We start from the raw sequence: 56,166 nt of genomic DNA, 5'->3' as shown, positions 1-56,166 counted from the left end.
ATGTAGAAAGGAGAGACCCCAGCATGATGACTAAGCAAAGTCTAGCCAACTGCCCCAACCAGTCCTCCCCCATGCATCTGCTTCTGTAAATTTATTTCCACATGGACTACCTTGCCTGATGTCACTCCAGTCCAACTAGCCAAGCTTGGACCTGGAAGACGTAGCCCATAAAAGCCTTGTGAAACCCTTCTTCCGGGCTCAGACTCTGGAGAGCGATCTCCGATCTCCTCTGAGCCCGCCAGTGTCATAAACCTGAGTTCTCCAACTCTCCGAGTGCTCGCTTGGTTTCTCGCCGGGTAAAAGAGCTGATCCACTACAGCCACAAAGCTGCCGGAGCTGGTACACTACAGCCATGGGGCAGTCGCCAGAGCTGATACGCTGCAGTACAGGGCTGCTGGGTATCTGCTTTAACACTATCTGAAAACCTGTTTTTCTCCTTCTTACTGTAAAACTCCTTACAATTCTTTTCGGGGGGGGGGGGCGCCACAGTCTTTGGGGCATTAGCCTGCTGTGACCTCCACCTTTGTCTGGCAAAGCAGTAAAGCTATTTTTTTCTTCTCCAGCCAAAACTCTATGAGTCTTTCTTTCTCTCTCTCTCTCTCTCTCTCTCTCTTTCTCTCTTTCTTTCTTTCTTTTTTTTGTCTCTGAGTTTCTCTTGGGCAATGGCGAACAAGGCCAAGTTTTGGCAATAAATTTCAGGGGCTTGTCTGGGATCTGCCTGTGGGCAGGTGGCCCCCGCAGGGCTCTCGGCTTGATTGGATGCCCTGAGGCTTCCTTCCATGCCCATCTCCCTTGAGTGAGTGGAGGGTTGGAGGACTCTTTCAGAGGCCAGTTGTTGAGAGGTTCCTGCCGCAAGGCCAGGCCCTGAGCAGACCCCACTGGAGATCTCGGAAGTTGGAACTCCAGGGTGGAAAAGTGGTCCGAAAGCAAGGACCACCCCAGCAGCTGCCAAGGCTCTGCTGGCTTTGGGGGAACTCCTTCCTTTCCCTCTGCTCCTGCTGACCCAAATTTCCCACTTCAAGAAAATTTTTTGGGGACTTCCTGTTGTGGCGCAGCAGAAACGAATCTGACTAGGAACCATGAGGTTGAGGGTTCGATCCCTGGCCTCGCTCAGTGGGTTAAGGATCCAGTCTGTGGTGTAGGCTGGCAGCTATAGCTCCGATTAGACCCCTAGCCTGGGAACCTCCATATGCCGCGTGTGCGGCCCTAAAAAGACAAAAGACAGGAAAAAAAAAAAAAAAAAAAAAAAAAAAAAAAAGAAACCTTTTTGGGAAGGAGAAAAGTAGCTCCTGGAACGTCCCTCTGCCAGCACCCGGGTAAGTCTGCTGACGTGCACTCCGAGGCCCCTTGGACCCTGTCTGTCTGGGGAAACTTTGGGAGAATCTGTTTGTCTGTGGCTGCCTTTTGGCTGGTGAGGATTCTGGTTTTGCTTTCAGTTTTGTGTTCGAGTATTTAATTCTATCTGATAGTACCCTAGGAAAGATCTTGACAGGGGTTCTAGCCTAGGACTCAGTTCTGTGAGCTAAGGAGAAACAAAGCCAATCTGCGAAATATCTCTGAAATTCCATCAGGCAGTCCCCTGGGGAAGATCTCAGGCAACTAGTTGACTTCTTTTTGTTTTTTTTAGGGCCGCACCCACAGCCTATGGAGGTTCCCAGGCTTGGGGTAGAAATGGAACTGTAGCCGCCAGGCTACACCACAGCCACAGCAATGCAGGATCCGAGCCGCGTCTACCACCTACACCACAGCTCACGGCAACACCTCATAGCAACACCAGATCCTTAACCCACACCGAGGGAGGCCAGGGATAGAACCCGCATCCTCATGGATGCTTGCCAGGTTCGCTAATCGCTGAACCATGATAGGAACTCCAAGTAGTCGACTTCTATCTATGAGCCAATGACTAAGATACTGTGGCTGGCTTAGTTGGAAGGGACTGAGGGGTCTGGGCTGAGTATTTAGGTAGGAGGCTGATCTGATGCTTTCCCTCAATTTGGCTGCCTTAATGGAATTTGTTGGGGTAAAGGTGAAGGTATTACACGAAAGCATTTGCTCCAAAGAAAAATGACAAGACTCCTCCCTGGCTGGTTACGTTTTTTGCAGGTGACTGAGAAATTTAATGGGGGTGATGGAGGCCGAGTCCCTACTCCGTGCAGTGGTTCCATAAGGAAACCCACTCATTAATTAAAACCTGCTCAACTGGGGATGCGAATGAGAACAGGCCGTTAGGCAATCTGTGCACCAGTGGTGTCCTAGACGCCACTGGGAGACCCAAGACACCTAAGAGAGAACTGAAGCAACTCTGGGCTAAAACCTAGAGGAATGACGTTTTCGAGCAACACACTGGGCCACCACACAATGTCATTTAGTGGACTTTATGCTGCACAAATTCAACTTTAAAATGGGAACTGGAGTCTCAACCAGAAAAACAAGGAGCAGCAGAAAGCCAGCCTCCAGCTAACACCTCAGCCAGATTTATGTCCGTACTAAGCTTATACTTGCAAGTATCTATTTAGTATTAAAGGGAAAAAATTTTGCCCTACAAATAGTCAAAATGGGCTCTTTTATTGCATATGCAGTTATAAGAAAAAGCTAGCTTGGAAAAAAAAATCTTTTCAGAATTCACCACGCTGGTGGGACATCCCGGCTACTCGGGGTGCTCGAAAACCAGCTCACCCACCAAAGAAGCAGACCCAGCGGCCACAACCAGGACCCTTTGGTTTCTGGTCTCCTCCTGATTCTGACGAGTCCCCCTCCCTCTCTCTTTTCTCTTTTCAGACTCAAGCTGGCCTCTTTTCCTCCCTTTGAAGACCCAAGATATTTCCATTTACTTTGTTTATTAGTACTTAGATCTGAAGGTTCTGTGTCTCTGTAGGTTTTCGGAGAGTCTACAGTCTTTTTTCTTTTCTTTCTTTTTTTTTTTTTTTAGGGCCATACCTGCGGCATATGGAAGTTCCCAGGCTATGGGTCGAATCTGAGTTAAGCTGCCGGCTTATGCCAGAGCCACAGCAATGCAGGATCCGAGCCACGTCTTTGACCTACACCACAGCTCATGGCAACGCTGGATCCCTGACCCACTGATCAAGGTCAGGGATCGAACCCACAACCTCATGGTTCCTAGTCGGATTCATGTCTGCTGCACCACAAAGGGAACTCCCGAGAGACTACAATGGTGAATTTAAGCAAATGTGTGATGAGGACGGCCATGCCTGTGTGAACTGTACTTTATGTTCTGTGCCATCATTTGTGATGGCCATTCTGCCTTGTGAAACAGTAAATTCTGGTTCTGTTCCACTGTATAGCCCTCTTGGGTGAATTCTGTCTGACTGGAAAGAGGCTAAGACTAAGAACAAATATATATTTTTTTATTAGGGCCTCATTCCAGGCACATGGAAGTTCCCAGGCTAGGGGTCTAACTGGAGCTATAGCCACCAGCCTACACCACAGCCACAGCAACTCGGGATCCAAGCTGTGTCTGTGACCTACACCACAGCTCTCGGCAATGGTGGATCCTTAACCCACGGAGGGAGGCCAGGGACTGAACCCACATCCTCATGGATACTAGTCAGGTTCATTAACCACTGAGCCATGATGGGAACTCCAAGAAAAAACATTTTAACACTGTATGGCCACAATATTCTTTAGACTCTGGATAAAATTGGTTTAGGGGAGCTCTTTTGAAAATTCCCAAACTGGTCCTTTTTGCATATACAATTAAAAACAAACAAACAAACAAACAAAACAAGCCTGAGAAAATTCTTTTCAGAATTCTGACCCTGAGGGAATAAGACCTTCTAGGAAAGCTCGCTTTTCTCACCCCATGCCTTGAAACCTGGGCTCTCAGGAATGCTTATATTACCCAGACTCTCTCTAATTCCTGAGACTGAAGAAGAAAATGGGGGACACAGAAAGGCTTTTGTGCTGAGGAGCCCCACAGGGCCCTGCTCATTTACAGGGGACCTTGGACCTGTCATTCTTCCCCCTTTCGGGCCCTGAAGTGCTCCCACACCCAAAAGTTAATCTCCCACTTGGTCCAGACTCATGACACTTCTTAGCACCAGGCTGGGAGGGGCCGTGAGCACGTGGAGAGGCAGAGAGCCAGAGTCCGGACCAGGCCTGCTCCCTGCTTCGTGTCTCGTCTGCTGGAAAATGGAAGTCCTGGGTTAGGAAGCTTGGGACGGGGCCCACTGGCCTTCTCTGCGGAGGGGTGGGAAATTCCCACGCTCTGCTTCCCCACCAGGTAACTGCATCAGGCACCAGGCCCAAGGAGGAGAGGCGAGTTGAGACTGTAAGAGGAAGCTAGTTCCAGCCTCTACCGGAAGGTACTGTTTCTTAGGGGAAGAGGCTTTGAAACTTCCATTCCCACCCTCCATGTTGAGCTGGTAGCTCCTCTTTTTTTTTTTTTTTTTTTTTTTTTTTTCTGGCCATGTCCATGGCAAGTGTAAGTTCCTGGGCCAGGGATCGAACCTCTGCCACAGCAGTGACCCATGCCATGGCAGTGACAATGCCAGATCTTTAACCCACTGAGCCACCAGGGAACTCTGCTAGTAGCTCCTTGAGACAAACACAGAAGAATGGAGGCTTGTGTTTTATTTGTGGCCTGGCTTCCTGGGGGAGGGAAGGAGGGATGGGGGCGGGGGGGCAGTGTGGCTAGGAGGGGGCCGACTGCAGCTGCCCTTTGTAGACATATTCCAGCGCGGTGGCAATGGTGCGCATGTCCAGCTCGATGCTCCGAGCCCAGTTCTCCACATCACCGATTTCCTGGAAGGGAGGGGACGGGAGCCCAGGAGTCAAGGTGGGTGGAGTGTGGCTCTAGAGGCACTTTCTTTCTTTTTTTTTTGGTCTTTTTGCCACTTCTTGGGCCGCTCCCCCGGCATATGGAGGTTCCCAGGCTAGGGGTCGAATCAGAGCTGTAGCCACCGGCCTACACCAAAGCCACAGCAATGCAGGATCCGAGCCATGTCTGCAATCTACACCACAGCTCACAGCAATGCCGGATCCCTTACCCACTGAGCAAGGCCAGGGACTGAACCCTCAACCTCATGGTTCTTAGTTGGATTCGTTAACTACTGAGCCACGATGGGAACTCCTAGAGGCACTTTCCATCCATCCCCGCCAGCTGCTTTTACCTCTTTCTCTAGCTTCTAGGACACTGGGGTCATTGATCCCGGGATTTCTGGGACCATCCCTACTTCCTCCTTAACCCCAGGCCTGCGGTGACCCACCAGAGGCAGCCAATGGGGGCCCAGGATGAGGGAGCATGGCCCACCTTGAGTGCCTGGTTGAAGTTCTCCACCATCCCGATCCACTGGCCTGTCTGCTTGGCAAACTGGGCAGCCTGGACCTGCAGGGTCTTCACCTCGTGGTCCAGCTTCCTCTGGTTCATGTAGGCCTGGGCCACGCTACAGGTTGGAGGAGGGAGGGGGTCAACTCAGCCAGCTGGTGGGAAGCCGTCTCCAGAACTAATATCCCCCTGCAAGCGTCGGGGCATGGGGGGGGCGTCCAGGAATCGGGCTGGAGAAACTGTTGTGATTGTGGCTGTTGGATGGGAGGCGAAGGTCGACCCGTACATGCAAACGAACTCGGTCCTTTCCTTCCACTCCCAGGACTCCCACGAGAGCCTAGTCTGGAGCGGACTAGACACACACTGTCTCCTGCCCCTGAAGCTGGGTGAGAGGAGGGAGGGTTAACCTGGGGAGAGGGGAGGGGAGGTCTCCCTGAGAAAGAATCTGGGAGGAAAAAGGGGGGTGTGGGGGAGGCTGGGAAAATCCAGCCGCAGGGACACATCTGGCAGTGATTGGATCTGTGCAAGTCGTTGGGAAGGGAAATCGGGCCCCTCCCTGAATCTGGGATGGGATGGGATGGGAGAGCAACCCCTCTCCAGGAACTCAGGGTCAAGAGAAGATATCCCAGGGGCTGCTTCTTGGCTCTCAGTCTCTCTCCCAACCCTTCTGCTCTCGCCCACACACATTCTCTCTCTCTCTCTCTTTTTCTCCCCCCACCTGATCCCTTCCTTCTGTTCCAGGCAATAGTTTTTCTTTTCTCCTCAATCACGGGTAGCTGCGGTTACATTACTGCCATGAGGCTGGTACCCCCAGCTCTCTGCCCGCTCACCACCCTCCCCCACCCCCGCAGTAATTGTTCTCCCTTATGGACGGAGGGATATTTCATTCCCCAACCCCAAAGCTCTAGGTCAGCGGGGAGACTCCACATCCGGTTCCCCCACCCACTGGAATCTGTGGGGGCTGGAGGGGGCAAGGGGTGGGGGTGGGGTCCAGAGAGTGGGAAGGACACCTGACAGGGGCTGAGACAGACTGAGCCTTTGTTTTCCTTTCCGGGGAATGAGAGGAGCCGTGGGCAGCCACACAAAACCCTTTCTAATCTGGCTTTGGCTTAGCTGCCCTCTAAGCTGAAAGTGGGGTGGCTCCTAGCAAAGGAGAAGCGGGAGAAGCCTGGGTCAACCTCACAGCAGAGCCTGGGAGGCGCCAATGTGGGAGGGAGGGAAGGCCCAGACCCCGTCCTTTCTCTCCTTTCTCTTCAGAGGCAGCTGGGCCACGGTAGGGGGTGGTGTAGGGGCTGAAGCAGTAAGAGCAGGGGGCTCCCAATGCTTCAAGATTTCTCTGGGAGTTCCTGAAACCCCCCTATCTCCCTGTTGACCTGCTTTCTTTCATTCACACTAAGTGAAGGGAGAGGCCTGGAGGGGAGGGAGATCAGAGGCCCCAACCACAGCTTTCTCTTCCCCAGAGATGAGCAATGAAGGTGACAGTTCCTGCATGGCTCACTTGGGTGACTCAGTCTGGACTCACAACCAGGCTATTCCACCTGCTCTGGGGTGGAAGGCATCATATGGCCTCCTTCCTTCCAGCATATGGCCTGGACTTTCAAGTCATCATCTCCGCACTCCTCTGGGTCACTCAGGGTCAAGACTTGCTCCTTTCTAAGTCTTTGGTTGGTACTAGCATCCTCCTTTAGGACTGGAGCAAGGGGTAGTCTCTGGAGACCCAGAAGGAAGGGAATGACAGTTTGGTTCTGCCGTGGCTCCTGGCATAGGTTCTGCTCTGACCCTCACCAGCTGTGCCATCTCTTTCCTGCCAGCTGCTCTCCAGGACTGCCAGAAGGTGGGAGGTGGAAAAGAAGAGGGTGGGAAGCTGTGGTGAAAGTCAGTGCTCTCCCTCCGGCTGGAAGTGACAGCTGGACTTGGAGGGGTGAAGGGACATGGCCAGATGGCATCAAGTTGTGAGCACCAGGGAAGTGACTGTTGGGAAGGGGGAATCTGGCTGCTCCTCCAACCGCTGCAGCTGCTCCTCCCTGCCCAATGCCTGGAGTCAGAGCTGACTCAGGCCTCTCTCCACAAAGTTAAGCTGGGTAGGGGGAGGGTAGGGGAAACAGTGGGGCTCATCCCCTCAAGGGCAGTCTGAGGGCTCGACCTCACCAGGGCCTAAACTTGGGGAGTGGTTGGTGTTGATGGGAAGAGGTTCATACCCCACATTGAGGTGATCCACCAAAGCTTCTGTCAGGCAGGTCGCTGCAGTGATAGCCTCTCGCCTCCTCTTCTCTGGGTGGAGGGGGAAAAGGGGTGAGAATGGAGGCTTGGTTTTTTGAGGGGCGGGGCTTAAGGTTCCCGCCCATTCATTACTATTCTGCTAGTTATGGGGACATCTCGACCAATCTCAGAGTGTCAGAGCTGAAAGGGGCCGGCCTTTTTACTTCAGAGGTGAGGAAACCGGTACCCTGAGAGGGGAAGAGATTCACCCAGGGACGCTAACGAGTCAGTGGCAGTGCCCAGGACTCCAGACTCTCAAGGACTCTTTGCCCACTCTCCTGGCCTAAGGATCGGTAACTTCGGGATTCCTAGCCCGGATTCAGGAAACAAGCCCCCTCCCCCCCGCCCCATCTCTGTGGTTTAAGGCCTCCAAGAAGCCCAGTTCCATTGGGTCCCCAACATCTTCCTCCTTTCAGGAGCGTTTCCTCCCACCTCCAGGACGAGCGACTCCCTAGACCAATCGGCACAGCGTTCCCCGGCAGGGGGCGGAGCTGGGGTGCCTTGGGGGCGGGGCTCCGATGCCGCGGAGGCGGGGCGTGGGGGTTGGCTGAGGGGGCACTGGAGTGCTGCTGAAGGGACCAGAGTCCGTTGGCAAGGGAACGGAACTTCCAAAAAGGCTCCCTCCAATTCCTTCTGCCCTTCGCCAGTGCCCACTGGCCTGCGCCTTTTCCCGGATGTAGGCCATTATTCAAGGTCCGGGCTGAGGTTAGGCCGAAGCGGGAGAGAAAACAGTGGCCCGGATATTCGACTCACCCTGCAGCTCCTTGCGTTCATTCTGTTTGGCCTGGTGTTCTTTCAGCAGGCGGGACAGCATGGTCGCAGTGGGCTGGGGGTAGGGCGCGCCCAGCTCTCTCCGGCTCCCGGAGCTGGAACGCGCCGCTCTGCTCCCGCGGGGCCCGGGTCACGTGGCCGCAGTGTCACGTGAGGCTCGGACCCGCCCTCTTTTTGAGACTTAGGGTGGTAGGTAATGAGGACCTAGGCTGGGAAGGGAGGGTATAGTAGAGACAGGTGAGCGCTTGTTTCTACTGGGGGGTCACTTTGTGGCGACCGTTAGAAGAAGATTTCTAACATCTCTTCTGGATCTCAGACTCCCAGAAAGGTTGTTGCCAAGCTGGCCAAAACGGTTCGGTTGTTGGGGGAGCAGAGGCTCCCAGGATTCATTGAAATTCTTTTCCTTCCCTGGCCTTTCTCTCCTGGCAGCTCTGACCGCTTCTCCGTGGATCCTCAGCTCCTCCCTCTAGGAGGGGAGGCTTTCCTTTCTTTTCCAGCCCTCTCTCTTCTTACTACCCGCCAAAGTCCCTCGGCTCTGAGTGGTCATTGTCGAGAAGAAGCATTTTAGGCACTTCGAGCGGCCTCCTAGGGAGCTTTGCTAATTTGGCTATGTGTGGTGAATGTGCAATTCCATCTCTGTCCTTTTGTGGTCAGGGAATGCAAACCCATCTCAATCTTACCACTATTGTAAGTGCTGCTGCCAAAGTAAAAGGTAAATTATATAACAACTCTCTGAACTAAAGAGAAATGCCTCTGGGATTAACCCCAACAAGAAAAAAGTATAAACATCATTAACGTATTCTTGCCATTACAACATTCTCTCTTAGTGCATTGTGCACTGACATGCCCAGTGACTTTGGGCAAGTGGGTTACCCACTCTGCATTTTTGTTTTCTCCGTAGTAAAATTAGGAGACTGGATTAAACTAGTGGTTCTGAGTCCTGGCTAAACATTAGGATCATCTGGGAAAGTTTTTTTTTTTTTTTTTTTTTTTTTAAATGCCTTGGTCTCAGACCAATTAACTACATCTCTGAGGGTGGAGCCCAGTATAAGGGTTTTTTTTTTTTGTTTTTGTTTTTGTTTTCGTTTTTTTGTTTTGCTTTTTGGGGCCACACTTGTGGCATATGGAAGTTCCCAGGCTAGGGGTCAAATCGAAGCTACAGCTGCTGGCTTACACCACAGCCACAGCAACTAGGGATCTGAGCCGCATCTGTGACCTACATCACAGCTCACAGCAACACCAGATCCTTAACCCACTGAGTGAGGCCAGGGATTGAACCTGTGTCCTCATGGATGCTAGTCGTGTTCGATAACCGATGGTACTCCCTAAGTATTTTTTTTTTGACTTTTTAGGGCCGCACCCATGGCATATGGAGGTTCCCAGGCTAGGGGTCTAATCAGAGCTGTAGCTGCTGGCCCACACCAGAGCCACAGCAATGCCAGATCTGAGCCCCATCTGCGACCTACACCATAGCTCATGGCAACGCCGGATCATGAACCCCCTGAGCAAGGCCAGGGATCGAACCCGCAATCTTATGGTTCCCAGTCAGATTCGTTAACCACTGCGCCACGACGGGAACTCCCCTAAGTATTTTTTTTAAAGGTTGTTCAGGAGTTCCCGCCGTGGCGCAGTGGTTAACGAATCTGACTAGGAACCATGAGGTCGCGGGTTCGATCCCTGCCCTTGCTCAGTGGGTTAATGATCCGGCGTTGCAGTGAGCTGTGGTGTAGGTTGCAGACGCGGCTCGGATCTCACGTTGCTGTGGCTCTGGCGTAGGCCGGTGGCTAAGCTCCGATTCGACCCCTAGCCTGGGAACCTCCATATGCCGCGGGAGCGGCCCAAAGAAATAGCAAAAAGACCAAAAAAAAAAAAAAAAAAAAAAAAAAAAAAAAGGTTGTTCAGGTCAGTCTTTTTTTGGCCACAGCTGTAGCATATCTAGGTTCCTGGGCCAGGGATTGAACCTGAGCCTGAGCTGCTGTGGCGACAATGGTGAATTCTTAACCCGATGTGCCACAGTTGGAACTCCCAGGTGATTCTAATGTGCATCCAAGGTTGAGACTTACTGCACTAAACCATATCTAAGGCTCTTTCTAACTTTGGCCTTCTCTCACTTTGTGGTTCAGTTACATAGTTTAAAACTGACTTTGTTATATCTATTTTTGGGAGAGTATAAATGGATGCTGATTGATTTAGAATAAGACATTCTTCTTGAATTTTCTGAGAGTTGAAGGATACTCATTAGTTAGTTCATTCAACTTTTTGCAGAGTAGCATCTTAAGTCCTGGGAGGTGTGCAACTGTCAAAGGATAAGTGAGTGAAATGGTTAAGTGGCAGCATAAAGCAGAACATCCAAGTGCTAAAATAAAAATTCTGAATAAAAAGTGTTGGACCCTGTATGTTTATGTGTGTACTTCTTTTCTTTTTTCCTTTTTTATTTTTCTTTTCGGCTTCTCCCATGGTAAGTGGAAGTTTCCAGTCCAGGGATCGAACCTGCACCACAGCAGTGACAACCCAGAATCCTTAACCACTAGGCCACCAGGGAACTCCATGTATGTACTTCTTTAACATGTCCTGGGTACTTCCATGTGTGACTTGCTTTAGTTTTATTTTATTTTTTTGCTTTTTAGGGCTGCATCCACGGCATATGGAAGTTCTCAGGCTGGGGTCATCAAATCGGAGATACAGCTGCTGGCCTATGCCACAGCCACAGCAACTTGGGATCCGAGTTGCAACTGTGACCCACACTACAGTTTGCAGCAACGCTAGAGCCCCAATCCACTGAGTGAGGCCAGGGATCGAACCTGCATCGTCATGGATACTAGTCGGATTCATTTCTGCTGAGCCATGACGGGAAGTCCCTACATTCATTTTATTTTTAAAAAAAGTGTTATTGAAGTATAGTTGATTTACAATGCTGTGAAAATTTCCATGTATTAATTCATGTAATTCCTAGAATAATTGTATAAAGCATACTTGTCACTCCCCATTTGCAGATGAAGAATCTTCGGTACAGAGCCGTGAAGTAAGTGCTCTAAGTGGTAGAACTAGGATAGAGATCTAGGCTATCTGATGCCAAAGCCTGAGTATAACCGCTGTACTATTCAGCAGAGACCATGGGAGAGACCCCAGAAAGGGAAGCACAGAAGCACTTTTGGGGGAGGGCTCCTGTTTCTTGCCACTATGCCCCTCTAGGCTTGTGGGGCATCAGTTGAAGGGAATCCTGGCAGGGAGGAGTGTTTGGGAAGAGGCTTGGCTCCAGAGAGGTGCTGATCAATAGAAGCGGGAAGAGTGAGAGCATCACTGGGCAGCTTGGTCCAGTCCTCCCCCACCCTGGCTCTTGCGTCTAACTGCAGTGAGCAAGCAAAATAGAGGCAGCCTGGGAGATGTCCGGTGCCTCACTCCCAAAGCTGGGAGAGAAAGGCAGGGGTTGGAAGGGTGTGTCAGAGAATGGTGACAAGGGGAAAATGAAACAGAGGGCAGGGGCTAAGGAGGCGGGTTGGTGTTTGGGGTTTCAGCGGTGAGTGTGTAACTGTTAAGATGAGGATGACACACAGAGAGTTCCAGGCACATTCGGCATTACCTTCACCCGCCATGGCACAGCCGCCTGATGTTTTCACAATCGGTATAGAGACTGCCAGAACTCTGCAGCCATCAGCCTCGCCCTCATCTCCACGTGCTGGCTGATCCTTTGCCCTAGAACTGGGGGGAGGACATGGGTACCTCTATCTGGGGACTCCAGCAGCTGATCTCTCCAGCGTCATTCTCCACCTACTCTTTTTCTGGGCCCTTGTTGTTCAAGGTCTAACCTCTGTGTCTATTGTAGTTGAAACTCCACTCCACCTGCCTTTGGTAGAGATGAGCACTAGCTGCATGCATATCCGGAGAATGACTCTTGAAATCTGAAATCCCTTTCTGTCCTACTTCTGCTCACAATTTCCCACCCGGATTCTTTTCTCTTAGATAGATAACTACAGCTGCCTACTCCTTTCCTCTACTCATCTCCCTGTTTTTTTTTGTTTTTTGTTTTTTGTTTTTGTCTTTTTGCCTTTTCTAAGCCCGCTCCCGTGGCATGTGGAGGTTCCCAGGCTAGGGGTCCAATCGGGGCTGTAGCCACCGGCCTACGCCAGAGCCACAGCAACGTGGGATCCGAGCCGTGTTTGCGACCTACACCACAGCTCACGACAATGCCGGATCGTTAACCCACTGAGCAAGGCCAGGGATCGAACCTGCAACCTCATGGTTCCTAGTCAGATTCATTACCCACTGTGCCATGACGGGAACTCCATCTCCCTGTTCTTTTGAGATCTCTTTCAGAATTAGTTTTAGTTAGCAAGCTCTGAGCTGACTGGCTGGGCCACGCATTAGGGCTGGAAGCTGTTGCATTGTTAGGGGTTGGGTGAGGACTGAGGGAGGCCGTGGAGTGAGTGGGGAAGGCTTCTCATACTGGGAAATCTGGCTGGGCTTCAAGAGGGGGCCGTTGGTGGTGTGGCCAAGTTCCAAATGTTGGCCTGAAGCCAGTGCTCAAATGAAAGGGGCTCTCAAGACAGTCCAAATGGCTTGCCCGTGGGAAGTGACCTCCCCGTCCTTCTCCCCAGGATGCAAGGGTTTCCCTGGAATCTTCAAAGGCCAAAGCAGTCAAGTCATTTCCCCAGCGAATCCCCTCCATTGCATTTATATTCTTTCTCTCCCGGCCGCTCCCATAGTTCGAACTTTGGCTACAGCCCGAATTCAGAGGCCAGCAGAAGGATTCCAGTGCTAGAGAGGTGGGTGGGGTGAGAAAGTCCTTCTGTTGTGTATGTTGGGGAGGAAGAGGCTGACCCTGGGACATATGTTCCAAGGCCCTGCCGCCTGATGAGGTAGAGGGAGAGGTTAACCCTGCAGTGTGAGTTCTGGAAGGGTTTGCTTGTAAGCTAGAGACAGTGGGGAAATGTGTGAACCAGGGGAATTGAACAACAGGCATCCTGGACTGAGGGGAAGAGGGCTCTTAGAAGGGGGATGGACTGGAGGAAGACCTGGCTTCTACTCAGACAAGGGTCAGAGTCTTTGCTGGGTCTGGACATTTATCAATTTTTAAAATGTTTTGAAATTATTTTGAAATAGTTGTCGACTCAAAGGATATTGCAAAAAAAAAAAAAAAAAAAAAGTACATGAAATCCTGTGTAACCTTTTCCCAGCTTGCCCCAGTGGTGATATCTTATATAGCTGAAGCACAGTATCAAAACCAGGACCCTGACGGAGGTACAATACTGTTAACCAGCCTACAGGCCTTATTCAATTTTCCCCAGCTTTTTTTTTTTTTTAATGTGCATTCATCTGTGTATGTGTGCATAGTTCTATGCAATTTTATCTCACGCATAGATTTGAATAACCACCCCCCAGATCAAGATACAGAGCTCTTAGAGTTCCTTGGAGGCCCAGTGGATTAAGGAGCCATTGTTGTCCCTGCTGTGGTTTGGGTCTCTGCTGTGGCATGGGTTCAATCCCTGGCCCAGGAACTTCTGCCTACCGTGCCAAAAAAGATACAGAACTCTTAACGGATGCAAACTATTGTTCTTGGAATGGACTTACAATGAGATCTTGCTGTATAGCACTGAGAACTATGTCTAGATACTTACATCGCAACACAACAATGGGAGGGGAGGAAAAATTATGTATACGTGTATGTGTAATTTGGTCCCCATGCTGTGCAGTGGAAAAAAAAAAAAAGACACAGAACTCTTCATCCCATGAAGGAATTTCCTGTGCTATCCTTTCTAGTCACACCTCCACCTCCCCATCCCTGTGCCTTGGCAATCACTAATCTTTTTTTTCTTTTTATTCTCTTTTATGGCTGCACGTGTGGCATATGGAAATTCCTGGGCCAGGTGCTGAATCAGAGCTGCAGCTGCTGATCTACACCACAGCCATAGCGACGCCAGATCTGAGTCACATCTGTGACCTATGGCACAGCTTGTGGCAATGCCAGATCCTTAACCACTGACCGAGGCCAGGGATCGAACCCTCATCCTCATGGATACTACTCAGGTTCTTAACCCGCTGAGCCACAACGGGAACTCCCACTAATCTGTTCTTCATCTCTATAGTTTTGTCATTTTGAGACTGTCCTATGAGGGCAGTCGTATGGTACCAGCATTGGTTTTAATTTAATAAATCCCCAAACTCGGAACTCAAAGATAAATGTTCTCTGGCAGGTTATTTATTCCAGTACTGAGCTTGATCCATTCTCTGGATTCCTCCAGTTTCTTCATTCCCCCCCTTAACTTGCAATGATTGTTTTCCACTCCAGCAGTCTGGTCTCATTTCTCCTTTAGGGAAAATCTACATGTCTAAATTTACTAGGCTGGTCTGGGACTCTTGCATGTTCTCCGCCTTAACTTTCCCTTCTATTTATAGCCAGGCTAATTTTGGGCGCCTCTCTCTCTTCTTTCCTGCTCCTTCCTCCATGGCGGGTGAGGTGACTTCTGAAATATTTGGGCAGAGGAGGTCAGAAGCAGATTCTTGGCATCTGATTTCAGCGTCGGATTTAGCAGGAGCCAGTGGAGTAAAGATGGAGGGAGGCAGAAGCTGCAGGTGCAGAGAGGAAGGCAGCTGGGGCTCTAAAGGCATTTTGACCCTGGTTGGATGTGTGGGCTCAGAGTCAGGAGTTGGGGTTCTATCCTAATTTTACTGCTCTGCATTCTCACATCAGCTCTTCTCTATTGTTTGGACTCTGAAATAGAAAAAGGATGGAGAGGGACTATCTGGGGGATAATAAAAGTAGGATTATCTTGAGAGCACCTGTTTAGAGATATATGCTATTTCCCTGGAGGCGATGGCCACAAGACTAGTGTTGCAAATATGGAGGCTCAAGCTTTCAAATGTATAGTAACTTAATCAGGGCAAGGAATATCTCACTGAGCAGCAGAGTGAGAGTCTGTTTTTTTTTTTCTTTCTCCTGTACCCATGTCATGTGGAAGTTCTCAGGCCAGGGATCAAACCCACGCCACAGCAGCAACCTGAGCCACAGAAGTAACACCACCAGATCCTTAACATGCTGAGCCACCAGGGAACTCCTGGAGCCTATTTTTTTTTTTTTGTTTTTTCCCATTTTCTTGGGCCACTCTCGAGGCATATGGAGGTTCCCAGGCTAGGGGTCGAATCGGAGCTGTAGCCACCGGTCTACACCAGAGCCACGGCAACGCGGGATCCGAGCCGAGTCTGCAACCTACACCATAGCTCATGGCAATGCCGGATTCTTAACCCACTGAGCAAGGCCAGGGATGGGACCCGCAACCTCATGGTTCCTAGTCAGATTTGTTAACCACTGAGCCACGACGGGAAGTCCCCTCCTGGAGCCTATTTTTAAAAATTAATTAATTATTTCTTTTTTGGTCAGCCCTCGGCATAGGAGTTCCCCAGGCATAGGCCAGGGATCAGATCCAAGCCAAAGTTGCAACCTATGCTGTAGCTGCATCAATGCCTGATCCTTTACCCACTGTGCTGGGCCAGAGACACTGCCCATCTGGTTGCACCACAGTAGGAGCGCCTTAAATTTTTTTTGATTTTTATTTTTTCCATTATAGCTGGTTTACAGTAGGAACTCTTTAAATTTAAGTCTAATCCTGGACGAAGAATTAAGAGAGACAAAGGGAACATGGGAAGAGGAATTAGGGAGAACACGTTTTGGAGCTTTTAAGAAGGGGAGGGAGAAGAGAGAATCTTAAGAATATGATTATGTTTGAGGGGCAAAGAAAACATGAGAGACATTGAGAAACAGCCTGGAGAGATTCTAAGTGGCAGACAAGAAGGGGGAATGGGTGCTCCCTGGTGGTTCATCGGGTTAAGGATCCAGCATTGTCACTATTGTGGCTCAGGTTGCTGCTGTGGTGCTGCTTCCATCCCTAGCCTGGGACCTTCTGCATGCCTTGGGCGTGGCCACCAAAAAAAAAAAAAAAAAAAAAAAAAGAAAAAGAAAAAAAGAAGGGGGATAAAGACAGAGTTTGGGATGAGACAAAACCAGAGAATGAGAGAGAGAAGGGAAAGATGGACATACAAATACACACAAGACCAACTTCCAGTAAGAGAGAGAACTAGGAAGGGGAGAGGGGAGCAAAAGGGTCCAGTTGTGCCAAATTATTTCCTATCTCTCCTCTTGGCCCCATTTCTGGACTGGAGTTATAAATAGCAGAGCTGGAAAATGCCCTCCCCCTTTGCCTTTGTCTCAGCCTTGGGGGAAGGGAGAAGCAGAGGGACAAGCCTGTGAGTCCCTATGGGCATCTCTGGGAAGCCCCACCCAGATCCTGCCTGGGCCAACCCAGGATTCTGCCCCCTCCAGTCCCTTCCCCTTTTGAGGGTAGGAAATGTACGATCCTGGCAAAGATCTGGAAGCCGGAGACATCTTTCCCACTCCTCTGCCTCTAGGGTCCAATCTCTCTCATCTTTGTCCTTCTTTGACAGCCCTTCCTTGCCCCCACCCTAACATCCTCTTCCTATATCATCCTCAGTCTTTTCCTTGTTTTCTCCCTTCATTCCGTCCTTGTTGATCAAACTCTCACCGTTCTTTCTCCATCTCTGTTTTCTCTCTACCTGCCTCCTTTGCTCCTTTCCCAGGCCTGTTGAGTTTTTTTTTTTCCTTCTTGCCCATCTTTCCCTCTATTTCTCTGAACGCGGACGATGTGTCTCCTAGCATAGCCATTGTCACTGCCAGGCTCTGAGGGGGTGGGGTGAGATGGAGCGGGAATTGGTTTGATTCAAGCAGCAGGAGAGGCTCTCTGTGCGTCCATGGAGAGAAGGGAGCCTTAAGGGACCACAATGGACACCACTGCGTCTCTTTCTGTCTGCATCTCTCTCTTCCCAGACTGTCCTTTAGCCTCATCCACTTCCCATCTCTTACTCCCCCTCTCTTTTTTTCTCCTTTTCTGCCCCTTTTTACCCGTAATTCTCTCTCCCTCCCCATTCCTAGGCGCCGCCTCCACCACTCGGGCGCTGGGGCAGGAGTTGGGGGGAAGGGGAGAGCGCTGGCGGGGGCGGCGCCGGAGCTGGGGTGGGGCTGGGCGGGGAGGGGAGATCAAGGTCAGTACCGACCCGCAGATAGCCTTCTGGGCATCCCTCTGCGACTCTGGGCGGCCTCTACCTGCCGCGGGACCGAGGGGGCGGGGCGAGGGCGGGACGGGGGCGGTACCCGTGGGAGCGGAGGCGGGACCCCGAGTGGACAGAGGGCTACGGCTGCCGCAGTCGTCCCGGCGGGAGCTCGGGCTGCGGAACCGCGGGAGAAGGGTGGCGAGGCCGAAGACTGGGAGACCCCCCTGAAGGACTAGCGAGACTTGGAGACCAGAGATCCACCTCGGGAGACCTGGGGTTCAGGGCGCGAGCTTATTTCTTTGCGCTCCCCGGGAGCGCGCGCGAGGGTCGCCCCATGGCAGGGACTCCGGGCCGCGATCCTGGGGGGGGCCCTGGGATTTACTACCTTCTTGGATCCCTTCTCGCCGGACTGCTCGTCCCAGGGGCTATCGCCTTCAATCTGGACGTGATGGGCGCCCTGCGCAAGGAGGGCGAGCCGGGGAGCCTCTTCGGCTTCTCTGTGGCTCTGCACCGGCAGTTGCAGCCCCAACGCCAGAGCTGGTGAGTCACTGGACCCTCCCAGAATCCCGGTGCCTGAGCCACAGATGCCCACCCGCTGTCCCCGCGTTCCGGCTCTCAATCTTCCAGCCCCACCAAGACTCAGGTTGCCCACAGATATCCCACACTCCAGCCTAGAGCCTTGTCTCATCTGTCTTGCTTCTGAGACCAAGGGTCTTGCTTTGAGGATGAACTGGAGAGCGTGGTTCTTGTCTTGACTCGGAGCCCTAACTTGTATCCTTGCTCCAGTCCGAGGGCCTGTGGCTCTGCTCCTTCTTCAGGACACTGAACATTTTGCCTCTGCTTAGGGCAGGAGGAGAGAGAGGGAAAGGACAGAGGCTGAAGGTGCCATGGGAGGGATGGAGGGGAGACTCCAGAAATAACTTCCTGCCAGAGCATTGCCATGGGATGGAATGAGAGCAGCAGGAGTCTGGGAGGCCGGGAGAGACCTGCCACTTCTGTGGCTCAAGACCATGGGAAGGCTGGGACAGGACCTGGGAGGGCCTGGCAGTCTGCATAAGGTGGTTGGTGATAAAGAGTGGCAGAGCCCCTTCAAACTGCAGCAGCAGCAGCAGCAGCAGTGAGAGCCAGGAAGGATGCTGGCAGACTATTCCCCTTCCTCCTCAGGAAATTTCCAGCTTGGGGAATCTCAGCAGTGGGGGAAGGCAGGGAAGAGTGAGGGACAGAGGACAGTTCTGGTTATTTTCTAATCAGTTCAGAACCCATGGGAGGAAGACACACTTGTGTGGGGGGCCTGGGACTGTCATGCTTGCTGCAATATTGGCTCCAGCTCTGTGTATGGTTTGAAAAAGAGAGGCAGGGAGGGGAAGAAAGCCACCCATCCCTTCTTGCTAGGGGCCTTTTCTCTCCTAGGCCAGCACCTAAGCCACTCTAAGTGTCCATTACTGGGATCAATGCTGTCCACTGGGGCTATCTTCTCCCCACGGCTGTGGCCTGGGGGTAGAGGGGAGGGACCAGAGCTCATTTCTCTTCCTCCCCTCAGGGAGGACTGGCTAGCTCTGATCCTTCTTCTTATCCCGGTCATCAGGGAGCAGCGTCAGTGGTCCCCCAAACTTTTGAAGTGATAGTAAGCTACTGAGTTCATCTCTTCTTCAGCCTTCTCTCCACTTCCTCCCTCATCTCTGTCTCCCTCCCTCCCCTTTCCAGCCATCTGCCAGAGTTCCAGGACTGGAGGCCTTTTTAGGACATGCTGAACTCTCTGAGCTATTTCCAGGCAAATTCTAGGTTATTTTTAATAGCTTGAACTCTTGTCATTTCCCCCTTGTCTCTGAAGGTGGCCCCTGATTCTCTCTTCCAGAGAGCCACGCTGAGGGCATTCCCAGAGGGGCCTGACCCCCTCACCCTGCTCTCACTCCAGCAGGGGGCGCTCTGCTCTCTGGTGGTATGTGAGAGGTCAGCTACCTTGCTAAGTCCTGGGCTTTGGGGTCGCAGGTTGCTTTCCCTAGTACTCGCTTTTTGAAAGGCCTCAGCTATGTTGATGTCTTTTAATCTGGCCCTGGGTGCGACTTTGAAGTTTAACCGTCCTGGCTCTGTGGTTTCAACCTCATTTATTTCCACCAACTGGAAAATGGAGAAATACAATGGTACCACCCTATAGAGTTATCGTGGGTCTTGAAAGATTTCTTTTTTTTTTTTTAATATTACTCAATGAATTTGTTACATTTATAGTTGTACAGTGATCATCACAACCCAATTTTATACTCCATCCCAAACCCCCAGCATCCCCCCACCCGAAACAGTTCTTAATATATGTAAAATGCTGAGAATAGCACAAGGCCCCCAGTGGGTGCTGTGAAAGTACCTTTGTTCTTGTATGGAGATCCACAGAGCTGGTGAGTAGCTTTAGTCCCTTACAGAGAGCTTGGATCTAAAGGCTAGGCTGGAGGCTCCTCCCGCCCCGCCTGGGCTGAGCCAACCTTCCAGGCCAAGTACCCTCCCCAGAGGGCCACCCAGATTGAGAGAGTCAGAGAGGGCTGGGCTTGGGTCAGAGTCTGGAGCTTTGGGGAACTGAGAGGTGCAGAGGTAGTGGGCTACTCTGTCCACTGAGCCAGGCTCCCAGGAGGGTCCCTTTCTCCTAGCTGCCATAGGTTTTTTCTCCCCTGTCTTTCTTCAGTGGCTGCAGCTGTGGCTACTGTTCTTCCCAGAGGTCTGGGGTGGCTGAGGATCATGGGATACAGCCAAGAAGGGGTGTGTGGCTGGGGCAGAGGTGGAGAGGCTATGGGAACGCTTGCTCCAGGAGGGATGGTCTGGTCTTTTCTCCACCAAGAGTGGAGCTGGGTGTAGCTATGCACTCAGCTTCTTTCCTCCGTGTGAACCCTCCCCTCCTCTCTGCTCCCCACCAGTGACCTCCAGGGGCACTGTAAGCCCTGGACACTGACTGTTGGCTTTTCCTAGTTCTTAGTTATGCTCTGACTAGCTGAGCCACTGGGTGTCTTTGTGATTCTGCATAACTTGTGGGTTCAGCAAACACATCTAGACACCTCCTAGGAGGCAAATACAGAGATGAATAAGGCAGCCCGGGCCTCCAAGGGCTCTTCCTCTCCGGAGGTGGGAGCACCATGGACTTGTCTAAAGCTTACCCATGCTCCCTAGTTTCTTTCTCTGCTGGGGGTACCCCCTTCTCCCTATCCCTCTCTACCTTTTTTGAAAAGTTGTTTTTTTTTTTTTGTCTTTTTAGAGCTGCACCTGTGCCATATAGAGGTTCCCAGGCTAGGGGTTGAATTTGGAGCTGCAGCTGCCCGCCTACACCACAGGTGCAGCAACGCAGGATCTGAGCCGCGTCTGCAACCTACACCACTGCTCATGGCAACGTTGGATCCTTAACCCACTGAGCGAGGCCAGGGATTGAACCCGCATCCTTGTGGATATGAGTTGGGTTCGTTGTCGCTGAGTGATGACAGGAACTTTGAAAAGTTATTTTTTAACCAGTTGTTGGGCGTGGTGGAAAAGGCACCGGTCTTGGAGTTAGGGTTTGAATTCCAGCAGACTGCTAATGTCTCTGAGTGAGTTTCCTCATCTGAAGGACAGGCTGAGAGTCCTCGCATAGGATGGTGGTGAAGGTTAAATGAGATATGAGGGTTGCCTGCCTGGCCTGGTGCCTGGCACCCAGTAGAGAGTCATAGATGTTTAATTCCTCATATCCCTGGCATCTAGCTAGGGCCTGACCCATGGTAGGTGCTGACTAAATATTGCTTCCTTTTTTTCGCTAGTGCCTGATGACAGATGGTAGGTTCTCAATAAATAAATAATTGTTAATGAATGCCCCGTGTATGCTCGCTTCCCTTCCATTCCCCCTCCCCCTCTCCTGTGACACCGGCTCTGACACGAGATGACAGCTGCTAAGAGACAGGAGGAGTTGTGGGAAGGGAGAATGGCTCTGTGCCCCATCACAGCTGGCAGAGTGCCCCCCAGATGCCTGTCTGCAGTATTGCCCCACATGGCTTTGGGGCCTCACCCCCCCGCCCCCGCCAGTGAGGGAGCGAGAGGAAGTGAGCAGGGGAGAAAGGCCTCCAGGTTTTGTCCTGCTGCTGCTGTTGGGTCTCCTCCTGTGGAGAGAGGACCCTTGTAGCCACCTGGGTGCCGCTCTCCTCGCCTCGACCTCTCCTTCCCTCCTGGCCTGGGGGTTCAGCCCCGGGGGACCCAGGCAGCCTCCATTCCCAGCTTGGTCCTCCCCTGGGGACGAGGCCTTGGCTGTGATCATGGAAAATTGTCCTGCCAAGAAAGTTGCAGCTGGGAAGGCATCCGAGGGGGAGGTAGGGGAGAAGGCTGGGTGGGGGCAGGGTTGGGGGAGGAATGGGGAAGCCATGGATGTGGGGAGCAGCAGGAAGGATGGGAAGGGGGATTCAGGATGTGTGTAGGGGGAAATGGGACTGGAGATAGAATGGGAAACATGCCCCTCCCTCCATGCCAGCTGCAGTGCCTGAATCCTGGGCTGGCAGGATTTCTGGGTGCTGGGTTTTGGATGAGTCCCTTGATGAGGGGGTGAAGGACACAGACTCGTATCTGGTCTGTTGCCTGGCCTTCAAAGCTGGTCCCTGAGCCATCTCATGGGGCCCGTTTGGGCCCCTCGTGCTTTTTTTTCTTCTTCTTTTTTTTTCAGGGCTGTACCCGCGGCATATGAAAGATCCTAGGCTAGGGGGTCCAATCAGAGCTGCAGCTGCCTGCCTACACCACAGCCACAGCAATGCCAGATCCGAGCCGCATCTGTGACCCAAGTTGCAACTTGCGGCAACGCTGGATCCTTTAATCCACTGTTCGAGGCCAGGGATCGAACCCACATCCTCATGGATATTAGTTGCTTTCTTAACCCGCTGAGCCACAATGGGAACTTCTGGGCTCTTCTTACGTTTGCTCCCAGCATTCTTGGCATTTCTGGGAGGGTTTCAACTGAACTGAGCTTGGGGGAGAGAGCAGAGCTTGGGGATGGGGCCAGGGAGGGTAGGGAAGTCCTGGTCAGGAACAGGTGTTGGGAACAGACGGTTCTTTCAAACAGGCGGTGCTGGCCAGACTGCTTGAGTTGGTGTGTGTGTGTGTGTGTGTGTGTGTGTGTGTGTGTGTGTGTGTCTACTTTGTATGTGGTCCCTCATCCAGATAGTATGTGCATACGTAATGTGATGATTGCACAGCCAAGTGTGTTAATTCGCCCTTACCAGGACATGGGAAAACTGACTTTTGGCCCTTTGCCTTAGTCTTTCAACATTCTGCCTGGACCCGAGGAGCTGGGCCTGGGCAGCTCTGGGGACATGGAGCGTTCTGGCCACTAACTCCCGCCTTTGCCCCATCGTGCAGGCTGCTGGTGGGCGCTCCCCAGGCTCTGGCCCTGCCTGGCCAGCAGGCGAATCGCACCGGAGGCCTCTTCGCTTGCCCCCTGAGCCTGGAAGAGACCGACTGCTACAGAGTGGACATTGACCGTGGTGGTGAGGGCCCTGTGGGGGTGCGGTGGGGGAGCCCGTGAGGAGGGGTGGACTTGGTCTCCTCTCCTCCCCTAATTCCCTGTGTCCCATCTCCAGCCGATGTGCAGAAGGAGAGTAAGGAGAACCAGTGGTTGGGAGTCAGTGTTCGGAGCCAGGGGCCTGGGGGCAAGATTGTTGTGAGTACCGTATCTTCTTCTTCTTCTTTTTTTTTTTTTTTGATTTTAATATTTACCATTTTTGTTGGAAAAGATCATAAAAATTGATTTTTAAAAAGAGGGAGGGAGATCCCACTGTGGTGCAGTGGGTTAATGATCTGACTTGTCTCTGTGGAGATGCCGGTTCGATTCCCAGCCCAGTGCAGTAGGTGAAGGATCTGGCATGGCCACAAGGTGTAGGTTGTAGCCGTGGCTTGGATTCAGTCCCTGGCCTGGGAACTTGCATATGCTGTGGGTGTGGCGGAAAAAAAAAAGAGAGAAAAACAGTTTGACTCTGTAACAGTAATAGAACTGCAGTTGGTGCCACTTCTTGTGACTATGTGCAAGAGTGGTGTGTGTGTGTGTGTGTGTGTGTGTGTGTGTGTGCGTGTGTGTGTGTGGTGTGCATATGCACAGATGTGCTTATAGAACTTAGGTTGGCCATATGGTCTGATGGCCTGGTTCCCAGGACCTCAGGGAGATATAAAAATGTGTAAGACATGGTCCCTGTCCTTATAAATTAAAAAACATCTAACATCCATCCATCCATCCATCCATTTGTCAGACTTACTGAGAATCTTTTAAGCATCAGGCATTGTGCTCATTACTGAGGGAGGACATGTGAACAGAGGGAAAAGCCTGGTCCATGCCTCAGTTAGCCTCCTGCATAGTTACGGAGAGTCTCATTCTCTCTTTTCTGTGTCTCTCTCTTTATCTCTGTGTCATCACCAACATGCACAAACACAACTCACGGGGAAGAATACGGTTTCTGTTAAGTGAGTGGTAGGGTCCCCAGTCTATAGACATCCGACGGAGGAGTAGAGAACAAAGACCCCTGCAGGTGGAGGTGATTTGAGCCAGGATTTCAAGAATAAGCAGTAATTGGGGAGTGGAGAGGGGAGGAGGTTCCTTGCAGATGAGGTGGTGGCATTTAGAAAGGTTTAGAGGCAGGACGAAGCTGGGCGTGTTGGAGATATTCCCATCTGGCAGGATAAGGAGGCAGGAGTTCTGGGTGCCAGCTTAATTGTGCTGTGGGTGCCCGGGCAGAATGTGGAACGAGGGCTTCTTCCTGCTGGGGTGAAGCAGTGGGTGGACAGAAGATAGGGAAGGGCGTTATGTACATACCTGCCTAACACTGGGCAGGTGGTGGTGGTGGTGGTGCCCAAGTGATGCCCGCAGAGTGTGTGTTTATGTGTGTGTTTGTGCATGCATGTGCACATGTGCACCTCGCGTGCCCCTGGGTGCGCATGAACCAGTGTCTGCCAAGTGTCCGCAATGGGCAGCGTGGCTTGAGCTGGTCACTGGCCCTTGCAGTGGACCCATCCTCCTTTCCTCCCACAGACCTGTGCGCATCGATATGAGGCGCGGCAGCGTGTGGACCAGATCCTGGAGACGAGGGACGTGATTGGTCGCTGCTTTGTGCTAAGCCAGGACCTGGCCATCCGTGACGAGCTGGATGGTGGGGAGTGGAAGTTCTGTGAGGGGCGCCCCCAAGGCCACGAACAATTTGGATTCTGCCAGCAGGGCACGGCTGCTGCCTTCTCCCCCGACAGCCACTACCTCCTCTTTGGGGCCCCAGGAACCTATAACTGGAAGGGTGAGTCACTCCCTGGGGAGGGGAGAAGGGGATCAAGATGTCCCAGTACCTTGGAGAAGGGGTTGGGGATAGCACGTGGCCGAGCACGCCCATATGTTCACTGCCATGGAGCCCTGGGGCTCTGCCACGCCTCCCACCGCCGTCACGCCAGCACCCACAGGAACGGGGCTGTCTCCTCTCCTCTGCATGGCCGAGAGCTCCATCACCTGCTGGCATGAGCCCCACATGCCCGGTGGGGGCCCGCATGCTCCAACACACCAGCTCACACTTCATCACTCCCATTCCCATCTCCGCACGCTGCCACTGGCTGGGCTGACACTTGGTGAGTGTGATGCCAAGTCTGGGGGACCCTAGGCAGCTGGCGTTGGGGAGGGGGTGGAGATAGAGTTGGAAAGGAGAGGAGGGGCTTCCCTGGGTGCCTGTCTACTTCGTGTCCAGCTCGTGGGTGCTCCTGGCTCCCTGCCCTGGGCACTAACAGGTCTGTCCTTGCAGGCACGGCCAGGGTGGAGCTCTGTGCCCAGGGCTCGGCGGACCTGGCACATCTGGACGACGGGCCCTACGAGGCGGGGGGTGAGAAGGAGCAGGACCCCCGCCTCATCCCAGTCCCTGCCAACAGCTACCTTGGTAGGGACCCCTCCCGGCCCAGAGCTGCTCTAACCCTCTGCTCCTCTCTCTCGCCCTCCCTTCTCCACGCTCCCGTCCTTCCGTCTCTGTCTCTCTCTGTCTCCTCTCTCTGGTCTCTGTGTCTCTCTCGTGTTCTCTCTCCACTTCCTCCTCTTCTACCTTCTTGCCTCTCTGTCTGCCTCTGTCCGCCCTCCCCCGTGACCCCGCCTATGGATGTCCCTTCCCTGGTGTCTCCCCCGCCCCCCCCCGCCCCCCCGCAGGGTTGCTCTTTGTGACCAACATTGATAGCTCAGACCCTGACCAGCTGGTGTATAAAACTTTGGACCCTGCTGACCGGCTCCCAGGACCAGCCGGAGACTTGGCCCTGAATAGCTACTTAGGTTTGTAAGCTCCCCTGCACGTCCTCCCGGGCCCTGGGCGCTTGGCCTGGCCTTCCCTCCTCTCTTGCCCGGCCCCCCAACACACACCCAGAGAAGTACCCATGGGGTCCAATTTACAGAAAAAAGCTGAGCCCAGTGACTGGCCCCAAGGAGAAGAGGCCCCAGGGGTGATAGCCTAGGGCCCTGAGAACGGGGGTCTCCATGGAGGAGATCCAGGTGGGCTGAGACTGTGCTGCAAGGAAGGAGGCGAGACCCCTGGGGGACTTTTTCTGAGGGGTGGGTGGTGGGCACATGGGGAGGAAGGTACAACTGTGTTGGTAAGTCCCTCTCATCATCTCATCTGCATCCTTCTGCAGAAGAGGAAGAAACGAGGCCTGGGAGATGTTTGGGTGAATCAAGTGCTTGCCCTCTTGTCTTCCCCCCACCCCCTCCCCCGGTCCCATCCATTGAAGACTTCCTCTCCTTGCCAGGGTGGTGGGAGTGGGGGGGCCGAGAAGGTGAATGGGAGGGGAGCCTGCTGTGTGCAAGAGGGGAGAGCAACTCCCCGGGAATCTCCTGGGGTCCCTGCCCCAGCTGCTACAGCCTCAGCCCCCTGCGCAGTCACCTGGTTGTCTCAGCCGTTGCCTTTCTCCTTCCTCCCCAGTCACTGAGGCTGAGAGCATTGCATCTCTGGTGCCAAACTCCCATCTCTGGAAGGGGAAGGCTGCCAGGCCTCTGGGGGTGGGCGGGGAGGCAAGTGGTCCAGCGCTGGTGGTGGTGCCTTGGGGGGCACCTCCACCTCTTGGCAGGGTGGGAGGGGCTGCCACCCACCCTGGCTGGAAGTCTTGTGGGGACTGCTCACTGGTGAATTGCCCCCGTCCAGGTTTCTCCATTGACTCGGGGAAGGGTTTGGTGCGAGCAGAGGAGCTGAGCTTTGTGGCAGGGGCCCCCCGTGCCAACCACAAGGGTGCTGTGGTCATTCTGCGCAAAGACAGCGCCAGTCGCCTGGTGCCCGAGGTTCTGCTGTCTGGGGAGCGCCTGACCTCCGGCTTTGGCTACTCGCTGGCTGTGGCTGATCTCAACAGTGACGGGTGAGAGTGGGTGGAGGGGAGTGGAGCCCGAGGGGGGCTGGCCTCTCCTCCTGACTCCCCTGACTTGCGAGGACCCCACACTGACTGTCTTCCTCTCCCCATAGCTGGACAGACCTGGTAGTGGGTGCTCCCTACTTCTTTGAGCGCCAAGAAGAGCTGGGGGGTGCCGTGTATGTGTACATGAACCAGGGGGGTCACTGGGCTGGGGTGTCCCCTCTCCGGCTCTGCGGCTCCCTCGACTCGATGTTTGGGATCAGCCTGGCTGTCCTGGGGGACCTCAACCAAGACGGCTTCCCAGGTGTGACTGGGAAAGGGTTTGGGGGAGGGGGGGCTGGGCAGGGGGGGGGGGGCTTCTGAGGGCTCAGGGAGAGAGGCAGCCTGGGCTCACATCTGGGCTTCACCATTTACCAGCTTTGTGGCTTTGGGCAAGTACCCTTCCTGAGCTAGTGATACCTGCAGAGTAGCTGAGAGGATTAAAAATGACACATGTAAGATACCCAGGACTTCGTAGCCTCTCGATAAAATAGAAAACATAGCTCCTGTTGTGGCGTAGTGGGTTAAGAACCTGACTAGTCTCCATGAGGATGCGGGATTGATCCCTGGCCTTGCTCAGCGAGTTAAGGATATGGCGTTGTTGTGAGCTGTGGTGTAGGTCACAGATGTGGCTCGGATCCCATATGGCTGTGGCTGTGGTGTAGGCTGGCAGCTGTGGCTCCTATTCGACCTCTAGCCCCGGGAGCTTCCATATGGTGCAGAGGTGGCCCTGAAAAGACAGGAAGGAAGAAAGAGAAAGAAAGAAAGGAAGAAAGAAAGAAAACAATAAAAAAAGAACCAACCACCACCAACAACGAAAAAAAAAACACCAAAAGGAACTTAAAAAAAAGAAAACATAGGATACGGAACTGAGTGACTGAGGAAAGTTGGGGCTTGGACCTTGGGCCTCCCCATCCCCCACCCAGGTCTGATTGCCTCTCTCCCCCCTCTGCAGACATTGCTGTGGGCGCTCCCTTCGATGGGGATGGGAAAGTCTTCATCTACCATGGGAGCAGCCTGGGGGTTGTGGCCAAACCTTCCCAGGTGAGGGGAGTGGTTGGGATGCGGGAGTGGGGGTGGGTGATGGAGGGGGCGCAGCGGCAGAGGGCAGGGAGGCAGACACTGGGGGTGATGGGTGGGGAGGCTGACAGTCTGGTCCCGCAGGTACTGGAAGGCGAGGCCGTGGGCATAAAGAGCTTTGGCTACTCTCTGTCGGGTGGCCTGGACGTGGATGGGAACCATTACCCGGACCTGCTGGTGGGCTCCCTGGCGGACACTGCTGTGCTCTTCAGGTGAGCCCTCCCTCTCTGCCGCCTTCTACTTCCCCGGGGCCCCCTCCAGGGCCAGATCTGCCACTGAAGGGTCCACTGCCTCCCTCTTTCCCAGCCTTCTGTTCTCATGTTCCCCGTGCCCTTGACTCCCCATTCCCCAGGGCCAGACCCGTCCTCCACGTCTCTCACAAGGTCTCTATTCTTCCACCAACCATTGACCTAGAACAGCCCAACTGTGCCGGCGGCCACTTGGTCTGGTGAGGTGGCATCCTGGGGGAGGGCAGAGGGGTCTCCCTTGTCTGCCCAATTCGGCACTGGGGCAGGAGTGGGCAGGAACCTTGGCTTATCGGCCTCACCTTTGCCCCCACAGCATAGATCTGAGGGTCTGTTTCAGCTACTCTGCATCGCCCAGCAGCTACAGCCCTGTTGTGGGTGAGTGCGCCCCCTTCCCTCCCCCCACCGCAGGGTTTCAGGGTGGGTCACTCCGAGGTGGAGAGAAGGGCTGATTGGAGCCCTTCCCCAGCTCACGGGCCCCTCCCCTCCCACCTGCCACAGCCCTGGATTACGTGTTAGATGGGGACACAGACCGGAGGCTCCGGGGCCAGGTCCCCCGGGTGACCTTCCTGAGCCGTAGCCCGGATGACCCCAAGCACCAGGCCTCAGGCACCGTGTGGCTGAAACACCAGCGTGACCAAGTGTGTGGGGACACCATGCTCCAGCTTCAGGTGGATGCTGACTCCTTGGCCTCCGAGGGTCATTGCTATTGCATCATCTCTTCTGGAGTCCTCTCAGCTTCTTCCCTAACACACGCTCACACCTCATTCTAAGATCTTGACTTTGGGGAAAGCTCCGCTTTACCTGCTGCCTTCTGGCATCTCCTGTCAAGTCCTGCAGATGACAATGGCAGGTTCCGTCTTCACTTGTGGTCCTCAAAACCCTAAATCCTGGTTCCCTTCTCCACCCTAGTCGCTCTCCCTTCTCCTTGCCCAGTTCTCCATCTCTCTCTTTCATCTGCTTGAGCCTCTCTCCAGGTTTCAGGATCTGTCCTATGTCTGGCTGGGGCTCTGGGCGGGCCGGGGCCAGGGCCTGGGGGTTGCTCTTGTATCCACGTTTATCTTTGCTTTTCCAGGAGAATGTCAAAGACAAGCTTCGGGCCATTGTGGTGACCCTGTCCTATAGTCTCCAGACCCCTCGGCTCCGGAGACAGGCTCCGGGGCAGGGACTGCCCCCAGTGGCCCCCATCCTGAATGCCCATCAGCCCAGCACCCAGCGGACAGAGGTGAGCTTGGGTTCTGCTTTAGCCCAGGAAGAGGAACTTGGAGGGACAATGACCATGGTTCTTCACCAGTGACACCGTTCATACCTTGCAAAACTTTTTCACGTTACCCTAATCATTCCTCATATCTCTAGGGGCTCAGATGTACCTCAGATGTAAAATGCCCCAGTCATTCAGGGTCCCAGGGTGGCGGGGGGTCTGCCACATTCAGATGTGGTCTCCTGGGTCCTTAGGTCATTTCCATCCCAGTCAGCTGAAGGGGGAGCGTGGCGCTCAAATGGTTTTCTTGGCTGGTCTGGAAGTGCTGCTCTCCACTTCTGTTCATGGTCTAAGTCAGTGACACGCAAGAAAGGCTGAGGAAATGTGACCTTGCTGTGGACTAGTCCGCTGGTCTCTCCCACGGCAGAAAACTTGTAATAGTTCCATCGTTTTACTGATGAGGACACAGCTCAGCGTGGTTGAGGGACTGGCTCGATATCACACAGCTAGGAAGCTGCAGAGTTGGACCCGCTCTCCCCTGCCATACGTCCTGGCGACACATTCAGCCCCTGGGAATGACCCCCTCCTCAAATCTTTCCCCAGATCCACTTCCTGAAGCAAGGCTGTGGTGAAGACAAGATCTGCCAGAGTAATCTGCAGCTGGTCCACGCCCGTTTCTGTGCCCGCGTCAGCGACACGGAGTTTCAGCCTCTGCCCATGTGAGGGGGAGCGAGGGAGCAGGTGGGGGTGGGAAGGCGAGAGTTCCTGGGGTGGAAGGCAGTCTGCTGGGAGGGCCAGGCAAGGGTGGGGCGAGCCTGCGGGAAGGGGTTGGGGAGTTGGGGGGTTGGGGGGCTGGTGGTGGAAGGTGGGGAGCCCCTGCTCATAGCTCAGAAGTTGAGGACAGTGATAGCCCACAGGGCGCCCCCCAGCAGGGCATGACGGTCCTTCAGCATACAGATAAATTGATGCAGTTCAAGTATATCTCATTGTGAAGGCTTCATAACTCTGTGAGGAAGGAGTTATTATTAGCCCCGCTTTATAAATGGAGGATGGAGGTCAGGAGAGGTTAAGTGATTTGCCCAAGATCAGTAAGTGGTGGAGCTGGGACCAGAACGGAGGCCCCCTGACTCCCAGTCTTGATTCTCTCAAGTCTGAGGCTCAGACCAGTGTGCGAGGTGCTCTGGAGACACTGTGGGTGGGAGGAGAGGTTCTGGAATAGGGCAGGGGCAGCATGCCTGGGGGAGGGGCGGGGGTGGGGGTCGGGGTGGGGCGAGAGGCGGGTCGAGGTGTTCGGATCTTAGAGTGCATGAGATCTGACCCTCCAGGGATGCGGATGGGACGACAGCCCTGTTCGCGCTGAGTGGGCAGCCAGTCATCGGCCTGGAGCTGAAGGTCACCAATCTGCCCTCGAACCCAGCCCAGCCACAGGCTGACGGGGATGACGCCCACGAAGCCCAGCTCCTGGTCACCCTCCCCGCCTCTCTGCACTACTCAGGAGTCCGGGCCCTGGACTCTGCGGTGAGGACCCAGGGCTGGGTTGGGGTGGGGTCCTGGGGGCTCCGGTAACCCAAGCTGACCTCTCCTCCCGCCCCAATCCAGGAGAAGCCGCTGTGCCTGTCCAATGAGAATGCCTCCCACGTCGAGTGTGAGCTGGGGAACCCCATGAAGAGGGGTGCCCAGGTTGGCGCATCTGCCCTTATCCCTGACTGAGTGGCTCTCTAACCCCTGACCCCTCCCCAAGGCCCTCGCCCTCCTGGACGCTAATCTTCCTCCACCCTTGGTGCAGGTCACTTTCTACCTCATCCTTAGCACCTCGGGGATCACCATTGAGACCACGGAGCTGGAGGTGGAGCTGCAGTTGGCCACGTGAGGCTCCTGGGGCCAGGGTGGGTGAGGGCGGGGGCAGCTGGCTTGAAGTCCCCCTGGGAGGGGCCCTGCTGTCCTCACCTGACCCTTGGGGGCGGTGCCTGTGCCCGCTGCCCACACCTGCCCCTGCCGCCCTCCAGGATCAGTGAGCAGGAGCTGCATCCGGTCTCTGCCCGCGCCCGTGTCTTCATCGAGCTGCCGCTGTCCATCACGGGGTAAGTCCAGCCCAGGCGGGCACCTCCCCCGGAGGGGTGGGCGTTGCTCCTCCTCGAACCCAGACCTGGGACCCGCCTGACCTGGCCTGACCCTCCTGACCCTCCATCAGGCCCCAGGCCTCCTCAGCCCCTGTTCTGACCTCTTCTCTCCAGGGTGGCCATTCCCCAGCAGCTCTTCTTCTCCGGCGTAGTGCGGGGTGAGAGCGCCATGCGGTCTGAGCGGGATGTGGGCAGCAAGGTCAAGTATGAAGTCACGGTGAGTGTCCTGGTGAGGCCCCTGCCTTCTTGGCACAGAGGACAAGCTGAGTCATGTCCCAAGGGCTATGGCTCTTCTCCTGGGTGGCAGCCTGGTGGTCGGGTGCATTTGAGGCCATTGCCAGCTCCTGGGTCTTGGCTGTGGGCAGGTGTTTGTGTTGGGGCCTCAGTTGACCATTTCCTGCTCATTCCTGACGAGATGTCTCATCTGCTGGTCTGGGGAGGCCATGAGGGCCCAGAGGAGCATCTCTGCCCGAGGCCTCAGCTGGGGGAAGGGGACGTGGGAGGAGGGCTGTCTCTCCCCAGAACTCTGCCCTTGCTTGGCTGGGGCCTCCCCGCACCTCCTGGTGACATCTCCGGGTTTTCCTGGCTTCGGGGTGGGCAGAGAATGGTGCCTGGATCTAGGATCCTGAGTCTTTTTTTTTTTTGTCTTCTTAGGCTGCACTCGCGGCATATGGAGGTTCCTAGGCTAGGGGTCATATCAGAGCTGTAGCCACCAGCTTACGCCAGAGCCACAGCAATGCAGGATCCAAGCCATGTCTGCGACCTACACCACAGCCCACAGCAACCCCGGATCCTTAACCCACTGAGCAAGGCCAGGGATCGAACCCTCATCCTCATGGATGCTAGTCGGGTTCGTTAACCATGGTAGGAACTCTGCTGAGTCTTTTGGAAGCCAGGCTTCCTGAGGCCCTGCCCACAGCCCCCCAACCCCTTCATCCCTGTGGATTTAGGGTCTGTCTTTCATACTCTCTGTGTCCACAGGTCTCCAACCAAGGCCAGTCACTCAATACCCTGGGCTCTGCCTTTCTCAACATCATGTGGCCCCACGAGATTGCCAATGGGAAGTGGCTGCTGTACCCCATGCGCGTGGAGCTGGAGGGTGGGCAGGGGCCTGGGCAGAGGGGACTCTGTTCCCCCAGGCCCAACATCCTCTACCTGGTGAGGCTGAGGCGCGGTGGGCTGGGTGCTGAAGCAGGGTGGGTGGGGTCAGACTCTGGGAAGGGTGCTGCGGGGTTGGGGGCATGTGGGTGAGCGGGGAGGGGTGGGGGTAGGAAGGTGCTGGAGGGGAGATGCCATCTCAGGATTGCTGCGTTGGAGGGACCATCATGGGCTCCCTCCCCACCTCAGGATGTGGACAGCAGGGACAGGAGGCGGCGGGAGCTGGGGCGGCCAGAGAAGCAGGAGCCTCGGGAGCAGCTGGAGCCCAGCACCTCCTGGTGGCCAGTGTCCTCTGCTGAGAAGAAGAAAAACATCACCCTGGTGAGGACAGGGCACATGTGCTGCAGCCAGACTGGGGGGAGCGTGGCAGAGGATGCTGGGGGGTGGGGAGTGCATGGAGCTTCAGGGTGGGCGGCCTGTCAGAGGTGTGATGATCAGACCCCTGGGGCAAGTTGGCGAGACAGGTCATGTCATGCTTGTGGGGCAGCTGCTGCAGCCACAGCTTCCCCCACACTCACCAGGTGTTCCTTCCAGAGCAGGGCCCTTATCTACAGCCAGTTAGTTACCCAGGAGTCGATTCTCCTTGCATTTACATAAAAGATCACATTTTATAGGGGGTGGGATGGTTTTAGCTCCTCGAGATCTGTTTGTTGTTCTTTTGCATTCTTTTAGACAAAAAGTCCGTATGCATAGGGAGACCTGCTTGATTTTCACAATGTCAAAAATACTAAGTTTTAAATGGTTTTAATAAATTGATAGTATATTTATGGGACTCACTAAGTCTATCCTTTTTGAGCCGTTTTGCCTCCCTTTTTCCTGCCCGGTTCACATTGGTTTGTTCCTGAAGCGAATTTATGGAGCAGGCTAGCGTACTCTGCGCTGTCCCTTCTAGGATGGCACTGGCAGTGAGATTGTGGAGGGACACAGATTAGGGAGGTGCTTGGCCTGGTGGCAAGAAGGTGAATCCCAGGTGTGGAAGGATGGACAACAGAGGCAAAATGTCAAGGAGACCTTTGCAGGGGGAGGTCAGCAGTTGGGCCAGCTCTGGTGGCATCTGTCTGGGAGGGAGTTTCACTGGCCCATCCCTCCTGGGGCCTCCATTTCTCTGCTACCCTGAGAGCCTGATGCGAAACAAACAAAGGCACCTCAGGAGTACCACGAACTTGTGTAATTGCTGTTTTCCTATTATATGTTTTCTCCATGTGACTGATTTCTTCTGAAGGGCTACTCCCCCCTCCCCTTTTATTTGGTTGCATTCGTAGCATGCAGAATTTCCTGGGCCAGAGATGGAACCTGTGCCACAGCAGTGACAATGCTGGATCCTTCACCTGCTGAGCCACAGGGAACTCCCAGGGCCACTCTTTTTTTTTTTTTTTTTTTTTTTTTTTTTGTCTTTTTGCCTTTTCTGGGGCCCATCCTGGAGCATATGGAGGTTCCCCGGCTAGGGGTCTAATTGGAGCTGTAGCCACAGGCCACAGCAACGTGGGATCCGAGCTGCATCTGCAACCTACACCAGACCTCACAGCAACGCCAGATCCTTAACCCACTGAACAAGGCCAGGAATCGAACCCTCAGCTTCATGGTTCCTAGTTGGATTCGTTAACCACTGAGCCATGACGGGAACTCCCAGGGCCACTCTTTTTGATAAGAACTTTGAAATGGATACTTTTACTTAAGATGACTTTTAGACACATTAACCAAGAATTCTTGAATTGTTTAAAGTGGTGAAATAAAGGATGATGTAAAGAATACGAACACTCCCCAAACCATTCTTCTGTATAGGAGGTGTGATGAATAGAACATTAACTTTTAGGCAAAAGAGGAGTTCTGGTTGTGGCTCAGTGGAAAAGAATCCCACTAGTGTCCATGAGGATGTGGGTTTGATCCCCGGCTTCGCTCATATGGGTCAGGGATGTGGCATTGCCCGAGCTCTGGTATAGGCTGACAGCTGCAGCTCTGATTCCACCCTCTTGCCTGGGAACATCCATATGCCATGGGTGTGGCCCTAAAAAGCAAAAATAAATAAAAATAAAAGCTACTCGCACTGTGTCTTTAAATTTTTTTTTTTTTTTTTTTTTTAAGGCAATGAGCCATTAGGTGAGATTGGGCCAAATAGATTTAGGTCAGGCCTGGAAGGAACAGGGCCTAAGTCCTCTGTCCCCTCAGCAGCTGTTGGGACAGCCTTCTCCTCCTTCACTGAGTTTGGGTTTCACAGAGGAGTACAGCTTTGCCCACTCTGGGCCAAATACCTGCTCCACTTCTTACCTGAGGCAGGGTACCTGGCCTCTTTGAACTTTAATTTCCTAGTTTGAAAAATGGGGATGATAATAAGATGCCCCTTGCAGGACAGTTGTGAATTTAAATGAATTAAGTTAAATGAGTAAGCACTACCACTTGTGCATAGTAGGTGCTCAGTAAATGGGACTGTCATTAGGTAGCATAAGCATCTACTGGGGAAGCTACTCTGCCTGTTGCTGTCAAGAGACCCCCTCCCTGCTCCCCATGTCAGATAGCCCAGATTTGAGGTAGGCTGCTCTTTTGGACCATAGGAATGGTCTGGGAAGACTTCCTGGAGGAGGGGGGTTTCCTGGAATCCAAGAAAGGAAAAATGGGAGAGATATTGAGTGAGAAGCCAGGAGAAGAAGGGGCTCATGGAGGGATGGAAGAAGGCCCAGGGAAGACTGAGTGACCATGTTTGTCTGGGCCGTGGGTACCTCAATGGCCATGGGGCCATGTGGCTCAAAGCCCTCCTCGTCCTTGTCCCCAGGACTGCGCCCGGGGCACGGCCAACTGCGTGGTGTTCAGCTGCCCTCTCTACAGCTTTGACCGCGCGGCTGTGCTGCATGTTTGGGGTCGCCTCTGGAATAGCACCTTCCTGGAGGTGAGAACACCGCTGGGCGCTGGATTGGGCACCCTCTTCTCTAGCCGCCCCTCTGGACTCACTTCTCCTTCTACCTCCTCCCTGTCCAAATGCAGCACACTCTTTGCCCATTGCATTTGCAACTTCAGGTGCTGGGGGAAGGTGGGGCTGCAGGCATTTCAGAGGGTCTCCTTGCATGTACCCTTAGGAGTACTCAGCTGTGAAGTCCCTGGAGGTGATTGTCCGAGCCAATATCACCGTGAAGTCCTCCATCAAGAACTTGCTGCTCAGAGATGCCTCCACGGTGGTAAGCTGCTGCAGGGCTGGGGAGCTGGGGCTGGGGCATCTCTCTCTTCTCTCCTGTGGCTCCTGTGGCTCCAGCCCTTGTTCCCTTAACCCCTCACTCTCCAGATCCCAGTGATGGTGTACTTGGACCCCGTGGCTGTGGTGGCAGGAGGAGTCCCCTGGTGGGTCATCCTCCTGGCTGTACTGGCTGGGCTGCTGGTGCTGGCGCTGCTGGTGCTGCTCATGTGGAAGGTGAGGCTTGGGGGAGGTGCCGGGGCTGGGCCCCGCCCTGGTCAGGCAGGTGGACTTTGGTGGTGGGGTTCTCTCACCACACACTCTCCCATTTACCCAGCAAATCTGCATTGAACACTTACCCTGTGTGTACCAGGGACTCTATCTGGCCCTGGATGTTTCAGAGATAAGTCAGATGCAGATCTTATTCTCAGGGATTTTACAATTCGGTGGGAGAGGGGAGCCTCGCAGTCAAGGATAAGGCAGAGGGCTAAGTCAGGGAAGTGCAGGAGTTCCCTTTGTGGCTCAGCTGTAAGGAACCCAGCTAGCATCCATGAGGATTTGGGTTCAATCCCTGGCCTCACTCAGTGGGTTAAGGATCAGGTGTTGCCATGAACTGTGGTGTAGATTGCAGACCCGGCTTGGATCTGGTGTTGCTGTGTCTGTGGTATAGGCCAGCCATTGCAGCTCCAATTCAACCCCTAGCCTGGGGAAAGAAAAGAAAAGAAAAGAAAAGAAACAAGAGAAGAAAATTCAGTGGAAATTCAGAGGGGGGAATGCTTGAGAGCAGAGGGTCCTGGAAGAAGTGGGGATAGTAGGATCTGGATGTGGGGCGATGGAAGGAAGCCATGGAGGCAGGGGAGTGTGGTCTGATTTAACGAGAACATGGTGGGTAAGGCTGGGAAGGAAACCATGGCCAAGAAAAGCAACCAATATGGAGAACTGCCTCGGGGAACCATCACCAGGACTGAACGTGGAATCTCCACATACCAGGCTCTCTGCAGAACCATTGTTGTACACACAGAGTGTGGCCAGAAACACATTTGCTCTGTGGGCTCCACCTGAGAGCACATGCATGCGTATGTCAGCACAGAGAATCATGTACATCGCCGTGGTCAGCCCCTGAACCAGAGGCTGCATCCAGTTCTGTGGAACCATGCGTGCCCTTCGGGCTCTATGAAGACACTCCCCCGACCCCAGGACCAATCACAGACCAAGCACACCCTCTTGAAAATATGGGTCAGCACTGGGCCAACACTCTGGGCATTTAGACTGTTAGGAGCCTTGCCATTCTTTTTTTAATTTTAATTATTATTATTATTATTTTGTCTTTTTGCCTTTTCTAGGGCCGCTCCTGTGGCATATGGAGGTTCCCAGTCTAGGGGTCGAATTGGAGCTGTAGCCGCTGGCCTACGCCAGAGCCACGGCAGTGCTGGATCCAAGCTGCGTCTGTGACTTACACCACAGCTCACGGCAATGCCAGATCCTTAACCCACTGAGAAAGGCCAGGGATCGAACCTACAACCTCGTGGTTCCTAGTCAGATTTGTTAACCACTGCGCCACAACGGGAACTCCAGCCTTGCCATTCTTAAAGGAGATTGATGCCTTCTAGAAACTGGCTCCAGAATCTCTGCTCCCTGCGCCCGTAGAAGGGGGATAAAGCAGAGATGGGGACCCTGTCCCTTCTCAGTCTCCCATCTGCCACCTCTGTGCTCCCTTCCTAATTACCTCCCAGTGTGGCTTCTTCCATCGGAGTGGCCAGAGCTCATCTTTCCCCACCAACTATCACCGGGCCCGTCTGGCCGTGCAGCCCTCGGCCGTGGAAGCTGGGGGTCCAGGGACTGTGGGGTAATTGTGGTGTATGCACATGTGTGTGTGTGTGTGCAAATAAGGGTGCGCACGTGTGGGTCTATATGTACGTGAGTGTGAGGACCAGGAATGTGTAGGGTGGAGAAAGGAGGCTGCACGAGGGTGTGTGAATTCCAGGACCTGGGGCGGGAGGTGACTGTTAGGATGAGGTTATGAGGTTATGTGTTGTGTGCACAGCCTGGGGCATGCACAAGGGGCAGGGGGGCTCCTGGAGTGTGAGCATGCGGGAGTGCAGGGAGGTGCCGTGCATGTCTTTCCTGTGGGCATGAATGTGCAGATGAAAGTGCAAGGAGGTGCGGTGCAGTCGAGCATGTAGGAGTCCTGAGTGGGAGTGTGTGAGGGGCACATTTCCTTCTTGATATGTAAGGGCCAGCATGTTCATGACTTTGGGAGGGTCCAGGCTACGATATTCATAGAGGAGTGGGTGTTGCCGTCGGGAGGTGCTGCCCGGTACCCAAGAGATGTGTGTGGGGGGCTTGAGAGGAATCATTCTGGAGTTTTCAGGGGTCTCAGAAGCCGTGATTTTCCTCAGATCTTGTTGGTATTGGGGATGTTACTGGGGATCTTACAAAGCTTGGGGTGCTGGTGGTGGAAAGCTTTGGGGTCAGTGGTCCTGATGTTGTACCTTCAACCCCCTCTTTCAGGGTCCTGCACCCCAGGCCCCCCTTGTGGTCTCTCTCTTGCTGTGAGTGAGAACCTGGGCGCCCAGCATGGATGGCGGCACCCGTGGGGGCTCTGACTACACTAGCTCTGTCCCACCTAGCTCCTTTCTGCTGCCGTTGGTGCTTTCTGTCCCAGGGATGGTGGAGGCAAGAAGCTGGGCCGTGCGGGGCAGCTGCTCCCAGGACCTCAGCCCCGCAGCCCCGCAGACTCCTCATGTCCGGCCTGCTGTCCTTCCAGATGGGATTCTTCAAGCGAGCGCGGTACCGGTACCCCGAAGCCACCGTGCCCCAGTACCATGCGGTGAAGATCCCGAGGGAAGACCGGCAGCAGTACAAGGAGGAGAAGACAGGCACCATTCTGAGGAACAACTGGGGAAGCCCCCGGCGGGAGGGCCCCGACGCACACCCCATCCTGGCTGGGGATGGACACCCCGAGCTGGGCTCCGATGGGCATCCTGTGCCAGGCACTGCCTAGCTTCCTTGGTCCCAGCCTGGCCCGTGGGGCCCATGCACCCCTTCCCCAGGGATGGGGATGAAGAGGGTAGACCCGGTAGCTGGTGTCCCATCAGGGTTTGGTACCATCTGTTTCCTCAGGGGCACCTTCTCCCCATGAGGACCACCCCCACACCTCCCCTTAGGATGCTGTGAGATGCGGGGATAGATCAAGGATGAGTCGTCGGGGAGGGGGAGAAGGGCAGCAATATCCTGAGGCAACGGTGTCCCTCCCTCTCCCATTCACCCTGTGGGACGGGACCCCAAGGACCTGTCTCCCTGAAAGTGCCTTAAGCCCAGAGAGCGGGGAGGAGGTTATGTCGCTGACTCAGGGGCTCTTCCCTTCCTAGCATCCCCTCTCCTCTGACCTTAGTTTGCTGCATCGGTCTAGTGGATTTTGTCTATTTATTAAAACAGATATTTGAGGACAAAACCTCTGGCTCCTTTGCTGAGTCCTGCTCCCTCTCACCGGGGGTCTCCGGAGAGGACCGGTTCCCTCTGCATCCCCACTGCTCGGGACAGAGGTGGTGGTGGGACGGGGGACTGGGGGCTGGGCAGGGATACAGGGGTAGTGACTTCTGTGACCAGGTCCTTGAGGCATGTGAGTGTGGTCTCAGGAGGAGGGGACAGGGAACACAGAGAAGAGGGCCAGAAGCTGTCCCAGGGGTGGGTGGGCCAAACTTGGGAGACACAGTCCAGGAATTGGCAGGTAAGTATACAACAGGGTTTAATGGTGTTCTCCCTGTGGTCAGGAAAGAAATAGGGCTTTTTCACTGCGGAAGGAAAGGTTGAAGTTAGAGGTTCCCCCTGGGGGAGGTGGGAGAAGGAAGGATGGGGGTGGTGGGGGGATGGCTTTTCTCTGCCTGGATCCCTCTCAGTAGCTGGGAGACTTGGTAGGTGGGTGGGGCTTATTTCACTGCCTTTCCCATGATATGGGGCCCCACAGGTAACCACTTCAAGAGAGGGGGATGCTGTTCCATTTGGAGTTCAGAGAACTTGGCACTTTCCAGGTCTTTCCGGGTCTCTCTGGTGAGGCAGCAGCCATCCGCAATATGTTTCCAGGTGGGCTCTAACACCTGCTGCCACAGGAGGGCCCAGCTTCCCTGTGGCTCAGCCATGTGCTCCCAGAAGAAGAACAGTCCTCCCTGGGAGAGAAGAGATAGGGTCCTTTACCTGCTCCATAACCTCCCTCCAACCCAGCCTGGCCAAAACCTGTTGGCCAAGTGGGAGGTGCCAGTCTTCGAGTGGAGAGGGCAAATCGTCCTGCTCTGTGACTTTTCCTGCATCTCCTGTCTCCTACCAGCCCCATTCAAAGTGAGGGTGAGCGGCCTCCTGGGACTGAGTGGGGATGACTGGTGAGAGATCTTTAAAGGATGGCCAGAAGGCCAGCAGAGTGGAGGGCAGACAGATGGGGCGGTAGAGAACCAGGATACAGAGAGGCTCCCCCGAGCCCTCTCCTGAGACCTGGACGCACATGTCCTGGACATCGCAACAGCCCAGGGGCGCCCCGCACTGGGCTCCTGATTAAGGTAGGCTTCCTCCAGCTCTTCCTGCCTCTCTGAACCCTCTCTAGGTGATCTCATGCAGCTCTATGCTTAGAATGTATCAGCTACAAAGTGGTGACTTCCAAATTGAAATCTCCAGGCTACATCTTTTTCCAGTTTCCAGATCTGGACTTGTAACTGCCTCTGCATTTTCTCTGCCTGTCTCCATGGCACCTCCCACCTAAAAAGTCCAAACATGTTGCTCCTGTCTTGCAAATAGCACTTCCCTCTACCCTCCCTCCCTCCCTCCCTCCACCAGTTGCTGGTGCCAGAAACCTGGACATCATCCTAAACTCCTTTCTCTCCACACCCAGTTCCAAATCTTATGGATTCTACTTCCCCTAATTATCTCCACGTAGAACATTCTTTTCCCCAATCTCTCCACCCCCTGCTTAATCCCTCAGATTCCCTATTTATTTATTTATTGTCTTCTTAGGGTTACACTCACTGCATAGGGAGGTTACCCAGGGGTCCAATTGGAGCCGTAGCCCTGGCCTACACCACAGCCACAGCAAAGCCAGATCCCAGCTGCATCTGAGACCTATACCACAGCTTGCGGCAATGCCAGATCCTTTAACCCACTGAGCGAGGCCAGGGATTGAACCTGCATCCTCGTGGATACCAGTCAGGTTCTTAACCCACTGAGCCACAACGGGAACTCCCCAGATCCCAAAGTAAACACCCCACCCTTAAGTGTCCTTCACCCTGCTTCCCCGACTGTTAGGTGGCTCTCTTGTGTGCTTCCACAGCACCCTGTTCTGCCCCATCCAGGCCCTGGTCATATTTCCTGTTCACCAGCAGGTGGCGGTGGGTGGGTAGGTGTGTGTCCAATGCACTGATACGTGAGATGCCCCATCCTGGGTGCCCCACGCCCTGGCGGGGGGGCAGTGCTCTGTTGGCCCACCCCAAGCCTGTATCCTTCCCATCCTGCTCACCGGCCTCAGCACTCTCTGAACCTCCTGCAGGACCCTCTTCGGGCTCTGCACTGAGCACAGTACCAAGGTGCTGACCACCACATCCATGGAGCCATCGGCCAGCTCTTTCATGTCCTCTCCAAAAGCCACCACGAACCGTTCGTATTCGAGATGTCTATTCTCGGCCATACTCTTTGTCAGGAACGTCTGAAAGTGGGGGTTCGGGTCCAGGCAGGTGATCCGGCAGCCTGCTGGGTAGAACTGGAAGTTGGCGCCAGTGCCGGAGCCCAGCTCCAGCAGGGCCACCTTTCCCGAGGCTCCGGCCAGCCCCTTTATCTGGCTGAAGAGCTCCCGCTTCTTGCTCTCTATCTTGCGGTTGTTCTTGGCCGTCAGCACATCCATCACGTAGGGGAAATAGCTCTTGCACAGGGGCTCCCAGAGGCCCAGCAGAGCCATGAGGTGCAGGGGCAGGGTCAGGAGCAGCACCAGCAGCTGCAGGAGTCGGACCAGGGCGTCCATGGTGGCCTGGCTCCGAGAGAGCAGTGCTTCCCTTGGGGGACTGGCTTTTTCTCTGCCCAGCCGCTGCAGGCTTGTCCCCTTCACCCTGCAATAGGACTTTGCTCCCTGTCTCCTACTTGGCAGTTTCCTCTTTGCCCGGGTGGAGTGGATGTGTGAAATCTTGCCAGAGGGCGCAGGTCCCAAAGCCCCACAAGCTCTTCAACACTATTCATGTGGGGCTAAGGAACAGGTGGTGCCAGTGTGTCCTGAGTTCTGGGGCGCTCTGCCCAGTTGAAGAGGATGGTATGCGGCCGATCATCTCAGAGGGATGTCTCAGATCACAGCTTCATGGGTGCCAGATGCTCAGGCAGAGCTGCCTCACGCAGCGTGTCCTGGCCTCATTCTCTCCTCAGGTTCGGCTGGGTTGATGCAAGCTGGACATTCTGATTGGGTGCCCCTGGCAATACCCACAGGACATTGTAAAGTGTGAAATGCCTCTGCCTCAGATAGTAGCCAAATTCAGAGAAGAATGTGTCTTAACTGAGGGAGGGGGGCACCGGGGGGGGGTGTCACCAAACTTCTCTGTTGGTCAGTGGCACAGGGGCCACTCCTACAGTGACAGCACATAGTGTAGGAGACACTTTCCTGAAATAGGTCATCCCTGCCTGACTCAGGCCTTGTCCCCAGACTTTTTTTCTAAGCCCCTTCACTGGCCAGGGCAGATACATCTGTGGGTTCGGCCGGCAGAACAGAGGCAGTGGACTTGGACAGAGCACTTGTAACAAGCAGGGATTTTGTTCAAACTCGGCCTCCCCTAGAGGCCATCAGTGGCCCTGGAAAATGCTCCCCATGAGATTTCAGACTTGTAATTTCCCTCTTGTATGGTGCCCAAGGCATGGTGGCTGAAGGAAGTTTCATTTAGGGAGGAGCAAATCAACAATTGGCATTCATTTTATTGTTGAGCAGTATCCATGTTATGGGTATGCCACAAATTATTTATCCATTTAGCTGTGGGTGGACATTTGGGTTGTGTCCATTTTTTGTCTATTATTAGTTGCCATGAACATCTATGTGCACGACTTTGGACATAAGTTTGTGTTTTCCATGTGTAAATTACCTGTGTATGGAATGGCTAGTCATTTATTTAAAATGTGTAACTATTCTTTTGTTCTGGCAGTGTCCTTTAATTTTTTTCTCTCTTTTTTTGGTTGTTGTAAAATATGCGTAACATAAAACTTATCATCTTCACCATTTCAATTTTTTTTTCTTTTTGCTTTTTCTGGGGGCGCTCCTGCGGCATATAGGGGTTCCCAGGCTAGGGGTTGAATCAGAGCTGTTGCTGCCAGCCTACACCACAGCCACAGCAACGCAGGATCCGAGCCACGTCTGCGACCTACACCACAGCTCACAGCAATGCTGGATCCTTAACCCACTGAGCGAGGCCAGGGATCGAACCCACAACATCATGATTCCTAGTCGGATTTGTTAACCACTGAGCCACGACGGGAACTCCCTATCTTCACCATTTTAAGTGAACAATTCAGTGGTATTCAATATATTCTCCACCATCACCCCCATCTGTTCTCATAACTCTTTTTATCTTGTAAAATCAAAGCTCTATATCCATTAGACCGTAACTTTCCATTCTCGCCTCCTCCCAGCCTCTGGCAACCACGTTTACACTTTCTGTCTTTGTGATTCTGTCTATGTGACTGCTCTAAGTACCTGGTGTAAGCAAAGTCATACAGTGTTTATCTTCTTATGACTGGCTTATTTCACTTAGCATAACACCCTCAAGCTTATCCATGTTGCAGCATATGGAAGAATTCTTTCCTTTTTAAGGCAGAATAATATTTCATTTTATGTGTATATCACATTTCGCTTATCCATTCATCTATTAGTGGATACCTGGGCTTCTTCCACATTTTAGCTACTGTCAATAATGCTGCTATGAACAAGTATTTCTCTGAGACCTGCTTTCAATGACTTTAAAGGGCATATGTCCAGAAGTGGAGTTGCTGGATCATATGATTAGTTCTATTTTTGATTTTTTTGGGGAAACCACCATACTGTTTTCCACAGGAGCTATACTATTTTTATATTCCCACCAACAGCACACCCCATATTTGCCAACACTTGTTTGCTGATTTTTTTTTTGTTGTTGGTAGCCATTCTAATGGATTTCAGGTGGTATCTCATCATCGTTTTCATTTGCATTTCCCTAATGATTAGTGATGTCAAGTGTCCTTTCATGGCTATTGGCCACATTCATACATCTTCTCTGGATAATAATAATAATAATTTTTTTTTCAGGGCCGCACCTGCGGCATATGAAGTTCCCAGGCTAGGGGTCAAATTGGAGCTGCAGCTGCTGGTCTATACCACAGCCACAGCAACTCCAGATCCAAGTCGCTTCTGCAACCTACACTATAGCCCTTGGCAACGCTGGATCCTTAACCCACTGACTGAGGTCTGTCATTTTTGATTTCTATATATTGATTTTATTTTTAGTCAATTTACTAAATTCTCTCATTGTTTATAATAATGGTTTCTATTTATTTGGACTTTCTGGGCATCAAATGATCTGTGCAAATAATAATAATTTTACTTCTTTTCCAACTTTATCTTTTATTTCTTTCTCTTACTTACTTGCTTTAAAATGAAATGTCCTCAGACCAATGTTAAATAGTGGTATGGATACTAAATTCCTTTCTTTATTTTATTTTATTTTATTTTTTGCCTTTTTGCTATTTCTTTGGGGCCGCTCCCACGGCATATGGAGGTTCCCAGGTTAGGGGTTGAATCGGAGCTGTAGCCACCGGCCTACGCCAGAGCCACAGCAACGCAGGATCCGAGCCGCGTCTGCAACCTACACCACAGCTCACAGCAACGCTGGATCGTTAACCCACTGAGCAAGGCCAGGGATCGAACCTGCAACCTCATGGTTCCTAGTCGGATTCGTTAACCACTGTGCCATGACGGGAACTCCCCTTTCTTTATTTTTGAAATTAATGAGTATACCACAAATACTTTCTCAAAGGATGTATACTTATTTCTCCCAGGCTTTCACCCACTCTTTTATACTTTGCTCTATATTACTATTAAGAGTCTGTAGGATTTCCCGTCATGGCTGAGTGGTTAACAAACCCAACTAGTACCCATGAGGATGTGGGTTTGAGTCCCAGCCTCCATCAGTGGGTTAAGGATCTGGCGATGCCGTGAGCTGTGGTGTAAGTTGAAGACATGGCTTGGATCCCAGGTGCAACCCTAAAAAAACAACAGACAAGGGAAAAAAAAAAAAAAAGAAAAAAAAAGGAGTCTGCCGACTACATTAACCTGGCCCCTCTGCTTTTGGGTTTTTCCAATAATAAGCATTTGAGGGAGATCAGATTGTGGGAGGAAAAGGGCATCTAAGCTTCCAGGTGGACGGTGTGGCTGTTGGTGGCAGTGGTGGTTCTGTAGCAGCAATGGAGATGAGTGATTCAAGACTCCATCAATCTGAGCCAAAGTCTGCACTTCATCAGCAATTCCAGCTCTGCCTGCTTTGGCAAGTGGAGAGCACGTTGTGACAAAGTTGACAACAGGACAGCAGCAGGGGTTTGTGGGATCCAGCCCAGGGGTGTTCACAGCTTATGATCTCTGGGTATCATCATATCACCCCTTCTTCCTTTCACCTTCCAACCTTCCTAACTTCTCCTTTTAAAGTAGTTCTTTTCTTTTTCTTTCTTTTTTTTTTGTCTTTTTGTCTTTTTTTGAGGCATATGGAGGTTCCCAGGCAGGGGTTGAATCAGAAGTGTAGCTGCCGGTCTACGCCACAGCCACAGCAACAGGGGATCCAAGCTGCATCTGTGACCTGCACCACAGCTCACGGCAACGCCAGATCCTTAACCTGCTGAGCGAGGCCAGGGATCGAACCCGAGTCCTTGTGGATACTAGTCAGGTTCGTTAACCACTGAGCCACTATGGGAACTCCTAAAGTAGTTCTTTACATTACCTTGCTTCCATTTGAAGCTGCTAGATTGAAAATGCCTGACTGGACCTTAACAAATGTACCCATTAAGAATGATGTGGACTTTGGAGTTGAGATAAAAACACTTAGTTGTAAGTATTGAGATGAATGTTTCATACCAGTTCCTCTGTCCTCAAACCCATTATAACCTCTCTTCTACCCTTACTCTCAGTTGATAAATTTACCTTATACTTTATGATAGAAACTATCGGATGTAAACTTCAGTATTTTCTATCATAAGACCTACGGATTATCTGCCTCACCTCACATCCTTCCTCCCTTATTACAACGGTGGCTATGTCCTTACTCCTGTCAAAGTTTAATCTCTCTGTTTGGGTCTATAGTATACTCTCTCTCACTTCTTTTTTTTTTTTTTTTTTTAATAATAACTCACATAACAACTTTACTGAGATTCAACTCACAATTCACATGCTATAAAATTCACCCTTTTTAATCATGCAATTCAGTGGTTTTTAGCATGTTTCGAGTTGAGAAACTATCACCGCAGTCAAGGTTAGAATATTTTCATCACCCCAGAAAGTAACTCAATGCCAATTAGCCGTCACTCTGTTTCTCCCAACTTCCCCATTATCACCAATCTGCATTCTGCATTTATGGATTTGCCTATTCTGGACATTTCATATAAATGGAATCATTCTATATGTGGCCTTTTGTGATAGCTTCTTTCACTTCATATATTGTTTCCAAGGTTCACCCATGTTCAGCATGTATCAGTTTCATTCCTTCTGATGTCCGAATAACATTCCATTGTATGACATAATATATATATATATATCTATATATCTTTTAATATAATATATATATATCTTTTGACATAATATATATATATAATCTTATGACATAATATATATATATATCTTTTGCAAGCAAGCAAAGTCTTTATTACAGGAAATCAAACAGCTCCCAGGACAGCTGGGAGGGGGGAGAAGAGCCCCCCTCTCTATTACCGTATAATGGTTTTTATCCCTTAAAGATAGGGGGGTACCAATGTGGGGTCCAGAAAGCTGTGTTTTTCTCCCTTTGGCCTTGCCCAATTGCCTATATCAGTCCTTGTCCAATAAGGGTCTTAGAGGTGGAAATGTCCCGTAAGTCTCATGGTTTCTATGCTCTTTTCTTCCTGTAAACTGAGTCACAGGGGGAGACATACTGTATTTTGTTATGCATTCATCTGTTGATGTTCATTTGGGTTGTTATCACTTTTGGGGTATCATGAGCAATGCTGCTGTGAATTCTTTTTTTTTTTTTTTTTTTTTTTTGTCTTTTGTTGTTGTTGTTGCTATTTCTTGGGCCGCTCCCGCGGCATATGGAGGTTCCCAGGCTAGGGGTTGAATCAGAGCTGTAGCCACCGGCCTACGCCAGAGCCACAGCAACGTGGGATGCGAGCCGCGTCTGCAACCTACACCACAGCTCAGGGCAACGCCGGATCATTAACCCACTAAGCAAGGGCAGGGACCGAACCCACAACCTCATGGTTCCTAGTCAGATTCGTTAACCACTGCGCCACGACGGGAACTCCTGAATTCTAATCTTAGTTTTATCTTCTCTCTCTTCTAAATCTACTAGTCTCTACCTCTTCATGGATCTTTCAAGGTGCTAACACTCTCTAATATATGTCAGGTTAATAACCACCCAAGTCTCTCTTGATTCCACCTCTCCCTTTAGCTACCACCTCATTTTATAGATCAACTTCACAGTCACACAGCTCGAGTCAGCTGCTCATGTTATCCACACTTCCTCACCTTCCACTCACTCTTCCACCCCCTCCAACCAATTGCTCCAATAAAAACTGTTCTTATCAAGGCTGTCGATAGCCTCCACAGGGCCAGATCCAGTAGCTATTCCCTGTTCTTATCTTGTTTGTCCCCTTAACAGCGTCAGAAACAGTTGGTGACTACTTCCTCCTTGAAATAGTGGCTTCTCTAGGCTGTCCCAAGAGCAGTCTTCTTGTCTCTATATCATTCTCCTGGGTGTTACTTCTCAGATTTTTCCCCCCAAGGTTTTTCTCATCTGCTCAACACTCTAAATTTTATTTCTTTGGGTTTGGTCTTAGCTCTCCCTTTGTTAATTCTCTCATTAAGTAATTCCATCCATTTTCTTTTGTCTTTTTATCTTTTCTAGGGCTGCACCCACAGCATAAGAATGTTCCCAGGCTAGGGGTCCAATCGGAGCTGCAGCCTCTGGCCTACGCTGCAGCCACAGCAAGGCGGGATCCGAGCCGCGTCTGCGACCTACACCACAGCTTATGGCAGTGCTGGATCCTTAACCCACTGAGCAAGGCCAGGGATCGAATCCCCAACCTCATGGTTCCTAGTCGGATTCATTAACCACTGAGGCACAACGGGAACTCCCATTCTATCCATTTGCATGCTTTTCAATACCATATGTATGCAAATCATTCACCTGTTCATCCCCTGTATGCAGATTTTTTTTCTGAGTTCCATTCAGTTTTGGATATTCAGTTGTCACATGACATCTTCCCGAGCTTGTCTCCTAGATATGTCAAACTGAATGTGTCCAAAATGGGACTCATGCCACTTCCCAAATCTCTGGTTCACTCTGCCACTTCTCTTCCCCAGCTCAATAAATGGCAACATCAGCTGCTTAATTGCTCAAGCAAAACCTAGGACTTAATGTATTTCTCCTCCTTCTCTCTTTCAATCTCTCCCTCCCCTCACCTCTTCTTCCTCATCCTCCTTCTATCTTATCATTCTCTTTCTTTTAACTTTGTATAGAGGAAGAATTTGAATATATACAGACGTTAACAGAATAAGACCATGCGCCCCATGTATACCTCATTCAGCCCCAACAGCTTTCGACCCGTGGTCAGTCCTGCTCAATCCATATCCTCATCCACTTTCCTCTCCCATCCGCTTAGTATTGTTTTAAAGCAAATTCCAGACAGCTTGTCATTTCATCCTACATATTTGCAAGATACAAAATAAAAACTATAATATTATCACACCTAAAAAATTTTAGTATAATTCTTGAACTCCTTTTTTTTTTTTTTTTTTTTTTTTTTTTTTTTTTTTTTTTTTTTTAGGGCTGCAGGTGTAGCGTACAGAACTTCCCAGGCTAGGGGTCGAATCAGAGAGACAGCTGCCAGCCTCCACCACAGCCAGAGCAACACCAGATCTGAGCTGCATCTGTGACCTACACGGCAGCTCACAGCAACACTGGATCCTTAACCCACTGGCTGGGGCCAGGGATTGAACCCACAATCTCATGGATACTGGTCAGGTTCCTTTCCACTGTGCCACAATGGGAACTCCATTGGACTCACTTTTGATTTTTCTTTTTCCTTCATTCCCATATCCAAGCCATCTCCAAATCCTTTCAGCTCTACTTCTTGATCCATTTTAGTTTTGTGCACTTCTATCATCTCCACTGGCACAACTGCTACCAGAAGGGGGACCTGTTTCAGGACCTCTTGTGTAAAATTCTGAAATGAGTTCCCATTGTGGCTCAGTGGAAATGAACCCAACAAGTATCCATGAGGAGGTGGTTCAATCCCTGGCCTTGAACCATGTGGGTTAAGGATCTGGCATTGCCATGATTGCAGTGTAGGTCACAGGTGCATCTTGGTTCTGGCCTTGCTGTGGCTGTGGTGTAGGCCAGCAGCTGCAGCTCTGATATGACCCCTAACCTAGGAACTTCCTCATGCTGTGAGTGTGGCACTAAAAAGAAAAAAAAAAAAATCCTGAAATGAATTGTCTAAGGAGAACACATAGTGACAAAGCCCCCTTTATTGGGAAGGGGCACCTGGGTGGAGAGCAGGAGGTAAAGAAACCCAGAAGAACTGCTCTGCCATGTGGCTCGCAGTCTCAGGATTTATGGAGGTGGGGCTAGTTTCCAGGTGGTCTCTGGCCAATCATCCTGCTGGTGCCCATATTTGGTCCCACTCAGGGCCCTTTCTGGCGGCCCACCCATCTCTCAGTCAAGATGGATTCCACCGTGAGGGTTTCTGGGAAGTTGGCAGGACATATGATGGGCTGGCACCTCCTCCCACCTTTGGCTCCTCTGGAATTCTTCTAGTTGGCAGCAGCTTGTTAATTCTGTGTTCCTTATTGGGGCCTCCTGGCGTGAGAGAATTCATGCACGTGGCGATCATTGTGCCCGGCCAGGGCAGGCAGTTTCGGTCAACAGTTTTCTAACACAATCCCAGAGCAGGCCACTGCAGTAGCCTCATAGTGGGTCTCCTCACGTCCACTCTTGGCTTAAAATCCTTCAGTGGATTGCCATTATCTTTAGCATAAAATTCAAACTCCTTAGTGGGGCCCAGAGGCCCTGCCGGATCTGGCCTCTGCCCACCTCTCCCACTGCTCGCCCCACCCCAGGCTTCAGCCCTACCATTTTCTTTCAGTTCTTCCTACTCTCATTCTTTTCGGCTTCAGGGCCTTTCTGCTAGACATTTCCTCTGCCGAATGTGCTCCCTTTCTCTTCAGCAGACCCCTCCTCCCTCCTGCCTCGTTAACCCTTTACTCACCTTTCAGATCTTAGATCAAACATTCCTTTCCTTCCCCCATCTAGATCAATAGCCCTTAGCTTAGTCTGTAGTTAGGGTTGATTCCTATCTAATGAGTGTCTGTTAACACATTCCACAAGGGCAAGGATTGTGTCTTTTTTTCCTCATCGCTGTCTGTCCAGGACCTAGCATGGTGTCTAGCAGGTAGTAAACACTGAAAACGTGTGTTTCTATAAACAATAAAGATTCAGCACGATTTGTCATTGAAAAAAAAAAATCTGTCTAAGGAGTTCCCTTTGTGGCGCAGTGAGAATGAATCTGCAGGTTCGATCCCTAGCCTCAATCAGTGGGTCGGGGAATCTGGCGTTGCTGTGGGATGTCGCAGATGCGGCTTGCACCCCGTGTGGCTGTGGCTGTGGCATAGGCCGGCAGCAGTAGCTCCGATTCGACCCCCAGCCTGGGAACTTCCATATGCCGCGGGTGCGGCCCTAAAAAAGCAAAACAAACAAAGAAACCAACCCAAAAAAATTTGTCTATATTTAAAAAAATGCTGTTTTCTCTAGTGAGTTATCTCTACAGGGGCAGAGAGCATATCTCTCTCTTCACTGCCATGTCCTGAGAGCCATTTCCAGTGCCTATCTCAGGGACTGCTCAACATATATCTATTGGATGGATGAGTAAAAGGGTCCATATTATTGGGGGCCTTTTATGCCAAGCTAAGGGGACTGGATCTCATCCTACAGGCAATGGGAAGCCGTTGGATGGTCTGGCTTGTCGGAAACACCTCTCTGACGACTGCTTTAGGGAAAGAAGATGGAGGCTGGGAGACTAGTTAAGAGATGATTTGCAAAGATCTGATGAAGGGATAATGACATAAGGAGGGAGTTCTCTGATGGCCTTGTGGGTTGAGGTTCCTTCGTTCTCACCACGGTGGCTCTGGTTGCTGCTGTGTGGTGTAGGTTCGATCCCTGGCCCAGGAATTTCCATTTACTGCTTGTGTGGCAAAAGAAGAAAAAAACACCCAAAACAAAAAAAGAGAGAAACTGAAATAAATGTTGCAACTCTCATTAAAAAAAAATAGTGGTGGGGACAGAGAGGAGAGATTTACATAGGAGGTGTTAAGAAGGTAGCATTCTTTTTTTAAAGAAATATTTTTTTTCGTTTTTTAGGGCTGTACCTGTGGCATATGGAATTTCCCAGGCTAGTGGTTGAATCGGAGCTGCAGCTGCAGGCTTACACTACAGCCACAGCAATGCCAGCCAGATCCAAGCCACGTCTGTGACCTGTGCTGTAGCTTGCGGCAATGCTGGATTCTTAATCCACTAAGCGAGGCCAGGGATCAAACCCAAATCCTCATGGATGCTAGTCAGGCTCATTACCACTGAGCCACAATGGGAACTCCATGATAATCCCTTTTTTATTAAAAAATTTTTAGTTTCATTTTTCAATAAAAATTAAAAAAAAATTTTTGACGTGCCCTCAGCATGCAGCATGCCAGGGATTGAATCTGTGCCACAGCAGTGACAATGCTATATCCTTAACCTGCTGAGCCACCAGGGAAGGCCATCATTTAAGAATTTTATTTGGAGAAGTTCCCGTCATGGTGCAGTGGAAATGAATTTGACTAGGAAGCATGAGGTTGAGGGTTCGATGCCTGAACTCGCTCAGTGGGTTAAGGATCCAGGGTTGCCGTGAGCTGTGGTGTAGGTCGCAGAGGAGGCTTGGATCCCATGTTGCTGTGACTCTGGCGTAGGGCAGCAGCAACAGCTCTGATTAGACCCCTAGCCTGGGAACCTACACATGCCTCAGGTGTGGCCCTAAAAATGACAAAAGACAATTTTTTTTTTAAATTGGAAAATATGCATAACAAAAAGTAATCATTTAAATAATTTTTAAGTGTATAGTTCAGTGGGCTTAAGTTCATCCCCTTTATTGTGCAAACACCACCATCATCTATCTCCAGAACATTTTGATCTTCCCAACTGAAACTGTACTCGTTAAACTTTAACTCCTGAAGAGCTTTTGGCAGTCATCAAGTGCTTCTAAATCTTTTTTTTTTGTTGTTGCACTTTTTCTAGGGCCGCTCCCGTGGCATATGGAGGTTCCCAGGCTAGGGGTTGAATCGGAGCTGTAGCCACCAGCCTACGCCAGAGCCACAGCAACGCCAGGTTCGAGCCACGTCTGCGACCTACACCACAGCTCACGGCAACACTGGATCCTTAACCCACTGAGCAAGGCCAGGGATCGAACCTGCAACCTCATGGTTCCTGGTCAGATTCGTTAACCAGTGGGCCACGACGGGAACTCCCGGGGAATGTCATTTATTATTATTATCTTTTACAACTTACGTAAGAAGATGAAACTATATATCCAAAAAAGTCATGACAATATCAAAGAAATAATACCAGGTAACACCCTAGAAACAATGACAGGTTATATAAAAGCACCCTTTGATCCCTTGATCCCTGGCCTGGCAGCATCCATGTACTGCATGTGTGGCCAAAAAAACTCCAAAAAACCACCAAAACAAACAAAGACAAAATCAAGAAAACATGGACATTCCCTCATGGTGCAACAGGTTAAAGATACAGCATTGCTGCAACTGTGGTGAAGGTTTGATCCCTAGCCTGAGAACTTCCACATGCTATGGGTGTGGCCAGAAAAAAAAAAAAAAAAAAAAAGCACTGAACTGTGAGTCAGAAATTCTGCATTTGGGTCCTTTTATGCCATTTTCAGTCTACATAGTCTGTCATCTACCTGAACCTAGTTTCTTTGTTCCATGGGAAAAATATGTCGTGCCTACCTCTCAGGTGAGACTCAAATGAAATAATGCCAGTGCATCATCCAGAGGTAAGAGATCACTGTATGACTGCTATTATTTTGCTTAGTCAATATCAAGATATGGAAGATCAGGAGGTCCCGTCGTGGCACAGTGGTTAACAAATCTGACTAGGAACGATGAGGTTGCAGGTTCGATCCCTGCCCTTGCTCAGTGGCGTTGCCGTGAGCTGTGGTGTAGGTTTCAGACTCGGCTCGGATCCCACATTGCTGTGGCTCTGGCGTAGGCTGGTGGCTACAGCTCCGATTGGACCCCTAGCCTGGGAACCTCCATCTGCTGCGGGAGCAGCCCTAGAAAAGGCAAAAAGACCAAAAAAAAAAAAAAAGATGCGGAAAATCAGGAATATTAATTCAGCCATAAAAAAGACTGAAACAATGCCCTTGCTCAGTGGGTTAACGATCTGGCGTTGCCGTGAGCTGTGGTGTAGGTCGCAGATGCGGCTCGGATCCCGTGTTGCTGTGGCTCTGGCGTAGGCCGGTGGCTACAGCTCCAATTAAACTCCTAGCCTGGGAACCTCCATATGCCACGGGAGCGGCCCAAGAAATAGCAAAAAGACAAAAAAAAAAAAAAAAAAAAAAAAGGGGATGTATGTGTGTGTGTGTGTGTGTGTGTGTGTGTGTGTGTGTGTGTAGGGTGGACTGGAGGGTGTGGGACTGGCCTCTGCACACTGAGGTATACGGAATGATTGGCCAACAGGGACCTGCTATACAGCACAGAGAACTCTACCCAATATTCTGGGACAGTCTATGTGGGAAAAGAATCTGAGAGAGGATGGATATGTGTATAGGTATAACTGGAGCACTTTGCTCTATAGCAGAAATTGTCACAACCTTGTAAATCAACTGTATGGCAATAAAACTTTAAACAATTAAAAAAGAAGATGCGGAAGATCGGAGTAGAGATTCAATCACAGCCAGATGGTTGTTTTTACTGAGCTCTCTGTGTTCCTTCTGTCAGGGGAGAGTGCTGTGGATCAGAACTTGAAGCTTGCTCCTGACCCAGGAGGGGTTGGATGACCTAATGCAGGCTTGGGAAGAATCATGCTGCTTAGCAGTCACACCAGGTTATCACTTTGTAAGGAACAGCATCCAAATCTTAATATTAAGGGCAATATGTGCTTTCTTAATATAAAATCAGATTTCTATTGACTCGGGAGAAAAACGAATCCTTGCTGTGGCAAGGTGTGTTTGCTTTGCAGATAATTTTTGAGAGAATTGGCTACAGCACACAATGACTACTCATGAAATCAAGCATTCCTTCCCACTTTGGATCTGGTAAAATCTGGACAGAGGAAAACTTCTATCAGCACTTTGCTAAAACCTGAAGCTTGAACGAGGGTTGAAAAAAGAGGAAGGCTCCACAGTAAAACTTTTTCTTCTTTTTTAATATGGCTGTACCTGAGACATATGGAAGTTCCTGGGCCAGGGACTGTATCCAAGCTACGGCTGCAGTAATACCGAATCTTTTAAACCACTGTGCCAGGCCAGGGGACTGAACCTGCGCCTCTGCTGACACCTGCACCACAGCAGTCGGATTCTGTTTCTTCTTTTTAGGACCACACCCATGGCATATGGAAGTTTCCAGGCTAGGGGTTCAATCAGAGCTGCAGCTGCTGGCCTATGCCACAGCCACAGCAATGCTGTGGGATCCGAACCTTGTCTGAGACCTACACCACAGCTCATGGCAATGCCAGATCCTTAACCCACTGATCAAGGCCAGGGATCGAACCTGCAACTTCATGGTTCCTAGTCGGATTCATTAACCACTGAGCCACGACGGGAACTCCATAAATCTATTTCTTGCCTATCACTTTGTCTCTCGCTGAATTCCTTCGGTGCAGAGACATGAAGAGCCTGAACCTCAGTGAGTCCAGACACAGGATACCATCACGACTTGAGTTATAGGCCTCCAGGGTGTTCCTCCTCTTGCTCCTTCAGCTTTGTGATCTATTGCATATCAGCACATCAAAGCCAATTGCCTCTTCAATGATGTTGTCTAAAAAACAGTGCTGAGCCCGTGGAAGGCACTCAATAAATACTTGGTAAATGAAAAAAAAAAAAAAAAAAAAAAAGAATATAGAAGCAATGATTTCTATCTTTGGCTCTGTGGTTCTTGACCCGGGGCAGTCTTGTCCCCTCGTGGACAATTGACTGTGTCTGGAGACATTTTGTTTGTCACCTCTATCTAGTGGATAGAGGCCAACGGTGCTGCTAACCACCCTGCAAGGCACCAACAGCCCCTCCCCACAAAGAAGGATTTGGCCCCAAATGTCAATCATACCAACATCAGGAAATCCTTGCCCTTGATCAAGCTCTGTCAGGACAGAGTAGGGGACATGGTGCATTCGGTCCCTCCCACAGCGGCTGAGGTCCTTTGGTGCAGTGGCGCTCCCACGTCGAGGGGCAGTTATTAGAAGTCATCCCAAGGAACTTGCTGTCAAGGCAATGGTAAGGCTGTGAACCAGTCGTCTCCCTAAGGGGTGTCCGTGGGAGAAACTTCTGTCTGGTCTTAGCTCCAAGAATGGCTGTACTGCCCTGAGTAGTCTGTCTCTGTTTTATGTCATGAACGCGATGAACTCTGGAACTGGCCAGACTTTCCTTGTTGGGTTGGCTGCTAAACACTTTGGGGCCAACTCTGTGACCCACCCTTAGGAAGGGCATGGGTCTTAAGAGTTTGCATTTTTTAGTTTCATTCCTGGCTCCATTGTATGTCCTTACCTATTGTTATTGTTTAAAATTTTAGTTTCTGAAGTTCCCTTTGTGCCTCAGCAGGTTACAAACCTGATGAGTAACCATGAAGTTGTGGGTTTGATCCCCAGCCTCGCTCAGTGGGTTAGGGATCCAGTGTTGCCCTGAGCTGTGGTGTAGGTCGCAGATGCAGCTCAGCTCCTGTGTTGCTGTGGCTGTGGCATAGGGTGGCAGCTACAGCTCTAATTTGACCTCTGGCCTGGGAACCTCCCTATGTGGCAGGTTTGGCCCTAAAAAGAACAAAAAAGAACATTAAAAAATTTATTTTCTTTCTCCTTATTTCTTTCATTTCTAGTTTTAAGTTTTGCACCACTCTCCCCGCCCCCCTTTTAAAATTTGATATATCTCGGTAAGCTCTCTATTGGGTAACAAGAAACAAGACACAGTCTCAACAAATATAAGGA

The 56,166-nt window shown here is 51.7% G+C and overlaps 3 protein-coding genes across 16 annotated transcripts; 1 reads left to right on the top strand and 2 right to left on the bottom strand.

The window, feature by feature from the left end:
* Nucleotides 1-4,575: 4,575 nt before the first annotated feature.
* Nucleotides 4,576-8,434, bottom strand: BLOC1S1 (biogenesis of lysosomal organelles complex 1 subunit 1). Its single transcript, XM_003126253.6, has 4 exons — nucleotides 8,297-8,434; nucleotides 7,483-7,555; nucleotides 5,270-5,402; nucleotides 4,576-4,761 (listed from the first exon to the last, which is right to left on the bottom strand). Exons 1-4 carry the CDS (start codon nucleotides 8,355-8,357, stop codon nucleotides 4,651-4,653), a joined length of 378 nt encoding a protein of 125 aa, XP_003126301.4. The 5' UTR covers nucleotides 8,358-8,434; the 3' UTR covers nucleotides 4,576-4,650.
* A 9,105-nt stretch (nucleotides 8,435-17,539) lies between these two features.
* ITGA7 (integrin subunit alpha 7) lies at nucleotides 17,540-39,161 on the top strand. 14 transcript variants are annotated; one of them, XM_084955983.1, is made up of 28 exons: nucleotides 17,540-17,914; nucleotides 22,721-22,848; nucleotides 22,942-23,021; nucleotides 24,381-24,636; nucleotides 24,788-24,958; nucleotides 25,129-25,260; nucleotides 25,521-25,640; nucleotides 26,503-26,710; nucleotides 26,815-27,008; nucleotides 27,699-27,787; nucleotides 27,908-28,035; nucleotides 28,176-28,271; nucleotides 28,385-28,446; nucleotides 28,570-28,739; nucleotides 29,144-29,293; nucleotides 29,873-29,988; nucleotides 30,595-30,787; nucleotides 30,869-30,949; nucleotides 31,056-31,135; nucleotides 31,276-31,350; nucleotides 31,504-31,606; nucleotides 32,371-32,547; nucleotides 32,737-32,868; nucleotides 35,315-35,428; nucleotides 35,616-35,714; nucleotides 35,819-35,944; nucleotides 37,441-37,553; nucleotides 38,475-39,161. In XM_084955983.1, exons 1-28 carry the CDS (start codon nucleotides 17,709-17,711, stop codon nucleotides 38,539-38,541), a joined length of 3,666 nt encoding a protein of 1,221 aa, XP_084812109.1. In that variant the 5' UTR covers nucleotides 17,540-17,708; the 3' UTR covers nucleotides 38,542-39,161. The 14 variants fall into 14 exon arrangements, with proteins under 14 accessions (XP_084812109.1, XP_084812114.1, XP_084812113.1 ...); XM_084955988.1 differs by lacking the exon at nucleotides 24,788-24,958 and having other exon boundaries at nucleotides 25,129-25,206; XM_084955987.1 differs by lacking the exon at nucleotides 24,788-24,958.
* Nucleotides 39,162-39,430: 269 nt separating this feature from the next.
* TMT1B (thiol methyltransferase 1B) lies at nucleotides 39,431-42,176 on the bottom strand. The gene is made up of 2 exons (XM_021091775.2): nucleotides 41,208-42,176; nucleotides 39,431-39,873 (listed from the first exon to the last, which is right to left on the bottom strand). Exons 1-2 carry the CDS (start codon nucleotides 41,703-41,705, stop codon nucleotides 39,637-39,639), a joined length of 735 nt encoding a protein of 244 aa, XP_020947434.1. The 5' UTR covers nucleotides 41,706-42,176; the 3' UTR covers nucleotides 39,431-39,636.
* Between the last annotated feature and the right edge of the window lie 13,990 nt (nucleotides 42,177-56,166).

The sequence above is a fragment of the Sus scrofa genome, chromosome 5 (genome assembly GCF_054392235.1).
Source record: "Sus scrofa isolate SSC_HxYL_T2T_F1_AM1 chromosome 5, Sscrofa_HxYL_maternal_Yorkshire_Landrace_v2.0, whole genome shotgun sequence".
Classification (NCBI taxonomy): domain Eukaryota; kingdom Metazoa; phylum Chordata; class Mammalia; order Artiodactyla; family Suidae; genus Sus; species Sus scrofa.
This window is presented reverse-complemented; position numbering and strand designations above follow the sequence as displayed.

Bases quoted from the DNA above. Each gene is read 5' to 3' on its own strand.
- BLOC1S1 (XM_003126253.6), bottom strand. From the start codon at position 8,357: ATGCTGTCCCGCCTGCTGAAAGAACACCAGGCCAAACAGAATGAACGC. The intron at 5,403-7,482 runs GTATGAACCTCT...TCCAACCTGTAG, and splicing joins GTGGATCACCTCAATGTGGG to CGTGGCCCAGGCCTACATGA. The intron at 4,762-5,269 runs GTGGGCCATGCT...CCTCCCTTCCAG, and splicing joins ACTTCAACCAGGCACTCAAG to GAAATCGGTGATGTGGAGAA.
- ITGA7 (XM_084955981.1), top strand. From the start codon at position 17,709: ATGGCAGGGACTCCGGGCCGCGATCCTGGGGGGGGCCCTGGGATTTAC. The intron at 29,294-29,872 runs GTGAGCTTGGGT...ATCTTTCCCCAG, and splicing joins CCAGCACCCAGCGGACAGAG to ATCCACTTCCTGAAGCAAGG. The intron at 35,715-35,818 runs GTAAGCTGCTGC...CTCACTCTCCAG, and splicing joins TCAGAGATGCCTCCACGGTG to ATCCCAGTGATGGTGTACTT.
- TMT1B (XM_021091775.2), bottom strand. From the start codon at position 41,705: ATGGACGCCCTGGTCCGACTCCTGCAGCTGCTGGTGCTGCTCCTGACC. The intron at 39,874-41,207 runs GTGAGCAGGATG...CTTCTCTCCCAG, and splicing joins TTCAGAGAGTGCTGAGGCCG to GGAGGACTGTTCTTCTTCTG.